This window comes from Phaseolus vulgaris, chromosome 6 (genome assembly GCF_051622355.1).
Source record: "Phaseolus vulgaris cultivar YP4 chromosome 6, ASM5162235v1, whole genome shotgun sequence".
NCBI lineage: Eukaryota > Viridiplantae > Streptophyta > Magnoliopsida > Fabales > Fabaceae > Phaseolus > Phaseolus vulgaris.
In genome coordinates, this window is record NC_143503.1 from 23,312,546 (window position 1) to 23,384,634 (window position 72,089).

The window sequence follows — 72,089 nt, forward strand, 5'->3', positions numbered from 1 at the left end:
TAATTTTTTTTATAAATATGAATATTTATTGTGAGTGTAGAATGGAGCAAGAGTGTCAAAATATCATAATTTTTTTTTAAGAGGAGAGAAGAGCTAATACTAGAACATTGACTCCATACAAAAAAGTACAACTTTTACACCCTATCAAGTGCTTTTCAAATGTAACCATACATCAAAACTCACCTTTTACTTTTTTTTTCTTTTCATCTAAAAAGCCTTCATCACATATTCCCTAGTCCAAATATTGCTTTCACAACCCTTTAACTAAATGATATCTTTTTCCTTTTATAGAACATCCTTACAAGAAGATAAAATGAATTAAAAGTATTTTCCAACAATCTTCTCCCTATATAAATTTGAATAAAATTAAATAAGTTTTTTTATAAATTTAATTTAATTTATTGATAACAACTTTTACATAAATTATTACCACACAACATATTTTTTAGTGTTATGTTATATCGAAATCAATAACATTTTAAATACACCTCTCTGCTAACCTAGTAAGATACTTTTTTAAGGACTTATAAATTCATGCTTTAAGATCTTTTGTTAATTGGTGTCATAAATTTAAATTTTTTTTATTATAAATAAAGCCATAATCTTTTATATAACTTGATTTATAGTTTATTAGTATAAAATTTTGCCAATATATAGTTAGAAAAATCCAACACTTAGTTTTTTTAATCTAAATTTTCTAGTTTTAGCCCGTGAATTCATATGGTGACTAAGTTACAAAGAGGGTGACAAACTAAAAGAATATTTAAAGAGATAATTGATCTTTGATTAATTTGGGGCAAGTGATCCATCTAGTATTGATTTATGAATTTAGCATTTGAATATTGAAGAGGGTGCAATGTTGTCCCTTCCATTCAAGGCCAGCATACTTTTCATTGTTTTGAATTCATTCTTTAAACTAAACACCATCAGACAATGTGACCAGATCTTTCAGATTTTTATTTCCCTTTTTTATTAAACATATTCCTCACCTCCATGTGCTCTTCACTTCTTCATCAGATTCCTCACCCATTTCCTCCATCTCTATATAAACAAATCCTAGTTAGTCCTTTCACAATGAACTACAAATAAAAAAAAATGTCTCTTCCACAAAAGTACTATAATTTGAGTAATTTATTTTTTGACAGTAGACATGAACACTAAGTTTTACATTCTGATATGAGTACTAAGTTAGTTGTTGTAAAACTTAGCAAAAGCATATCATGTATGTTACATCATGAGTTAATTAATTAAGGAAACAGCATCTGTGCATTGTTTGGTGAAACAAATAACAAGGTAACAACTATGGACAACATGAATGGCTCATCAACTTGAACCACATAAAATAGGTGGACCACAAAAAATGGGGCTAGATAAGCAAAGGGGAGGAGTTATATTCTTACTAAACAAATCAAGAACTATAAAACATTGAAAATAATGCAATATGTAATCATATTGTCTGTTGTGTTGGATGATCAGCCTATCACTATCATTGAGGTAATAACCTTAATGTCCCATTAGTTCAAAAGCCATTTTCCTATCTACATATTTTCATAGTCTAGTGCTAGCTAGATTTACCTTGTTTCCTGCCAACCATGGCAACTAAAAGATTATAAGAGGGTGAAAAATAATGACCAAATAATGCAGAAAACAAAGCAGGATAATAATGCTAGAGTCCACGTGGGGAGCAAAAGCTTAGGAAATCTTTTTACGTGATTTTCAGCTCCACTATTTTCACCTCTCTGACAGATTGCTATTTTTGAAACTCTACTCTAGCTAACAAAACAACTTGGAACCATTCAGATTGCAGAATTCATAAGATTTCAATTTCAACCTCTTACATGAGAGGTTAAATGGTGATGACTAGTGAAATTTATTATAATGAAAAACTAAGCAACATGGGAATGAGTATGAGCATGACCATCTTTTCATTATTAAACAACAACTTCCATTACAATAATAAAAGAATAAAGAAGCTAGCTCTTGGACCCAAATCTTCCACTCTTCTTCCTCTATAAACAAAACATGGGGTTTCCCCCTCTACAATCCCAAAACAGATCAACCGCTCTCTTCTCTCAGCAATGCCTGGAAGCTTAAGGAATCTGTCACTTTCTCCCAAAATCTTCTCCTTCACCTTGCTTCTCTCATTAAACTGTCTTCTCTTTTTTCCATGTTGTTACTCCCTTGATGAGCAAGGTCAGATTCTTATAGCATGGAAAAACAGTTTAAACATCACTTCAGATGTGTTACCATCATGGAACCCTTCAGCCTCAAGCCCATGCAACTGGTTTGGGGTGTATTGCAACTCACAAGGAGAAGTGGTAGAGATAAACCTGAAGTCAGTGAACTTGCAAGGCTCATTGCCTTCAAATTTTCAACCTCTAAGGTCCTTGAAGTTTCTGGTACTCTCATCAACCAACCTCACTGGAAGGATTCCAAAGGAGATTGGAGACTATCTCGAGCTCACCTTTGTTGATCTCAGTGGCAATTCTCTCTTTGGTGAAATTCCAGAAGAAATTTGCAGCCTAAGAAAACTGCTGAGTTTGTCTCTCCATACAAACTTCCTTGAAGGCAGCATTCCATCCAACATTGGCAATCTATCAAGCCTTGTGAACTTGACAATCTATGATAATCATCTCAGTGGTGAAATTCCAAAGAGCATTGGCTCCTTAAGCAAGCTCCAAGTTTTCAGAGCTGGTGGCAATAAGAACCTCAAGGGTGAGATCCCATGGGAGATTGGAAACTGCACCAACTTGGTCGTGCTAGGACTTGCAGAAACCAGCATTTCAGGAAGTCTTCCTTCTTCGATCAAAATGCTGAAAAAAGTCAAAACCATAGCCATATATACAACTCTGTTGTCAGGTTCTATTCCAGAAGAGATTGGCAATTGCAGTGAGTTGCAGAACCTGTACTTACATCAGAACTCTATCTCGGGCTCAATACCAAGCCAAATTGGAGAACTCAACCAGCTTAAGAGTCTACTTTTGTGGCAAAACAATATAGTTGGTACTATCCCAGAAGAGCTTGGAAGCTGCACAGAGATCAAAGTCATAGACTTGTCTGAAAACCTTCTCACGGGTAGCATACCAAGAAGTTTTGGCAACCTTTTAAATCTCCAAGAGCTTCAGCTAAGTGTCAATCAACTCTCAGGTATTATCCCTCCAGAAATTTCAAATTGTACTTCCCTGAATCAACTGGAACTTGACAACAATGCTCTCTCTGGTGAGATTCCTGATCTTATTGGAAACTTGAAAGGCTTGACTCTTTTCTTTGCATGGAAGAACAGGCTATCAGGAAAGATTCCAGATAGTGTTTCTGAGTGCCAAGAACTTGAGGCACTTGATCTGTCTTACAACGACTTGATTGGTCCGGTACCCAGACAACTATTTGGGTTGAGGAACCTCACCAAACTTCTACTTCTTTCCAATGAGTTATCAGGCTTCATACCACCTGATATAGGAAACTGCACAAGCCTCTACAGGCTGAGGTTGAATCACAATAGACTAGCAGGTAAAATTCCCCCAGAGATTGGCAACTTGAAGAGTTTGAATTTTCTGGACATGAGCAGCAATAATCTCGCGGGAGAGATTCCTCCAACACTATCTGGATGCCAGAATCTTGAGTTTCTAGACCTTCATTCCAACAGTCTCACTGGTTCTGTTCCAGATTCTCTTCCCAAAAGCCTTCAGTTGATTGACTTGTCAGACAACAGGCTAACTGGTGCATTGAGTCACACCATTGGTTCATTGGCTGAGTTAACCAAACTCAACCTTGAAAACAATCAGATAAGTGGAAAAATCCCAGCAGAGATCCTGTCTTGTACTAAGCTACAACTTCTGGACTTGGGAAGCAATAACTTTGATGGAGAAATTCCCAATGAAGTTGGTTTAATTCCTTCATTGGAAATCTCTCTCAATCTTAGCTTCAACCAGTTTTCTGGTAAAATTCCATCCCAGTTCTCTGGTCTTACCAAACTAGGAGTGCTTGATCTGTCTCACAACAAGCTCTCAGGGAATTTAGATTCCCTCTCTGACCTTGAGAATCTTGTCTCCTTAAATGTTTCCTCCAATGGCTTCTCTGGTGAGTTGCCTAACACTCCATTCTTCCACAAACTCCCTCTCAGCGATCTTGCTGAAAATCAAGGTCTCTACATTGCCGGAGGTGTTGTAACTCCTGCTGACAAAGGTCATGCTTCATCGACCATGAAGTTCACTATGTCCATTCTCTTAAGCACCAGTGCAGTTCTAGTGCTGCTCACAGTCTATGTCTTGGTCCGTACTCACATTGCCAGCAAGGTTCTCATGGAAAACGAAACTTGGGAGATGACTTTGTATCAGAAGCTTGATTTCTCCATTGATGACATTGTCTTGAGTTTGACATCAGCCAATGTGATTGGCACTGGAAGCTCTGGAGTTGTGTACAAGGTGACAACTCCAAACGGTGAAACACTGGCAGTTAAAAAGATGTGGTCCTCAGAAGAGTCAGGAGCCTTCAATTCTGAAATTCAAACATTGGGGTCAATTAGGCACAAGAACATCATCAGGCTTCTGGGTTGGGGATCAAACAAGAACCTCAAGCTGCTGTTTTATGATTACCTCCCTAATGGAAGCCTAAGTTCACTGCTTCATGGTTCAGGAAAGGGAAAGGCTGAATGGGAGACAAGATATGATGTTATATTAGGTGTGGCACATGCACTTTCATATTTGCACCATGATTGTTTGCCTGCCATTATTCATGGAGATGTCAAAGCCATGAATGTGTTATTAGGTCCTGGATATCAACCTTACCTTGCTGACTTTGGCCTGGCAAGAACTGCAACTGAAATTGGTCACAATACTAACTCCAAGCCACTTCAAAGACATTACCTTGCTGGTTCATATGGATACATGGCTCCTGGTATTCATTTTATTCCTTCTAGTAAACTTGAATTAATTGAGTGATTAGTAAAATATGTTTTAGTTCCTCAAATTTTGGTTACATATCCTTTGAAAACAGTAGTTTTAGTTTTTAAATGAGGTGGTCTTGGTTCTTGACTTTATATATACTTTTTAACCTATGGATGGATCAAATCCAACATATCTAAAAAAGTACAAAGAACAAAAATTACCATTTTTAAAATATAGGACTAAAACTGATTTGATCAAAACATGAGAGATTTGAAACACATTCTGCCATTTTTCTCTTCTAATTTATTGACCCTTTGAACAGTACTAATTTCTGTTGTCTTTGGTTTATTCACAGAGCATGCATCTCTTCAGGCTATCACTGAAAAGAGTGATGTTTACAGTTTTGGCATGGTTCTACTTGAGGTTCTCACTGGAAGGCACCCATTAGACCCAACTCTGCCAGGGGGTGCACACTTGGTTCAGTGGGTCAGGAACCACTTGGCTAGCAAAGGAGAGCCTTCTGACATTCTTGACACCAAGTTGAGAGGGAGGGCTGATCCCACCATGCATGAAATGCTACAAACTCTAGCAGTTTCTTTTCTATGTGTAAGCACTAGATCTGAAGAACGTCCAACAATGAAGGATGTTGTTGCTATGCTGAAGGAAATTAGACCCCTTGAGACCTCAAGAACAGACTCTGATGCATTGAAGGGAGGTTTAACATCACATAATTCTCCACCACCTCCTAAGAATGTGGTTTCACATGGATCTTCTACATGCTCTTATAATTTCTCAGATAACTCAATCAGTTGAGAGCATGTATATACTTCATTCCAATTGTACATAGTCTAAAGCAGTGCCAATTAGAGGTGCCCTCAATTATTAAATTATTAATTAAATTATATTATAGTACTAATATAGTGTGGTCATTTTCTCCTTTTTAGTGTAATGTCACACAGAGGATGCAGATTTCAAGTATCCATATATATGTTTAATATATAAATAAATATATCTTCTTAAGCATTTTCCTAACTAATTTAGTTGCAAGTGCTCTAACTATGAAAAACTTGCATGAGACTCTTACCTTTGGATGGTGTGAAAGAAAATTAGAGTGAAAAGTGAAATTTGTAACTGTAGATAAAAAACTATAACTCAAATGCCAATTGAAATTGAATGAATAATAAGAAGATCTAAGTATGTTATATGATGAGTAGAATGTGGTGTAATTAAACATTGTATTTGAATTGTGATGGAATGAATATGAGGAATTAAAGAGATTTTCCTTAGGTTCCTGAGTGCCAACTGGGAACAGTGAAGGCTTAACTGTGTATTAAGAGAAGGACCTGAAATCTTGTGGAAAGTTGAAGCAATGATTGGTTGTTTTGGATATATGTGTTTAGAATTTATTGATGGAGAACAATATTCCATGATTCATTCTCTCTCTCTCTCTTTCTCTTACATCCCCACAAACACACACATCCAAGCCAGCCTTTCATAACAGTACTCACATGGTCCCATGTTCAACACCACATGTCCATGTGCTGTCTGAGAGAGACTCTCCAGTTTCCAACCATTCCAATGGAAACTTCATTGCTCAAATCACAAAAACTAACACTATCCTCTTCATTTTACATTCATGTTTACATTATAGTTCAACATATATGTTTCATTTTCACCATTTAAAGAGGATTAAATGATATGTGCATATAACAACTAACTCGGTGCAAACATCATCTTATAAGTCAGTTCTGTAAAGTATAGTTAAGTTTAAAGTATATTTCTTAATATGTTATCATAGTCATCTAAAGTCTATCCTAATAAAGAATTATTGAACTTATAAAGTCATCTGCTATCAGATTGCTATCGAATCAGTCATAAATATATCATTTCACACGTATGTCAGCCGAATTTATGAGGTTGATTTAGATGAAATTGAAATTAGTAAAGTTATGTACTAACTTGAAGTTATCTGGTTTGTGACACTGAAAGGTTGCATGTATCGTAGTCAAATGCACATGCATATATGCAGGACCATTATAAATGGAACAGTGAAGGATGACATTGAATAACTGCTCCCAAACCAACTTCAGGATTTGTAAGTCAAAGCTTTTTCCCATAATAAGTGCATAATGTAACTGATTCAAGGATTTTGAAATATTCATATATAAGATTTTGTATATACAAACCAAATCGTATGCATCACATTCTATTTAACAATTTAAAATAATATATTCATATAAATCTTGGTTCAAAACTTTCTCATTTTTACTTATTATAAACACTTAGATTCTTATTTAAATGTAGCACTAGCTCTATTTTATGTTATTTTTTAAAACCAATAATGAAAATTGTAAGATAATTATGATTTATTTTTAATTTCACTTTTAGTTTTTCATATTCTCATTTGTATGTATATATAGAAAGGCTTTCAACTATTACAATGGTAAAACTTTAATTCCTTTATCAGCTTTTTCTATATAATTTGCAAGTAGGAACAAAATTGTTGTGCACATATTGCAAAACAAGGGAATTTTCCATCATTTGCAAGGTTTGACAAAGCTCTTTGTATTTACTGAAATTCTTAAAGGAAACTATTTCACAGTATCTTTGAAAAAACCATTTTTGGCTTTACCATGGAAAGATAAGAGAAGGGAAAACAAATAATGTCAGAAAAATTCAAGAAACTTGAGAGAAGAACGAATTCCAGATATGTTACAACAAAATTAAAGCATGAATTGGAGTGTTATTTATTAAAAATTAAACATATGTTTTTGGTCTTTGTAAAAATAAGGAATTTTAATTTTTGGTCTTTATAAAGTTTTTTAAAAATTTTATCCTTCAAAAAAATTTAAAATTATTTTTAATTTATATAAAATTAATAAATTTGAAATCCATTTAAAATATACACCACTACGAAATTATTAAATATAAACCAATTTTAAAGACTAAAAATAATTAGTTTGTATATTGACTAAATTAGATATTATTTTAGAGTAAAAAACTATTGATTTCTACATTAGTTTTTATTATTGATAAATAATTTTTAAATTGGATATCTAATTAGTCACCAAGGTTTTAATAACTAATTATTTAAATTTTAAATTTAATAGCAAAAATCCTGATAACTAATTAAATACTAATTTAGAAACTATTGATCAATAATAGAAATTAATTTGAAAATTAATAAATTTTTAGTCTGTAAAATAATATTTAATTTAATCAATATAATAATTAATTATTATTTTTTCTCTAAAATTGGTTTCTGTTTATGATTTTCTTGTAGTTATATGCTTTCTAAAATTGTAAATAACTATTTTTTATCTTAGTATTTATTTTAAATAGATAAATATAAATTATTTTAAGAATCTTGGAAAAAATGAACGTTTCATATTTTATCACATATAATAATACGTACATTTTAGAATAATTACTTTATTTTTCATCATTTTCCTATATACTTAAAGAGGTAGAAAAAAAAAAAGAATCAGCAGTATCATAGTTTTATTGATTTTATTTTTTTAGAATAAAATTTTATATAAGTTTTTTTATTGATAATGACAATTTATGTTTCTCATAAATAAAGAATAAATGTTATTTTTCATAGAAAGTTTTAGTGCAGAGACCGTGTACGAAAAGACTCCAAAGTCAAAGATATTTGAAGTCATGTGCATGTATCTTATCTTAAGGAGATAAATTCATTAAATGTTTCTTTTTGAAAAAAAAAATTCTCTTATATTTTCATTTCTATATTTAAATCTATTCAATAAGTTGTGTTATTATTTAATAATTAAGGAAACAGTAAACTGAGATGAATATCAAATATGTTAGCATTAGGAAACATTAATATATACTTTTAAGTAATTTTTTTAAGTAATTATCACAATAGTTTATCATTATCATTAATATTTTTCATACTATTATTATTTAATATAATTATTATTATTATATAAGTTATTAAAGTTGATATTAACAATTTACTGCCAGAAGAATCACCAAACCAAAACAATTTAGTAAATACAATTTATAATATTTTAAAGTGTAAAACATTATATATATTCTAATTAATTAAATTTATTATGAGTTTATTTTCCATAAGTTATTAATACAAAATTTACAGCTACCTTCCAAATACAGAACACATTAAAATTAAGTTCGAAAATAATTATTTCAAAAGTTAACAATTTTTAATGATATGATATTTTTTTTATTAGTTGAGAATATAAAATGGTTTCATGGTTTTTTATGCAACTGTGCCTCCAAAATAAATTCATTCATTTTGCAATTATAGTCAACTCTATATTAGCAACTAAGGTCTCACTTTTTACATTATCCATAATTTTTTATAATATCACTAAAAAAAATTATGAAATAGAAAATAATTTTAAAAACAAAAAATAATTAGTTGATATAATGACTAAATTAAAAACTATTTTAGAAACTATTTTTTTTTTAAATTAGTTTTTATTATTGTTAAATAGTTTTAAACTGGTATCTAATTAGTTGTTAAAGTTTTAATTACCAATAATATAATTTAGATTTCAAATTTTGTAGTAAAAACATTAGTTGTTAATTAGATACCAATTTAGAAACCATTTAACAATAATAAAAACTAATTTAGAAACCACAAATTTTTTTTAGTCTCTAAAATGTCTCTAATCTAGTTACTATAACAACTAGTTATTTTTGTTTTTAAATTTGATTTTTATTTCATGATTTTCTTGTAGTGTATATTAACATGCATAAATTCTAATTAAATAAACAATTTTTTTTAAATATAATATTAATTTTCATAAACTATATTTTGAAAGTTTTAGATAACACTTAAGTACAATTTTGGGTTATAAAAAAGACAAATTATTTTGTTTAGTTCGTCGTGCTAATTCCTTACTTAAACAAAGGATTATTTGAATAAGATTTTCTATAAGCTCTTAATAAATAAAAAATGATTTAACTTTTTCATACACAAAAAGTAATTAAGCGTAAGTAAAAAAATAAAATATTATAAAATACAACAAATATTTTATGAATTAACTCACACATGAATTAATTTTATAATTTAAAGAGAAACTATTTTTTCTTAGTGTTCTCTTTTAAAAAGAACTTTATATATATATATATATATATATATATATATGGGTATTTAAGATATTAAAACAAAATAATATACTTTTATCATTATTGTAATCTAGATTATGTTCCAACCTATTGGCATGTCAGTATACTATTATTAAAATTTAAAATATGTTAATTGAAACAAAATTAATATTTAAACTATCAATCTATGAAATTTTTTACATAAATTATTTTCAGATAGAAATTTATTAAATAAAAATTAATTTTAAGAATTAAAATAATTAATTCCTATTAACTAAATTAGAAATCATCTTATAAACTAAAAAAAATTATTAATATTTAAAATGATTTTTATTATTAATAAAAATTTATAAAATAGTTTTTAAATTGATATATAACCACTAAATTTTAGTTATTAATTATTTTATATTCTAAATTAATTTAAAATTTAAAATATTAATAATTAAAATTTTATTAGTTAATTTAAATATTAATTTTAAAATCATTTTATTAATAATAAAAGTTATTTTAGATATTAATAATTTTTTAATTATAAAATAATATCTAAAGTGATTAATTATATTTTATATTTAAATTTAGTTGTGATTTAAGAATTTTTTTTATAATATTTGTTAAGCAAATTCTGCAAATTCATTGAAAGAACATAAGTTGTTGAATGGATTACGCACAATTGTTTTAGACATTTGTAATTTTTTATGATTCAAATTTTAAATTTTAGAATTATAATGTTTCAAACTTTATTTATTATTTCATGTATTAATAATTTTATTATAATAAAGAACAGATACTAAATTGAATTTTCCTATTATATAAAATATTTTTTAATATAGTTGAGATCCATTATCTTTATGAGACCAATAATGAAGATTAATTTTCACAACCGTGACTATAGGCCTACCAGAAGAAGTAATATCACGTGATATGTCACATGTCAAACCATTATGTGCCCTTTTCATGTATGGACCAAGAACATTCATGAATCACACCATCTTCCTTCTAGATCATCATTACATTATAATATTGACACTTTCATTTTTGAAAATAAATCTCTTAAATTATGTTTATATTACACAAAAGAATCAGATAAGATTTTGGATTATAAAATTAAAAGCTTTTTATCTTAAAAATATATATATTTTTATCAACAATTAAATAAAATGTTTTAGGACAACCTTTCTGATATTTGCTTGTATTTTTTTCTATACAACACTTATAAAAATTCACTTTCATGAGAAAAATAATGTATAAAGAAAAATCACAATAATTTTTTACAGCTTTTTTTTATATTCTTGAGATCTCCATGTGGTAACAAAGTTTTATTCAGATATACCGCAGACACATTTATAATTATTGAATAACATAGATAATGTTATATTTTATTTGTTTATAAAGTTATTTTGAGGACAAACATTCTAAGACAATCAAATATATGAGTGTCAATGGAATAATAAGACTTTCATGCATTAGTTTAAAGACGACGTGTTAAAGATTCAACAACAGTCAAAACATTGATCTGGTTGACAAACGAATTGAAGTTTGATGTCCTTTGTTATAAAAATTACAAAATCAATAATTGTTCATTTTATACTAAGTCTTTAGATGAAAAAAAAGTACAATTCAAAATAGTGAAATTACTCTTGAAGTTGAATTCATGCAATTCTCCAATTTGAAAGATGAAAATCATGTACTTACATCAATATCGTACTATGGTCTAATAGAGAGATTTTGGAGATTGATTATACTAAGTTTTTTATTTCAGTGTAGATGAATTGATAATGATTAGTAAAATAATTTTTTGAAGTCCTAATATATTTTTTACACTATTTAAGTTTTAAGAGTTTGATTTTTTTTTATTTTTTTTTTGAATTAAAATAAATATATTAATGTTTACAACATTAAATTAGTGAATAAAAAACTCATAAGTTGATTAAAAGTGTGTGATAGAATGTAAGATGTTAAGGTTGAGTTTCACACAACTACCTATCCAAATAATTATGAATAAACTTATCTTAATTAATCTCAATTATATCATCAATGCACTTATCTATTAAAATTTAAATTTTGAAGAAATTGAACCTAAATGGATTGAAGATAATCTCCATCTCTTGACAATTATAACCAATCAATTAGTCATAAGTGCTTTAATAAAGTGAAATAGCAATAAACATATGAACTGATAACATCTTTCGAGAATTTTGTAAATACCTTAATTGAAAAGAATCTTGAACAAAAACATGTACACAAGAAAACTCAGTGACACAGAGATACGTATTGATATACCAAGTTGCAAATTACAAAAACATGCTCAAAATACAAGGAATGCGTGGCACATACATATTAACCTCAAAACCTCAAAGTTTGTATAGAATTGTGTGAGGAACTCAAACAATGATTGTAGTTCCTGTACAAAAAAAAAATACTACAAAAAAATGCTCACTGTGTAAGATGAAAACCTCAAGATAAACCAAAAAACTTTCCACGTGGGGTAGATCGGCTTCTTATAAATTCAGGCGTGGATGCATTTCTTCCTTCTTTAAGATTGCTTGCTGAACCATTCAAAACTTTGTTTTCAACTTTGCTAACCAATAAATGTTCTCCTGCTTGAACTATTCCTCTGCATGTGGACAAAAAGGTTCTATTATCATTACCAGTGATGCTACTATGTTTGCATATGCATTTATGAGCTTGTAGTAACATGATTGTTGTTTGGATAACAAAGACCAAAAAATTGATTTTGACACTATTGTTTGGATACTGTAATCAAATTGATTTTGAGTGTGTTATTACCAAAATAGCTTAGTCAAACAAAGGGTATATACAGAACAAATAACATCAGATTAGTGTTGATGCAAAAGCTACTTCTGATACTTTTTATAAGTAAAAAGTAAGAAAAAATAAAAAAACAGTTCTTTTATAAGTTAAAATTAACTCAGGAAGTTAAGAGTCCTTTTGTAGAAAAGTAACACAAATTTTCTTTAACATTAATTTCTTTCATAAGTGTTTTTGAAAAAGTTTATCCGAAGTTTAAAACTTGGAATCATGTTTCAACATAATGAAAACACAGCCTATGTTAGCCATACCTTGATTCAAGGTTCTGAAAATTCCTTGCAAAGTTCTGACGTATCTTTTTGAGACTTAAAGCATCATGGACAGCAGACTCCATAAATATAAGATCATTTTCGGCCTCGGAGTAATCATTCTTTGGAGGTGGCTCCACATTACTTTCACTAGTAAATTCCATCTCAGGAATGAATGGTGAGGTCAAATCAGGCTTTTGAATCTTAAAGGGTGATAGTTGATTATGCTTGGCCTTAGCCTTACTCTCAACCTTGCTTTTTCTGATCCCACCTTGTCTTACTGCACTAAGTGCTTGCTTGAATTGTTCCTCTTCATTTTCTTGATGAACTTTCTTATAGTTGAGCTTCTGGAGATTGAAGATTGTTTCCGAAATGTTTTCATGCTTTACTTGCTCTTGTGAATTCACATACATTCTTGTGTTATTGTCAGTGGATGCAACCACTGGCATTGTGACAAGGGATTTGTTAGCAGCTGGAAATGGATGCTTTAATATTGGTTGGTTGTCTATTGTTTCAGTTTTGACCTTGCTTTTAATGGATGTCCCTCTATCATTGGATTGTGATCTTCTCACTGGAGGGGATGGTGATCTTCCCTTCCCTGAGCTCACTAACTTTTCTTCAGTCAGGAAAGACATTTTTGGCATAGAGTCCTTGTCCATAAATGTTGAGGGAAATCGTGACCTTCTTTGCTTACCTGAAGAGCAACTTCTAGACTGAAAAAAGAATTTCAACTTAAGTTAGAGAATATATGAATTCTGCATCAACATGGCACGATATCCAAATACATATTTACACATATTTCTTATAATTAGGTATATATTTTATTTAGCTACCTCAAAGCTTCTATCATCCATAAGTCTTTGACCAGTTTCATGCTTCGTATTGCCATTGGTACCATATTTTGGTAATTGAAAAGGTGAAACAGCTCTTGGTTTTTGAGAATCAATGGCGTTTCTAGCATTCCCAGCCTTCCACTGATCCAGTTCTGCTTCCTTCCTCTCCAATGCCAATTTGAGATTTGATATCTAAAAAAATAAAGAACCGTTTACATATGTTGTGCATGTTACATTCAAAATTGCACTACTTGTGACTAAAACGCAAACCTCTTCCTTTAGTTCTCGGATTTCACCAGTTTCTTTGTTAGATTGCGCAGCCCCAAGTTCAATGGATGAAACCCTCTCAGCAAACTTGAGTGTGCTAATTGTCTCTCCAAAAGCATTAAGTTCAGGATTTATATGAACAAACATCAAAGTTTTTGCATGCCCTCCTATTGATAAAACAAAAGAAACACATATCTCAAGTTAATTTTACAGAAATTCAAACAAGCAAACAACTATGACAATAACCAAATTAATACCAGTATTTAAATTTCTAATCACGTATCAAAGCCTAATCTAACAGCCTGGTCCCAAAAGAAAGATTGTACATATAGTGGTCAAATAGTAGTAACACCTGTTCTAACAATATGGTTGGCATAAGAGAAATGGAAAAAAAATCCAAATCTTAATGCTGCTAAGTAACTTGCATCAAAGGAGAAAAAATTACATGGGAAAATGTTACCTAAAGAGTCTTGTAAAACTTGTGTGAGCTTGCTATTTCTATAAGGGATATGGGGATTCTTCTGTGCCAAGGCAGAGATAACATCCCCAAGTGCAGAAAGTGATCTATTTATATGTTGAGCTTCCTTTAGTCTCTCACCAACTGCCTCAGATTTGTCAACCCTCTCACTTCCAGCCAAATCCACAAGATGGAGACAACCTCTGAGAATGGAGTTGGAAACTAACTCCCTTCCTCTAACATGAACAGTCAAAACACTGCAAAAAGTAAGAACTTTTGTTAAATATATTTGATGGTTGTTGGTTATCCATCTATGTTCATGAAGATGTCATTTTACCTATGGGAACGACTGCTTCTCTCATTTAGAGCTGTAGCACCCACGGCACGGTTCTTCTGACCAATTCTCATCAAGTCTAGAACATCTTGAGTACAGGTAACTGGAACTAAAAAGGCATCAGGGACATTGATGCCATTCATTTGAGAATTGTTTCGTATGTCTAATGTATGTCTTGTTAAGGAACTGATATAACTACATAAATTTCATTCTTAATATCTGTATAAGAATTTGAACTGCCTTGCTGAAGAAAAAATTACGATAGAACACTGCTTAAAGGATATCTTCTGTTAGAGCCATCAGTGACTAGCAAATCTCTCACTTGTTCATTGTATATTTCAATCATCTGAACGAAAACTTCATATTTTATGGAATCAGACCTTTCCTTTGATATATGAAATAAATCACCCAATGCCCTATAGTTTACACCCCATGTGTCTTCTGTTGTAAGATCAGGGCCACTCTACACAAGCAAGTTGATCACATTAATATGCATAATAAAAAAATGATGAAACAAGAAAATGTATCATAATCGAAGGTCTACAAAAAGGACATTTTTATCAATTTATGTTGACAAAGAACAAGATACTTAATTTAAATTTGTAAGTGAGCTGTTAAGTTAGAGGTTTGGTAAAGTTTCAAATAAGGAAGTTTTCGAAAGAAATGGCTCCAAACCAAGGTTTTAACTAGTACTACAGGAGTCTTTAAACCCAACAAATCATGTGACAGTGTTTAAACATGTACCATATAACACAAAAGTAGAAGGAATATCATATGATTGGTGGTAAATAATACATGGATATCCCATGAAAAGAAAGCCAATGGTTGTAAGTTTAAAACCACATACATTGTGTTATCGTTTGTGTAAACAACAGTCAATAATAGTTTAATGAATCAACATTATGTAAGATAAACTAAAACTATTATGCATGTCTCATACCATTGTGTATGTTTTCCCTGAGCCAGTCTGCCCATATGCAAAGATGCATACATTATAACCATCCAGAACGGATCTGATCAAGGGCTGAGTGTCAGCATAAATTTGTTCTGCACATGACAAAAAAAAAACATCATGAAAAGCATCAAATGAGAACCAACATGATAAAAACTCTTAGAAACGTAATTCATTAGTAAGAAAACCATAAATTTATTATGAACAAGGGAAGATTTTACTGACTGAATATTAAACAGGAAAAAGAACTTTCCTCCAAGTATTTCAATTTCACAAAAGGACAATGCTCAATTTATAAACAATACAGAGCTAATGAATCTCTTCCTCTAACTAACTAACTAACTAATATTGCCTAACTAACTGTGTTAATCTTTCTCTTAACTTCTAACCTAAACACTCCTCCTGTCCAAGGAATCGAAATTTGAACATGATTCCAGCATTGATACCTTTCCAACACTTTACAACACATCTTTGACACTTCTCAACACTTGACCCAATACCTCCATATATGAATGGATACACCAAGAACACTAGTACTATTAAACATTTCAAATTTATTTTCAACATTTAGAAAAGTAAGTTGAAATCTAATATAAATTATTTAGGGTAAATGATCAAATTGAACCTTAAACATGTGTGACTGCCATTTTATTGTAGAACAAATCAATAAAGTATATCCTGCAAGATGTAGAAAATTAAACTACCTTGTGTTACAGTTGTTCCAAAAACCTTATTGAATGAAAATACTCGTCTAGAATCTTTTCCATGCTTAAGGGGATTTACGATCATCATATCTCCATTTTCTCCAATATAGTCGACCGTAGACTGCCCATTTGATTGTCCTGGTAAGAATGGCCTCACTCTACAATACACCCTAATGGCTCCTGTAAAAAAGAAATTTAATCAATCAAACTTTAATGAATAAGTTGATCCATTAAATTCATTGCTAGGAACCTGGATTATTATGCACCTTTGAGGTCTTGTACTTGATTGTATAGAAGCCGGTTCTCCTCCAAAACTTTGTGGTAGGAAGTGGAGGCCACTTCAAGGCTTTTGATATGATCCTCTAAGTAAGGCATACAACTCAATCAATCCAAATATTATCATATTAAAACACTTCTACAAACAAGATAAGGAAAACCAATTCTTAGATGGTTACCAAGCCTACTAAATTCTTCTTCCCACTCTGATTGAATTTGTTTGACCTCCAATTTTGTTTCCTCAAAAAAGTACTTCATACCCTGAAGCGGGAGGAAAAGCTTAGCACATATGTAGAAGTAACAACCAACAATAGCAAAACTCCTAGCATCCAATTTATACCTCAAGTTGTTTCTGTTGAGTATCGATTACTTCAGAATATTTTGCAGAACAATTGGCTTTTTGTCGATAACTATCACGTTTTCCACCACAATTGCAGAATTTGGAGAAGTCATTTGATGCCAGGCTACTTCTTTGGCTAAGATATAGTGAGATGGTTTCTATGAACTCTCTCTTTGAGAGACAACCCATGTCACCTTTCAATATTTTCTTCAAGAAAAGTCCAAGCTGCAAAGAATTGTTAAGAAGTGTAATTTGGAAAACCATTAGAAGGAAAAGGAAAATGTTAAATGAATGGCAATAGTGAAGTTTGGAAACAAACGTGAATTGCATACAAAAATTAAACTATGGAGTACCTGAGTGCCCTGAGAAACAAGCAAAGATGAGAAATCCTTGACTACCTTGCTGAGTAAGGTATCAATTACCTACAAATTGTCACCCATATCACAGATAAGACTGCATGAAGAAAAGAAAATCTTTATGCAGATTATTTTTGGAAAAAAATCTGACACAATAACCTTATTTGCCAGTCTTATACTGTCAGTAGCAGTTCAATTTCAACTGACATTATATTTGCCTATCTTGTTTTCCTAAAATTTGGTTCACACCTAACTCAACCTACAAAATAAACTTATAAATTGAAATTTGTAGCTTCTTTATATACTTTATTTGATCTTATCATGTGAGATTTCCAACACAACCTCATGTTAAAGATTAGATATAAAGTTTACAAAACTGAACATCTGCAAGTGATCCTATAGCTACCAAATAGCAAGTGGTCCCTAAGTCCATCAACCGTCATTAGGTTTAAACTTAATATAACACTACAAAACCGATTTGTCTAGTGAGGTTTATCCCATTTATATACTTTAATTCTAAGATATCTACTAAGAGCTTCTCATGCATAGCTTAGTGAGTAAAATACTCTTATTATATATTCATATATTAATCTTTCTAGAAACAGGTTTTGTAAAAGTTAGAATAGAAGCTACAGCAGTACAACAAACTGGAAAGGATCTTACCGACCATTGCATTCAGAGGCAGATCTTCAATCCCATTGGCCTCTCTAAGGTAAGCCTGAAGAAGTCTGAGTCCAAAGTGATCATAAAGGAAAGCCAGAGCATTGGCAGTTCTTGTTTCTTCAATCAAGAACTCTTCAGATAATTGAAGAAATTCTAGCAGTTGTTCATACTGTGATGATTCTGACTCATCCAGTGATTCATCAGCACTTTCACTGCCAACTATGGAGGAAGGAGACTTCTTTGGAAAGGAAGTGATCCTCACAGTTCCACCATACCTCCACACACCAACCCCACCAGATAACTTCCATTCATAAAACCCCTTCAAACATAGAATGCAGTCCACAACTTTATTGGATGAACCTCCCTGCATTTTCAAGTTTTAAAACACAAATCATTTACAGAAAACTCAAAAGTAGTGTCAAAATCAACAAACAGATAAAATCTATTACTGAGGGTGACACTTGGTATCATCTTCAATAGCAAAATGGCAAGATGTGTTCTGAACAATCTTTTTTTTTTTGGAATTGTTTCATTTGCCAAATTTTTTGTTTGGAAATATATAAAATTTAAATTGATTTTATATCAGGACATTTAAAAAATTATGTAAAGAAAAATCCAAATTTGGTCGAATTTGAATGGAACTGTGTTTTTTTTCAGTTTTAATTGATAATTTAAACTTTGCTTCTTTTAGCATTATAAGTAAAATAAGAGTGACTGACATATGATTACTATTTTCCGGATATTTTAAAATTAAAATGTAAAAACGTAAATAACTTGTATGAAAATATTTGAAAATATATAGAACGTACATAATCAATTCAAATATAATTTAAAAAGTATATATATATATGTGTAGGGGAGATTGTAACTAAAATCTAGAAACCATTTTCAAATATAGCTGGAAATCTAATAATCAATATAAAATAGTTTTAATCCTCCTGTAATTTTTTTAGTTATTTTTACCTACTACAAAAAATAATGAATATTTTTTTATTTTCAAAAATATTAAACATACTTTATTTTCATTAAATATTTTTTAAAAGTACTAAAAGATTGAACATATTAATTAAACCAGATAAAATTCATTTAATCTTAGAATTTAATTAAAATTTATCGACCAATATGTACTTTTTTATTCTATCAACAGATTATCAATAAATGTATTAATCAATTTATATAATCTATACCTAAAAGTATTTCTCATTTTAACGTTTTTTTTTACATATTTTATTCTTATTAATATAAGATATTTCATTGATTTTATTTTTATATAAAAAATAATGTGAAATAAATAATAAGTTTCCTCATATACTTTACAATTTTAACATTATAAAATATATTCCATTTTATTATTTTTTATATTTTTTACACAGTTTTTACTTATTTTATCCTAATATTTGGTAACCAATGTTTTAGTTTTTATAATATAAGAAAAACCGGTTTGAAAATATTTTTATCATAATTATAACACCTAGTAAAAAGTAATTATTTATTAGCTATTTTCTACATGGTTATTATAATTTTATTTGAATATTTATTTTTATTATGACTATAATTATTAGCGAAAACACATCCGTATTTTTAAAATATTTTTCGTATAATATTATTATATTATAAATTTATAATAATCTTTTAATTAATCTATAATAAATTTACAAGTAAGCTGTAACATATTTATTTATATATATATATATATATATATATATTATAAAGAAGAGGATAGTTCTCTTAATACATTACAGATATAGATACTACGGTAAATACACGAGTGTGTCCATTTTTTAAAATTTAATAAAAAAAAATTGGTAAATATTTATATGAGTTATTATAAATATTTAAATATAATCACAATATTATAAAATAATTAAGAGTAAAATAGAAGTATTAGATATGCATTTTTTTTCTATATACGTTATGAGAAACATGTGAGTATATAGTGTGTCTATCTTTCTACTATGATAAAAAAAAAAAAAGGTAAACAAATATCATGATTATTAAAATAATTTTTTTTATGAAATTTAATAAATAAAATATGTTAATAAAATTAATTATAAAATAAATAATTTTTTCTTATAAATAATTAATTAAATTTAAAGAAAACAATTACAAGATGTAAAAGATAAATAATAAAATAAATTATATTAATAAGGATATAATTAATAACGAGAGATGTGTACACGAAAAATAATTATGAGTTTATTCTCTTTTTTTGCTATTAAAATGGTATTTCCACCAGTAACTATGTTGAACATGTAAAAAAAAAATAGACTATAATTCCCTATAAAATAATTCATTAAAAGAAATCAACAATGCACAACATACTTCAAATTTTATTGCTTTTTAAAACTAACAAATTTTTTTATTAATTATTAATAATCTTATTTATTATTATGGAGGAGTAAACCAAAATAATTCATTAATTGAATGATTAAAAAGTGAATGAAAATAAATAAATAAATAAATAGATAAATAGAAAATCCAAGGACCAAACCTTCTCCAGATCAGATGCTTCAAATGTGAGAAGCTTCATATCATTAACAGCCTCTAAGAAATTCCTCATGTTCTCAAAATACTGAATTGCTGAGTGGGCCGCACCCTCTGCACATTGAACAGCAAGCCCAGGATTCTCCACCACCTATCCAGCCCATAACACAAAATAACCAAATAAAAAAACCAACTGTCATAATTAACTCTTTTACTTCCTGCACCTAATAATTTCCTAACCTGCACCTATCATTAATGTGAAATGACAAAAATGTTATCTTTTGTTTTTAAATAGAACTGAGTGGCATTAAATTTGCATATTAATATGTAAAGTGAACCTTGAGAACAGCACCAGGGTTGACTTTGTTGAGGACATTGCAGAGAATGAGGCCATTGCGAAGAGCAAGGCAAAATTCTTCTTCTGAGGGTGATGCACTCAGTGACAATGACCCAACATTGTCCATTTGGCGTAGCCATTCTGTTGCTTTGTATCTTCTCCAAGCTTCCACCATTCAACAAAAACCAAACCATTTTCATCACAACACAACTAAGATCATTGCATATAAATAACAATGGCCTCAAAAACACTGCATAAACATCTGCATTCTACTTTCAAATGTTGTTCTTTCACAAAGATTAAAGTAAGTGAAAGATGTAATAGGAAGTAATCAAAAAGATAGAGAACAGTTGTATTATGTCAAAGTCATTAAAGAAAAGTTAAGGAACTGTTGTTGGAAGTTAGGTACAATTTTCTTTTAAATTATGTAAACAAAAAATAAGGACACTAGAATTTATTACTAACAGCAAAGTGACATTTGCAATGTTACAGATTTATGGTGCTCCTTGCTGAGATGTAGGGTCTTGATAATCCATAATGCCAAACATTATGCTCTAAAATCATAATTAGGGAACCCTTTTGGTTATAAATAAGATACTTGATGGCAAAAAATTTGGTCCCAACCCTTAGGGACAAGGGCTGAGTCCTACACCTTAATTGAGTGGTGGGGTGCTAACCCATTTTAGTACAAACACTTTCCACCACTCACTACTCCTCATCATCAATCTCTTGCTACATCTCATTCTTTTTTTCTTTTCTAGCTACCCACACTTTGTTTAACATATAAACCTAACTTTTTGTATTTTAACATTGCTTTTTCTGCTTTTGCTAAGTAAAGGGGTCCAAGTAATGATTTGGTTGACCCAAAAAGAAAAGAATAAATAAATAAATTATGTCAAAAGAACCAAATGATATGTTCTTTTTTTTCTTTTCATTGGGTCATAAGAAACAAACATCACACCTAGAAACGTGCCTCAACTTAAGCATCTTTTGTCAATTATCTACCTTTTGACAAAGAACTATTGTCTTCTTTTTTATTTTCAGGAAGAGGAACTTCACACCACAGATGTGTGCAACGATTTCTGTTAAGAAAGTTATTCCTACTTTCATAAATTTGCAGGCTGTGTTCTATGTATCCTTTTGCTACTTCCAATAAGGTTTTCCAAGAGAAGAAAGTACTACTCCCAATTTAGGATATCAACTCTTTCAGCAAAGTGAACTGTTCCCTCCATTTCAAATTTATCCATGTTAAAGTTTTTATACAAGAACAAGAAAAAGTAATCACTGTAAGATAATAGTGTGAATGGATCAAATAGAATATTTTTTCAATATTTATTATAACAAAAAGCATAAAAAATGCTAAAGTGTAAATCAATTTGAAATATTAACATTTTGTATACACTGTGAGTGTGCAAGTTTTGTCTAGTATCAATCAATCTTCAATCCCCATGTTCTTAAAAAATATTAATTATTGTAAAATACAAACATAAAATTATTCCATTCAGGGATATTGAAAAATAATTCATACCAATAATAAAATATGAAGATTAAACTATAATAATACTTACATATATGATATTAAACTGCATTACACTTATACACCTGTATTTATATTATAAGTAGATTTAATGGCATGCATGGTGTGACATTAAAGAAGCATACCTGCTTCCTCTGCCTTCCTCTGTGCCCATTCATTATCATTGAAACCTTCCTCTGTGACAGTGCATGAAGCCTCTTTGTTCATGGTGGTGACCAAACCCTTCAATCCTCTCTTTGAAGGAGATGTGAAAAATGAGTTTTGGCAACTCTCTTGTGGCATCTCAATTTCTCTGATAATCAACCAAGAAAATTATCAGATGACAGCTTAGTATCATAAAAAAAGATTCATACACATCACAATTCATATGTACGACATCAGAATCAATAAATCGATTGTGGGTAGCTTGATACATATATTGCAAGAACTAAACTTTTCACATGATCAATTCTTATTTGGATGCAAACCAAAGAAAAAACAAAAACTTGATCAACAAGTGTGGATAGATTTTCCTTATCAATAATAACATGGTTATAAAAGAAAAGCAAGAAACATTGCAGAAAGAAGAGTAAAATTACCTGGGGAAGTGAATGGTTGAGAAGAAGAAGTGAAGGTTATGGAAATGGAAAGAGGGTTTTGTTGTGATGGTGTTTTGAATGAATAAGCATTGAAAAGAAAGAAGAAGGTTATTGTGTTGAATGCATAATTGGTTTCCGTGTTAATGTGTGAGTGTGGAAACTGAAGAAAAAAACAGAGAAACACATGAAGCCAATTTCAAACGTCGTTATTGGCATTCTCATACTAATATAGGACCAATGACGGCGTCAATTCACGGAGATTCTACCTATTCGTGCCGTCATATAATCTTCTCAATAAACTAAAATTGAGAAAATAAATTTTATAACAACTAGAAAAATAATTAAGTTTTAAATTAAGGTTATAAAATCAATAAAATTAGTATACTCAAATAGTTTCTGATCAGAGGATAACATAGTTTTTTTTCTTACTTCATTAATATATTTTGATTAAATGTATATATATTAATGAATTAATAAAAATTATTATGGAACCATTTTTTAAAACATGAAATAAGTGCTTCTGAGATAAACAGTTTTCAGAGTTCATTTATTAAAGAAATGGATAGAAAAAATATTTCTTGTTTATTAAATGAACATCTAAAAACATAAATTACTTATTTTATTAAAAAAACACTCGTTTTAAAAAATAAATGAAAAAAAAATTAGATATATATATATATATATATATCTTTTAAAATATTATTTACCATATACAATACCTATGTAATTGGATGACACTCAATTCTAAATAAATTGATACTCCTCTAATTGAGATGTAATAATTTTTTTTTAATTTTAACAAAATTCTATTGTAAACATGATGTTTTAATAAAAAAAACTTTAAAAATTGAATATGTATACAAAAATTACAATAATTAATGCACATGTTAACTAACTGAATTAGATTTCATTCACAATTTTATAATTTTTGGTTTTATAATCTTATATTACATTTTTCATAAAACAATAGAGAAAAAATAAACGGATCATTACCTATATTTACCAAAAAATTGTATTAAAAGATCAATCAAAATGTTACTTTTTTACAGTATCATTGTATATAATAATTATTATAATAATAATAATAGTGGTAGTAATATTTTAAAAATAATTATACAAGACAAGGAATTAAATTAAAAATGAAGTAAGTTTTAATAGTATTTATTATTAACTATACCGACAATATTATTTATTATTATTAAATAAGTAATTAAAGACAATAACGTTATGTATAAATGACACGAGAAGACACTTCCTACCAGTACTGTTGTCTACTCAATGTTCTCAATCCATACAGATTAAATTTCTGTTTTAGAGAGTTAATACTTTTTCTATTCATTTATTATTATAACTTCATCTTTAATAATTAAACTTACCGTTAACTAAAATGTCATAATAATGAAAATTCATTTTTTTTATATGTTTCTTTGTATTTTTCCTTTTGAGGCTAAATATAAAAATTCCAAAATTACTTATATTTAAAATAGTATATATAGAGAGAAAATAGTATATATAGAGAGAGAAATTTTATATTAGGTGAGAAACATTCATCAACTTTTAGATATTTTTTCTATATGATTCATCAAAATTTTATTAGTACCTAAAATTTCAGACTTAAAAGATCAAAATTTATCATTTTTTAAGTAAGTTTTTACATAAATATTTTCAAATTTACTAGTTAGAAGTGTACATTCTTGGTTAATCTTTCAACAATAATGTATAACATAGTTTATAAATATATTATTTTATTTTCACTTTGAAATATTTAACTGGTGTAAAATCTATCTTAACCTTCTAATGAGTTAATTAGTAATCTACGAATTAAGTCATGTTTCTTTTTATTCTATATCACCATAAGTATTTCTTCAGATTTTGATACATTTTAATCATTTAAGAATGTAAACTAAAAGTATACTTTTATTCTTCTAAAATAACAATACATTTAACTTATGATCTCCTAGTACACATATCATGTCTTTAAACCTCAAAATACCATCTTCACCCAAAAAGAAATCATGCAGTTAATCAACATCTAACAATTCCTTAACATGCATGAAGATAAGATGTATTAGTTGTTTTTCCTTGATCATATCAAGGAAATCATTAATAATAATCAACATGTCACAACTAATATGATCATCTAAAATATTTATTCTCGAATTCATATCTCTATATTGTTCAATCAATTTTAACTCTTTTAACATAATTACAAATATTTGAATGGTTTTCTTTACTCAAAGCACCAACTACCATATTAACATTTACTAAATTGTATATAATTTGAAAATAGTAATCTTTTAGAAATTGCATCAATCTCTTCAATCTCATGTGAAAATTATCATTACAAGTCTACTATGTAAAGATGATCATTATCTTTGAAAATTCATCTATATGAATCTCCGATAATATCTAGTCAAACCTACAAAAAATTATTATCGTAGTCATTGTCTTTTATATTGCAACATTGTTTTCACTTTAGTAGGATATAAAAGAATTATTAAACTTATATAACACGTCGCAAGAATTTCACTTCAAACAACCAAAATTCACATTTTGACAATTTAACATACTATTGTTTTGCTCTCAAAATACCAAACATTGTCCTCATGTGTAATTCATGTTCTTCGTGATTCCCATAATATATAAAGACAACAACAAAAATCATCTAAAAAAATATGAAAATTTTGTTCATAAAGTCAATGAATATAGTTAGAATATCATTCACTCTAAAATATATAAAATATATAGCAACATATTTATAAAGTTCAAATTTGAATTTGAAGTTAGTCTTTTATACATTTTCCACTTTCACAAGAATTTCAAATCTACAATAGAAAACATAACTTAATTAAATCATGAATCCATTAGGAGTATACTTATTCTTTATTCTTTATGAAAAACTTATTCAATTGTCTATAATTATACAAAAGCTACTAGAACCATTATTTTTAAAAAACAACACGGAAATCCCTACAAAAATATGTTGGAACAAATCAATTTTATTTGTACCAATTCTTGGATTTATTTATTTAGATCATACTAAAGTCATTATGTAAAAAGCAACAAATATAAAATTTTCATTGTAGAAAGTCTCTAGAAAATTTCACTTATAAGTACTCATTAAACTTCATCAAAACATATTGTTCTCGTACAAAAAGGACTAAGAGAATCTTCCATCGGATGAACAATTAACTATTTTGCTTCGGTCGATCGATGTTACCTTCCTTCACTCCTTCTCTGTTAACTCCTTTGTTTCGGTCAGACTTTGCTTTCTTCTTTCGCTCCTTGCTCACTACCCTCGGTTCTTGGTTTGGATGACACTTACAAAAGGTGCTCCGACGCTCAAGTGTTCGATATTTGGTGCAAGAAATGTGTAATAATAATGTACTTTTTCCTTGATTGTTGTGCCTATTTATATGGTTGTGATGGGTCCTGTTGCAATTAGACCAAGAATAGTATATAGATCGTGATTAAAGACATATTACCTAGTTCTCCATACGATTTAACTTTATTAATCATCATTCAATCTTAATGCATTTTAAACATGTCAGTCGATACCAAATACCGAAACATTTCAGAACAATCTGATTCTGACCGGTACGCATACATTTATAAATTCTTGTACTATTGGTATATGACATTTTTTTAATTAATATATCATTTCTCATAAAAATATAAAGATTGCCGGAATTTTTTTATAATTTATAATAGTTTTGTAAGAAGTGCAATTCATATATATGTTTCTTAAGCATTTTAACTTTATAGATTTTTTGTAAAATTATTTTACATTATTTTCCCATATAACATAAATATATTTTACTAAAAACATTACTCTTAAGTTGAATATAATGTAGATGAAAAAACTCTCATCCTTTAAATTATTTATTTAATTAACATAAATGATTGATATTCCGGCTATTAATTAGAGTAGAATAACACCTGGTATGAGTTAGTTGATTACATTTTTAGTATTACATTATATTTTAATTTTACATTGACATTTGACTGAATTAAGATTACCTATGATGCTAATTAATTTGTCAGGTAATAAGAAAGTAAATAAATAAATAAATACAAATATTACACTATAATTTTATTAGTGGAGAATAAAAATAATAATTTTACCAAGATATTAATTATAACAAAAAAAACAGGAAATGCATTATAATAACAACCATTATGTTAGTTAATCAGTGCACCAATTACATTATAATTTATAGACTTGAAAAGAAAGAATAAAAAAAACCAGAGAACTATAAATCAGTGTTATGTTTATGAGAAAGGACATAAAACTAATTAAAAATTGGTTAATTAAACAGTAAAAGGAACTACTAAAGGAAGAAAAATGACGACCTTTTTACTGTGGATTAATCAACATGCTTAGCACTGATTTCGATCAATCAATTGTTGGTTTCTTAAGAACAAAATATGATTTATTCTTTCTTTTTCTTTTTCTTTTTCTTTTTCTTTTCATGCGATGTGATTTGCTTTCATTGTTTTGTAGAGAAAGGAAAGATAAAAAAAAAAAAAAAACACAAGGTTGGGGAGAAATGCTCGAAATATATAGATTTTGGAATTTTAATTTTATAATCTGTTTAATAATTGATTGATTATATTATATATTATGTGTATTACCCACGTAAAATTATATTTATAGATTGAAAAAAACGGTATTAATTTTATTATTATTATTTTTTAGTATAAAACTTTCGACCCATATCTTGTATGAAAAAATACATATTTCAAACGTAAAATTTATAAGACAAACATTAATAGAAAAAAAAATGGAGAACAAAAGGTGAATACATATATGTTATCCTCATTTAAGACTGTTTAATTCAACCTAGAAAATAGTTTATGAAATTTGAATTACATACATTATTTTTATTAATTCATTGATATTTCCATAAACTTGAATTTGTTTTTAAAAATAGAATAAGAGAGAAAAGGTGAATGTTGGATCCCTAAAATAAAAATGATTTGCACCCCCATTTAGTGGACCACACAAAGGGGACCTTATCGTTTCTCTTTCTCTCATTATTTTGTTGATTCACTTTCATAGCCTTTCTTTTAGGTTGGTTGGTTAAAGGTGGAAGAAACTTCACCAACAAGCATGCATGTTAGTATTTCTAATATTAGACTTTCTTCTTTGTCAAAAGAGGTGAATTACAAATGGATCATTGCTAATCATCAAAAGATTTTCCTCAGTATGTATATGTTCTTTCATTTTCTCTTGTAATTACCATAGGTGAAAACTTTTTTCTTAACTCAAGTGTGTTTACATGTACTTTTGAAAAAAAAAATCTACACTAAAATAGTCTCTCAAATTTAAAAAAGAAATACACAATTTAATATCCTAAGTATTAATTTATGTATACTATTTCTTATAAAATTCTAAATAGTTATAAACAATGGTTGAGTGGTACTGTATTGAAAAGTGAACTTTAAGTTTAATTTAATCTGATAAAACTGATTTATAAAGTGAAATTTACATTATTTATATATTATAACGTGAAATTTCAAACATATTAAACTTTGTTAATTATTAGAATTTTACAAACATTAATAATATATGCAAATACACTATCAATGAAATAGTTACCCTTATGATTATGGAATGAGTTTTTTTGAAGTGAGGAAAAGGTTGGTGTTGATATATTGAGATTGAGCACCCTTTAGCTTGATGAGTGGAGAAAAGGTGGATTGAAAAATGCACCACACAATTCCATGTAATGCCAAAGAGTATTATAGTTGGAACCAAATAAACAACCATAAATCCTTTGTTGGTAGAAAAAGAAAAGGCATGACATTCTTAATATTTGTTTATGCATGTGTGAAATAGAAATTGATGTTGCTAATGATTGATTTGGGGTCCATTTGCCATTGGAAAATTGCACACAAGGATGCATATTCATATATTGTGATCATTCACTCACGCATGCTAATTAATCAATGTGCTATTCTATTGCTAAACATTTTATATTTGTGTGCCTCTTTTCATATTTCTCAAGTTAAAATAAAACTTGTAATAAATAAATAAAAAATCTACACTTTGTTATACCCACTTGTGAAGGATGAAAAGTGTTATCAAAATTTATTGCCTTGAATTATTGGGTGTAATCAACTTTGGGTTGGTATTTAATGGATATTTTTAAGGATTGAAAAAGTTTTCAGTATTTCCAAAATTTAAATCATATTAAATTTGGTATTTTAAAATTGTTAATTTGATTTTTTTTATCAGTAAACAAATAAAAATATATTGTACAAATACACAAGGAGTGTCAAAACATTTTTACAGCTATCACTACTATAAAAAAAACTAAAAAATTATTGATATCTAATATAATTTTTATATTAATAAAATTTTATAAATTAATAAAAAAAATTAAATTAATTTTTAAATATGATATTAAACTTTTTAGTTACAACCTATTATATATTTTAAATTAATTTTTATAATGATTATTTTAAAATTTAAAATAATTAGTAATTAATATTAAATATTAATTTAAAAATTAATTTGTAATTTTTTATTAATAATAAAACTATTTTAAATATTAATAGTTTTTTAGATTTTAAAATAATGTATATTAATAATATAATAACTAATTATTTGTATTTTTAGAATTAATTATTATTTAATAATTTATCATAGTATATAATATTCTAATTAATAAGCTATATATTCAAAATTAAAGTTATATGCGATATTGTCAAAATCAATTTGTCAACATTATGAGTAATAAAAAAAATTTAAACCGTTGTAAAATTTTCGAAAGTAACAATTTTAGGTCAATTTTAAAATTACTACAATTTTATTAAACTTATTTTTAATGCATTATAGTGTAAGAGATGCGGGGTTTGAGATTGTCAGAAGATGGAAAAATCAATTTATTTACTTTTAGAAAATAATTTTTATTTTTATTTGTACTTTTACTTTTACTTTTACTTTTTTTCATATTTTTTTCTCGATTTATGTTGCACTGAACTTAACTTTTTTTTCGGTTACTATGGAGACTTTTAAAATAAAAATGGTATTTTTGTTATTAAAAATAAAAATAAAAATGAAACATATATAAGTAAAAAATTTAAACTTAATAACTTATATAAATTATTTAAACTATCCACCACTTCAACTCTAATGGGTTTAAAGTTTATTTTGTATGCTTTTTTTCTTTAGAAAAATGAGAGGTGGTCCAATTAACAAAATAAAGTTACTGCACTGCAAAATATTTTGAATTCAAGTTCTGCTTCCATAAAGTGGTTGAATAATTACATCTCAAATTTTCCCATTAATCGAAACAATTCTAAAATTGTCTAAAAATAACTTCTAGTTCAAATCAAATTCTTTTTTTCATAAATTAAATTTAAAAATCATTCATATAATTTTTCTAAATTCCTGTTCTTAATTTGTAAATTATTTTAATTTTTCAAACAATTTTTCAGTTCCTCTTGCATAGCTAAAATCCAGTTACTGTCCTTGAGAGCTTCCTTCAAATTCTTGGGTTCAACTTGAGATACAAAAGCCATTGCTTCACAGAAATTGTTCAAGGATTTTCTAGTTGACACTCCTTTCTCAATGTTCCCAATGACATTATCAAGGGTTAGGTCTCTTGGGGTTTTCCACTCTTTTGGCAAACCTGCAGCTGCAGTAGATTCTTGTATAGCATGTGTATCAGCAGTATCAAAATGAATCGATTCATTTTGATTTAAAACAGATTTAAATTCATTACTGTCAGGTTCATCAGCAATTTTAGACAGGCTATGATCAGTTTCATCAAAAACAACATGCATTGATTCTTCTACTATAAGCAGCCTTTTATTGAAGACTCTATATGCATGACCATTCAAAGCATAACCAATGTGCACACCTTCATCAAATTTAGCATCAAACTTACCAAGATTTTCTTTGCCATTATTCAATACAAAACATTTACACCCAAATACTCTAAGGTGGCTTATACTAGGTTTTCTGCCCTTATACAATTCATATGGGGTTTTCTTAAGAATTGGTCTTATTAAGGTCCTATTTAAGACATAACCTGCAGTATAAACAGCATCAGCCCAAAAATACTTAGGAAACTTAGACTCATTTAACATAGTTCTAGCAAGTTCCTCTAGTGATCTATTTTTCCTTTCAACTACACCATTTTGTTGGGGTGTCCTAGGGGCTGAAAAGGTATGAGCTATCACATGCTTCTCACAGAACCTCTCAAACTTAGCATTTTGAAACTCTCCCCCATGATCACTTCGAATTGATTTAATGCAGCAACCATTTTCATTTTCCAGAATTTTTGCTAATCTCTTAAAGGCAGAATAAGCATCATGTTTATGTGCAAGAAATAGAGTCCATGTAAATCTAGAGTAATCATCCACAACAACTAAAGCATACAAATTTCCAGCCAAGCTAGCAACTCTAGATGGACCAAATAAGTCCATATGTAACACATCCAATGGATTTTTTGTAGAGACAATATCCTTTAACTTGAAAGAGGATTTGATTTGTTTACCTTTCACACAAGCATCACAAAGCCTGTTATCCTGAAATTTAATGTTAGGTAAACCAGAAACTAAATCTTTAGATTTCAATTTATTCAAGTGATTTGTGTGTATGTGAGCTAACCTCCTGTGCCACAACCAAGACTCATCACTTCTGGACAGCAAACACTCATTTGAAGAGTTAGTTTCCATGATATTCAACAAGTAAATGTTATTCACTCTCTTACCAGTAAACAGTGCCTTACTAGATGAATTACTTGAGATTGTGCAGCCACTTGACTCAAAATTCACTTTGTATCATTTGTCACAAAGCTGACTTATGCTGAGAAGACTATGCTTAAGTCCTTCTACATACAGCACATTCTCAATGGCTGTTGAATTTCCTGTTCCAACAGTTCCTCTGCCCAAAATTCTCCCTCGGTTATTGTCACCATAGGTCACATGTCCTTCAGCTTTGAGCTTTAAGCTGGTGAACTTTGTAAGATCTCCAGTCATATGCTTGGAACAGCCACTGTCCAAGTACCACTGGTTCTTCTTGCTTCCAATTGATTAAGAGCTTGACTCCTCATCCTTCATCATGAAGCACAAATTATTCTCCTCATCTTCTGTTGAAGAGCTGCTAGTTGCGGATACTTCATTTTCCTCCCATGAGATGTAGGCTCTTCTTCCTTTGTTCCTTTCAAATTTCTTGCTGGCAGATTTGTCCCTTGTTTGATTGTCTGGACAATCTGTTTTGATATGCCCTGTTTTGCCACATCCAAAGCAAGTATATTTAGAGAAATTTAAATCATTGGGTTTAGGATACCTTCTTTTCTGTTGGTTCCTATTTTTGCTTTTCTTCCTCATAAATTTGCTGAATCTTTTTGTAAGAAGGTTGATTGTATCATCATCTTCAACATCTTCCTTTTCTTCCTTGATCTCATCCAATTCAGTTGCTTTCAGTGCCAAACCTTTGGGTTTTCTCTCTGTTGTTTCCTGTTCTTTAAGTCCTTTAAGCTCTAGCTCATGCTCCATCAGCTTTCCAAACAGTGCAGCAGTTCCCAATTTTGACAGATCACGGCTTTCAGAGATAGTTGTCACCTTTGGTTGCCAGCTTCTGTCGAGGCACTTCAATATCTTTATGTTGAGCTCCTCTCTATCAAATTCTTTTCCCAAGCCAGGTGATTCACAATGTGGGTGAATCTTTTTTGCACATCAGCAATGTTCTCTCCGGGTTGCATTATGAACAGCTCATACTCTTGGATGAGTGCATGTTTCCTTGACCTTTTTACATCCTCAGTCCCTTCATGAGTCACTTCTAAGACTTCCCACATCTCCTTTGCTGACTTACATTGAGATATTCTGAAGAACTCGTCCATTGTCAATGCAGAAGTTATGATATTCTTGGCCACAAGATCATGTTGAGCCTTCCTCCTTTCAGTCTCATTCCACTCTGATCTTGGCTTTTCAACTTGTTCATCTTTGACAATCTGCATTGGCACATAAGGTCCATTGACCACAGCTTCCCAAATTAATGCATCAATGGATTCCATAAAAATTCTCATTCTAACTTTCCAAAATGCATAATTCAATCCATTAAACATAGGTGGTCTATTTACAGCAGAACCTTCAGCAAAAAGCACATTAAACTCAGACATTTTTACAAACAAACTTGATTAAACTACAAGTCCTAGCTCTGATACCAATTGTTGGGTTTAATAGTGCCAAAGTTCAAGAGGGGGGGGGGGGGGGTGAATTGACCTTTTAAAACTTTCTCGCAGAAACAGTGTTTAACACAGTTTTACAGAAAATAAATCGATTTATGTGAAAATGAACAGATTTATTTCAGCACTGTTTTTGTTTGAAACGCTTTTAATTCAGCAAGGTTAATCACAAGATTATGCAGTGAGAATTTCCAGCAGCACACACACAAATATCAGATTTGAAAAACAGTGGAACACAAAACAGCAAGCCTCAATTTCAAGCAAGTGATTAAGGTTCAATTGATAGCATGCTAATTAATTGAGTGACCTTTGCAAACAAGCTGTTCCAGTGGCTTTTAACAGACTATGAGTGTTCTTCTTGATGTCAAGCAATTTTCCAGAAATTAAGAACAATGAATCACAGAACAGCAAGCTTCAACTTTAAGTAATTTGTTTAAGGTTCAATTAATAGCATTTACAGTTTCTTGAGCAGCCTATCACAGTCAATCTGTTCCAGTGGCTTTTAGCAGATTTTATATGTTCTTATCAGATTAAAACAGCTTTTTCAGAAATCAAGAACAGTATGCACAGTGCCCAGAAAGAACAGATTTATTTTCAATTGAACAGATTTATTTCTTTGCTGTTTTATCAATTATGCAGAAACGAAATTGCAGAGAGAGAGAGAGAATGAACACAAGCAGTTATACTGGTTCACTCAACCTGAGCTACATCCAGTCTTCACCAACAACAGGTGGAAATCACTAAAACACAGTACAATCAAGTACACTTCCCACTGTTCTTGAAACCTACAAGAACTTAGGTACTCTTGCTGAAAAAACCTATTTCAGCACTCACACACACCCACTCTCCAAGAACACCTATCAAGAAGAGGGATCAACCAAACTATTACAAGTAATAAGAAGTGAAACGACTATACCTGATTGAGGTAACAAAGATCAGCCTTAAACCAGTAGGCAAGATTGCTAGAACAGTAGCTGCACCTCACACCAAGCTTTTGGAACCAAACCAAGAACAAGCACTTTGTGATTTTCGAAATCTTTGAAGAACAAATGCTAATCCTTGAAAACACTTAACTCTCTGCTGTCAAAACTTGTTTTTTGCAAATGTATAAACTGTTTGAATCGTTATTTAACTCAGAAAACAAGTTTGCATTTTATAGAAAGCCAGCTTATAACAGAATTTTGAAAAACAGATAAAGCTGTTATAAAATGAACAGATTTATTTTCAAAAAGCAGTTAGAGAATCTGTTAAGTGAGGAGACTTAGTCAACCATTCTGGTGCAGAGATAAAACTGAAAACGTTTAAGCTTGTCATGGCACCAGAGAGAAAAAGAATCTATTCATTTACAGATGAACAGATTTATTTTTCAAAACGAAAACAGAGAAAGTTTAACTATTTGAAACTCAGTCGTTTTGAAAAGAAGAAGACTTAGTCAAAATACCTGATGCACAAAATCAAATTTTTACAAGACTTTAGCCAAGGCATCAGTGAAGAAAATGAATCTGTTTATTTAGAAAAGAACAGATTTATTTTTATGCAGTAAAACGTGTTTTTGTGTAAAACATGTGAAAAACAGTTTTAGAAAACTTATGCTTGTTCTTAACACATGGCCAGTGGTTATGAGGTGAGTTACTCAGCAAAAAGCTACTCTTAGACAACCTCTAAGCACTAACTAAGACATACTTAAAGCAAAACAAAAAATACATGAAATGTACATAAAAGACTTCATCAAACACTACATATAGGTCTTCATCAAACACAACTTTGAAGGGGCAGCAACCATCTTCAACACATATGATTGATTTTTCTACTACTTTTGCGTTGTTAGAAACAAAATGAGAAAACAACTTCATTTGGGTCCTTCAAATATTTAGAAGCTTATTTTTTAGAGCAAATATGTTTCCTCAAGTAATTGTCAAAGACAAAGATTTTGCCTTATTAAATGCAATTAATATTTTATTTTCGAAAGCCACCAACCTTATGTGCCGACTCCACACTAATATGAGTGTTAAAATAAAGTGTAAAATGTTAGTGGACTCTGTGGAGGTTTGGGCATTTGTTATGGATTCATGGGCCTTTTGTGATAGATTGTGGAGATTGTGACGCATTTGTGGAATGTGTGAAAGAAACACTTTGAAGTTGTTTGTTCATCATGACCAATATTTCTTGACTATGTGAGTGACACATAAATCATTCCACATGAGGAAAATTTTATTAAGTGCTGGATAGACACAATCATTCATTTAGGTAACACAACATCGAATTGGTAAATTACTTCAAAATGTATCCTTAGCTATTATTAATAAAATAGGGTTAATAACTTGTTGATTTCACATTAATTTTATAGGGTTGAATCCGCTCATTGGAACCTTAAGTGGGTACTTCAAAATAGTATAAAAGGCTTATGTACCTATTGGAATTTAGTGAATAATGTCATTACCTTGCAACATAATGAAATTAAGGCATCCTTTGAGAAAATTTTGCACGTTGTGGGTCACACTTTCAATGTCAGTTTATATAGAAGATTCCATTGATTTGTTTCCAAATATGCTTTGATGCTCATTTTTTAGGAGTTTGATCGAGTTAGACATGTTAATATTGACAGTGATTGTGTGATGATGATGATTCTTTTACAACAAATGTATAGAGTCATAAGTAATAATTTGTTAATTTTTTTACGGCAAGTTATTGAGTTAGGAGTAATAATTTGTCCCTATGATGAATATCAAACCCACAAAAAACATTTATTTAAAATCCTAATAAAAGAATGTTGACATAATGTATTTGTTTTTTGAAATATACATTAAGAAGTATACAATAATTTGTTTTATTGAATCTAGAAATACATTTCAAATGGTATAATTTGAAATCTATTATCACATTTTGAATTGTACAATCCAAAATATATATTATGGATCGAGAAATAAATTTTGTAAAGTACAATCTTACAATATATTTTTTCAGAGACAATTTTGTTATTTCACTCCCTCGTAGGGTGTAAGTTTAAATCCATAGGATGCGAAAAGCAACACTGTTTGGACTTGAAAGTTTCAAGCCCAACAGACATAGTATAATTCTTATTTATTTTTTTCAATTTTACCAATATACTCCTAATTTATATTTAGATAAACTATTCATTTAATATTTCAATAAATTTTAGTTTTTAAGCTTAATTTTTAAAAAACTTATACATTCTATTTTTATGGTGTTTTATATTTATTAACTAGTTTATTAATAATTTATCAAATATTTTTAATACAAAAATAAAATGAAAAATGGTGCACCTCACAAATAAAATAAAACAATTGAAGTGGTGTTGGTTAAGTATAATTTCAGCTATAAATAAATCCATTAAAAGTCCTATTTGCTATACACAATTTCACTTAAAAAAATTGTTTTGTCGTGCATAAATTTAACACATTAGAAAATTAAAGTAATTTTTAACATGTACAATTTTTATGAAAACAAATTAAAATCATCTTTATTATATGCATAACTTCTGTATAATTTCAAAATTTAAAATTAAAATAGTATTTCGTAAACACTACTTCGATATGAATTTCTGTGAAATTAAATTAAAATGGCAAAAACTCACGAGAAATATGGCGGTAAAAGTTACTCTGTACAATGTTAACATTATGTAAGAAATGAATTACATGTAAATAACTAAGTTTAGATTTTGTATAATTAAATTCATTTATAAATTATTTTGTTGTAAATAAGGACTACTAGATAATATTGCAAATATAAGAATTAAAAAGTAAAATTCATTTAATTATAAAAAATAATGATTAATTTAATTTTAAATATTTTATAAGGAAATAATTGTACAAATAATTTTTTTCGTTTGGTGAAGTTTTGACGGTGAAATAAAAGAAATTCGATTCAGAAATGAATTTGGTTTATCGAAAGAAACAAAAAAAAAAGTCTTATCTCACTTGAATTAAAAATACTTTTTCTGTATAAATACAAAACAAAAAATCCTAACATATCTCTATGCACTTTATTATATTCTTGTATTTGACAAATACAAAAGTATACAAATTCCGTGACCAAATAAACCTTCTTTCGAATTTTGCTACACTAGAAAATTCAAAACATTTTATTTAGGAAGATTTTTTCAAAAGGATTTTTTTAATTAATAAATTAAATTTATTTTAAGCGTAAATTTAAGAAAAAAATTTAAATAAATCATGCAAATATTTTTTAATAATTATTCTGAGAAAGTCATAATTTAAAAAAAAATCATAATTTGTTATAATGTTTTTTTTTTCAAATACCATGACCAAGTCATTTCAAACCAAACCTAATAATATCTCAAATACAGAGATTAGCAACAAAAAAGTACTTAATTTTTTATCTTTTAACTTCAACTAACAAATTATTGAAAAAGTACTACATTAAATTTCACAAGGCTTGAAAATCGAAATTAATGATAATAATACATTTTTATCCTTAACTTACTGATAATAATTTTTTTTTCAGAATACAATATAATAGAATAATAAAACAACAAATTTTACAATAAAAAAAGGGAAAGAGAAAAAATAGAATATAAATAAACACTACTCTTTGAGTAAGGTATTTTTTAGAAGGCCTGAAAAGCCAACCATGAAAAAAATAACGTGTTTGTTATCACTTAAACCTAATAAAAAGCCAAACAAAGAGTAATTCTTAGTGTCCTTTTTTTCAATTTCAAAAAAGTTGCAGCTAATCGTGCCTTTTTTTTTGGACACATTACTATTTTTTTTTACCGTAATTAAGACATATTTTAACAATAATCTCACTAGACTATAGATAAATTATATTTGAATTAGTAATTTTTAAGGTTAAGTTAAAATTAAATATTTACTTTTTTTTAATATGATATTAAAGTTATTTAAATATCGATTATAATGAAAAATTGTTGATCTTATCATGTCACAATAATGTCAACTAGAGATAAAAACATTTTATAATATATAAATGGAGTAAATCATATCTCATAAACTAATTTTATAAAATTAACTTAAACTTAAAGTCACTTATTAATGGAGTGTGACCTAAAATATGTCACTATAATAAAATTATTAAATATAATTTAGTTTTATAAACAAAAAATAATTAATTGTTATACTGACTAAATTAGAGATCATGTTAGAGAATAAAAAAATTATTAATTTTTAGATTATTTTTTATTATTGATAAATAGTTTATAAATTGATATCTAATTAGGTACGAAGATAGGTTTTAAGTACCAATTATTTAGATTCTAAATTTGGTAGAAAAAACTTGGTAGTTTTAAATACCAATTTAAAAATTATTTATCAATTATATAAACTAATTTAGAAACTAACACTTTTTTAGTTGATAAAATTATCTCTAATTTAGTAAATATAGCAATTAATTATTTTTTGTCTCTAGAATTGGTTTCTTTTTAATAAATTTTTTTAATGTGTAATAGGAATATAATTCGAAACATTTCTGGAACATTGTAATATCACTCTTGTTAACTGATGGTAAAAAAACTTTATTTTCAATATTTTTCTGGTTTTCTTTAAGCAAAATTGGTTTTAGTCATGCCTATTCACATTATATGAACATTCTTGGTTTTAACACAAGTGTGTTTAATGCAATTGATTTTGGTAGTATGCATTTCTATGTTGCTATAACGACTTTCTTTGTAGTTTACTACCAATTATGAACACACTAAATTGTTTCACCTTCCTAGTAACTTTGTTTCATCAACTATATTTTTTTAATGTTTGTTCTTTCTCTATTTTTATCTTTAGTGTGCATTATTACTAGCTATTATAACTCTATGTATGTATAAAATATTAAATTATAAAAGTTTAATGAAATATTTTCATTTAGTCGATGTTACTCTATATCATATTTAGAAATGAACTTTAAGTCTAATTCAACTTTGTTCCTGCTAGGGAGATGGGACCTAGAGAACTATTGAAGTCTTCTTCTCCTTCCTTCGGTCGGTCAGGTGACTGGGTGATGAGTTGGGATTCTTCTCGTCCTCCTGCTACTTCTTCGGCACTCGGTCTCGGCTGAACACCGGATGGTGGGGGTACCTGCGAAGGCACTCCGACGCTCAAGTCAGTAAAGCGGGTGGTCAACTCTCAGGTAGGTGAACAGTAATAAATGACATACCTTACTCCTTGGGATGCGCACTATTTATATTATTCTAATGGGCCTACCTTGTTGGGCCCGTTTATCGAGGTGGATACCGCTTAAGGTTGCATTACCTAATTCTTGATGATGGATTAGCTTTACTGATCTTGGTTTGAGCGTTAATTGTAATAGGGTTCGACCATCGGCCAAGCTCCCATGGTGTGGGTCGGCCATTGGCCAAATCCTTGTGGTCTCGGTCGTCTTGGTTAAGTCTTCTAAGGTCTCAGCCTCTCGGTCGCCTCGGCCAAGTCTTCTGAAGTCTCGGCCTGTCAGCCACTCAGCCAAGTCTCCTAAGGTCTCAGCCAGGTTCCCCTAGTCTTGGTTATGTGGGTCTCGACCTCGCCCATACCTTACAAACTTCATAAAAAATCGGGTTCATAGATAAAATTTACACTCATTTATATAATAAAATATTATTATTTCTAGTCGACGTGGATCACTCCACCATTATTCTGAATTCAAATTCTAATTTACTTAATTTGATATTATTCATATATGAATTCAACTGTATAATGGTAAATTTGTTTACTTGTATTATACTTATTTAAAAAAAGACCCACTTTAAGATAATTTTTTATTTTTTTGACAATATAATCATCTTCTCTATACTTATAAATTATAATATAATGCACGAATGATAAATTCATATTAGATTATTAAATTTGATTGTATAATTACAATATTTTCTAATTAAATAATTTGATTATTTCTTTATCTTATACAGATTTACTTCTCTTAAAAGAAGTCCTTTTAAGTGTTTTAAGTTTTAGGTTATATATATGAATAACATTTTTTATGGTCAATAGTGTTTTTATGAAATAACATTTTTTAAAATATCCAAATTTTAATTTCTGAAGAATCCTTTCTCCCATACAGAATTAAATTTTCAGTATTTATGATATTTTAAAAATGAATGACAAAAATCTAAATTTAAGAACCTGTAGAGACTTTAAAATATTATTAACCCTAAATTAAAATATTTTTTAAAGTGAGATAGGAGGGGTCAACATGAAAATTATTGTTTACTTAAATATAATTTTTGGATCACTATTTTTAAAAGTATATGTAAAAAAGGAAATTATAATCTCCCACTAATTAATTTTTTAATGACAAATTGTGGTGATTATGATGATTATGTTAGTCGGCAGGGGTAAAGTGGACCCAATCCACTTTTTCAACGGATAGTGAGACGAAACTTTCTAAAATGACATGATGTGAAGTTTTAGAAAAGGATATATTATATTCATCTATAATATTATGACATTATATATATAATATATTTTTAATTTCAAGTTTTAGTAATGAAATTTCATATTTTTATATATTTTGTTAACTAATTTTTGACAAATTTCATGCTAATATTTTAAAACTAAACACGTTTTACATTTCTATCACGGTTTATATTTAACATTACATAAACGCGGATTAACAAATAATACATGTTAAAATTTAAAAAGTTTAACTCAATAATGAAATATAATGACCCATGTGAGATTTTGGATAAAACCACCTTTAAATTTGAATAACTTAGGTGGACTTAATTTTTTTTTTATTTCAACACTTTAAATAACTCAATATTTAGTAAGAACTCATCCCGATATTAACTTGTATTGATGGAAATGAAAGTTTTAATTTTTTTAATTGGAGTAACATGTGTAAACTCCAAAATATTTATACTAATTTAATATATATATATATATATATATATACTTATCCATCAAATTAAATTAAATATATACATTGTTGGAATAATATTATTTTCAATAAATAAATATAATATATACATATGTATATATAGGAAAAGAAAGTAGAAATAACTATAATATATCTAGGTTTGTCTATGATTTTTTTTTATATTTTTAATATCATCTAGTAATATTAATACACAATAAATTAAAGATAAGCTAAATTTTCAAGATATCATAACTTTCAATATGTATTTTATGTATTTTATCACATGAACATAAAATCATCACCACCCATTGAACGAACTTGTATTGCTTGAGTGATACAAGATCTAAATGAGAGATAATTTATTTTATCTCTCTCCCTCGAGTGTCCTCGAGTTTTTTTGTGAACAATTTCAAAGGGAGAGAAAAATCAATGGTGACTTTTTCTAGATGAAACCTTACTTTATCGCTTGAGCTAAATTACTTATTACATAAGCCACCAAGTTTCATAACATCATTCAAACTTAAATTCATCATCACTTGAATGACTACTTTATCGCTTAAGCAGTGAGAGCTCCATACAATAAATAATTGCTCCATCACACATATATAAGACAATATTAAATTGAACACAATGGTTGTTTATCCTTTGTACATTACTCAAGTGAAAAGTTGATGCTAAAACAAAATATACATAAAATCAACAAATTAACACATTGTAATTTAAAGGAAAAAATCATTTGAATATGTTTTTAATGTTTGAGTTTGAGATGAGATTTATGTAGTTTGAATGAATGAAATTTGTTGTGCGTTGTCATTTTGTGTGCAGATTACTGCATTTGAGACTTTTATTCGTTAAATCGGTTTTGGATAAATTTTAAAATAGGTTTATTTTGTTGCAAAGGTTGATTTTTTGGTATTTTCACTCAAACGAGTCAATTATCACTCAAGGGAAAATAGCCCTGCAACTCAATCTTGTTTTCGCTCAAGCAAAATAGTATTGAAAATCAACTCTCTTTTGAGTTTTATGGGGTTATACATGCTATGGAGGAAGCTCAAAAGATGGGGCTTACTAATGTCTGGTTGGAATGTGATTCTGCTTTGGTTTGTGCTGCGTTTACTACTAGGACAACTGTTCCTTGGATTCTTCGTAATCGATGGAATGCTTGTCTTAATTACTGTGGGAAAATTAGATTTACGGTTACTCATATTTTTCGTGAAGGAAATGCGTGTGCTGATAAGTTGGCTAATTTAGGATTTTTTCATAGAGAACCTTTTCTTTGGTATAATAGGCTTCCACCTTGTCTATTCTTAGAATTCTTTATGAATAGGTATAGTCTACCTATGTATCGTTTTTGTTAACATATGGGTTTTGGTATAGTCCTCCCGTATTTTTGTATTTTTTGTATTTTTTTTTTATTTTTCTTTTGTTCAATAATATTTTTTTCATGTGATGGTAAATGATTGTTGTAACTTGAGGTGTCAGCTTAGCTGAGATCTTAAGTTGCATAGTGATACCTAACATGGAAGCTTTTATTTAAAAAAAAAATCAACTCTCTTTGCTAGATTTTTGCTCAAGCGAGCCCATTATCACTTAAGCCAAAATATTTTTCTTCTTTCTTTCTTTTGTTTTCTTCTAGTCTCTTCAATGGATTGGATTGTGTATGAATGCTTATTTTAAATGTGAAATGAATATTAAGTTGTAAATTTAATTGATTTTTTTGTGTTTGTTTAAATAAGTTATATTGTCTGATGTTTATTGAGATTGATAGAATTTGTATGAATTTATGGTCACATATCTAAAATGATACGTGAACCATTGTTTGATTTGTGTATAGTATTGAAACATATGTTGTAACAAAAATTCCTTGTTTCACTAATGATCTAAGTCACATAAACTAAGATATTAGGTGGTGAGAATATGGGGAGCAATTTCTTGCACACCATGACATATGTGGATGCACGACTTAGGTTGTATTGAACTTACCATGTGAGTCTTGTACATCGTAACACATGTTGATACATGACTTAAGTTTTTACCCTGATTAATTCTCCTAAGTTCGCTTGTAAATCTAAGTCTTGTGAATTGAATCAAGTATTAATCTTTAGTAGGACATACTTAATATGAGTCTTCTGAAAGATGTCAATTGATATTTCGTTTTGATTGTATAGATCCATGTGTGATTTATATAGTTGTTCTAAGTTGGTATTTGAAAAAAATTGAATAGTTGTGATTTGTTATTAAAATATATTTTTTTGATATATTTATTTTTATGTTGAGAAAGTTTATTTCAATAAATTACTTTTGTATATCTTATTCGTATTGTTAATTGCAATAATTATACTATGTAGATTAATATATATATATATATATATATTTAAACATATATGATATAAAATTGAGTATTAGTCAATAATTTTTTTTAATTCGAAACTGTTTTTATAAAACACTGTTTTGTATCATAATATTATTGTATTTTGTTATTATCGGAGATAATGAATTACACTATGAAGGATTTTAAACGCACATAAAATGTGTGTTTTTTTGTTCTAACACATTTTATACCTTATAAAACACTGCGCTAACATTCCTCATAAAATACCGTCTAAACCAGTTTAAAGTTAGATGTGAAAATTAAAAGAAAAAAGAGAGTTAAAAGCTGATAAATTATTTTAGAGAAATAAAAAAAAACTAAAGTTTAAATTTTTTAAAGGTTAAAAAACTTAAATATAGTTTTAAAACAATATAACTTTTATTTTAAAAATTGGCGTAAAAGTGAGTGGGGCCCACATCCGAATCATTGCCAACGTAGATTGTGAAAAATCTGATAAGCTTTGAGTCACACTGTCAGCAGTAATTAGTACAGTGACATCTCAGCATACACAAATATTCTTCTAATTTCTACTTAATATGATTAAATTTATATTAAAATCTTAATAAAAAAGGATATATTTTAATTTGTTCTTCAATATAATTTTCTAAAATTAATTAAAACGAAGTTAGATTTTGTAAACAAAATTAATTAATTTCTAGACTTCAAATTTAAGAAGAATCTTAGCCTTCAAATTGCAAAAAATATTTTAGTTTTTAAGTTTAAAAATGTACAATTTCAGTATCTCAAATTTATTTTTAGCAACTAAAAGCAGATGAAAATGTTTTAATCCCTTTAATTTAATGTTTAGAAATTAAAAAACCTATCTTTTTAAGTTTGAAAAACCAACTCCAAATTTTAAGAATTAAAAACATTAAAAATAATATATTTAGTTGTGTTTTTATTATGATTTGCATATATTTTTCATAATGTTCAGTTTTTATTTTTTATCACCAACCAAAATGTTTTATATATAATGTATTAACACTATTAAGCTTTTTTTTAATTTCTTTTAAATAGTTATTACTTTATTTCCCAGATACAATATGAAAATAGGTGAAAAGTTATAACTAATGTTAACATTTTTTTTATTGGGATTTCATAAATGTTGTTTGAAACTTTGCTTTATGCATTTTTCTTTTGTAATATTTATGGGGAAGGTAATAACATATGTTGATTAATTATGACATTATTTACGCAATTGGATTTTATCAATGAGGATTTTTTTTAAAACGTTTTATTTTTGTCTGTTTTCTTGAGTTTTTGTCTATATAAATATATAAAAATTATTTTCATATTTTATAAATTAAAAATATAAGTTAATTATTTTAATAATTATAACATTTAAATTTTAAAATAATTAAATAAAGAAATTAAGCTATATATTTAACTAAAACATAATATAACTATTTTTTATTTTTAATTATTATTTTTATGCATTATTTGAATTAAAATATAATTAATATCATAATGCATTATTATGTTTAAATTAATTTTTTAGAAAGTGTGATGAATTACTCGTATATTTACCCAAATATAATAAACTTTATCTGAGATGCAAATTATTACAATTTTAAATTTATCTTTTCTAAATTCGAAACCATTTTGTCTTTTGTGGGGACGTAATACAATTTATAAACAGCTCTCCGATTGGTCACAAAGAGAAATAGTTATGTGGAAGAAATTAAAAATATATTTTAAAAATATTTTACATTTAATTTATTTAATGAATAAAACGTAAGAATCAATGTCTAATAATATAGTAAATTAATATTTAATTTTGAGAATATTTATATTTATTGTAGTACTAGTGTAATAATGATATGTGTGAGAAATAATTAATAGTTTGAAATTTATTTAAACTTTATGTTGAAAAATAATTAATATTGATTTTAAGTAACTATTCACACGTTTAATCATATTAAAAATTTACTCAACATGAAAAATTAATTTTGAATTAAAACAACTTCAATAACTTTTATATTAAATAAAGTTTCATATTGGGTTTTTACACAAATTCAATTTTATAAATCTTTTTTACGAACGCAAATTCAAACTTAATATAAATTGATATAAAATCAACCAAGACAAAACAGAGAAAAGAATTTAGCTCATTTCAAACAAAAAAAAACTTTACAGAAAGAAAAAAGCTTTTCATCTTTTAAAAAGGTGAAAAGTTCTACAATTACAAAATAATGTGGTAAAATGAAGAAAAAAAAGAAAGAAAAATGAGTATTTAATAATTTATCATTTCTGAAAGTTATGAATTTCATGGAGAATTGGAATCAGAAGGAGAATAAAAGAAAATTTCAATGGTAGGTGAAGGTGGTAATTTTGTAGAGAAAATGGGGCCATTTGCCAACAACGAGTGTATATAAACCAAGCCTAAACAAAGGGATTGCACAAAAACATTTATACTTAACTCATCTCTGTGTCTGTTTGCAATAAATAACTCACCCTTCTGCTGTTGCTGCTTTTTGTCAAATTCTTCCATTCAACAGGTATGTTAGGAATCAGCATTTGTCTATTTGGTATAACTAGTATTTTTTTTTTATATCCATTGGTTGGATTGTTTGGGGTTCAACTTTGATGAATTATGCAGCTACAATATTTGCCTTTTCTTTTTCTTTTTCTTGGATCTGGATTTGGGTGTGAAAACCCATTAGAGAATTTCGGCTGTGATTACTGGGGTGTGTCTGTTTTACTCAGTGTGAATTGGGTGAGCATAAAGTTAGTTTTTTTTTTTTAATCTTGTTTATTATTTTCCTTGGTTGTTACTTGCATTGGTAGGTAGGTGCTTTTCCCTATTTGACTTCTGTCTATTGAGGTTTTGTTATTTGGTGAGTGAAACATGAATCATTGTTGCTACTTTGTAGAAAGGATTTTCATGAGTGGGTGAGCATAATTTTGTGTTTGATGTATATGCTGGAAAAGTAATAGATGTGTTACTCTTATCTGGTCCATGATAGACCAGGGCAAGGTGAAAGTGGGATGTATAATTTGTGTTATACTTGAGGAATTGGGGGTGCTTAGTCTATTTATAGGGTTTTGGTAGATTTATGAAAATGGTGCTGGGAGGAGCTGAGAAACCTCCGGATTCCCTTGGTGTATACATACATGCTTTGAAAGCCTTAGATAATCTGCAATTACTAAAAATGGTACCAAAATTACCAAGGTCCAAAGATGGGTGTACCACAGAATCTCAATCTGTAATATAATGATAGTGGAACACAAGAGAATGGCATGCTACTCTAGTCCATTTTAGTCAATGCAAAGTCATGATATGCAAAATAAAGAAAAATGCAATTTTAGTCTTTTATTAAGAATGAGTAGTGACAGAGTACCAAAGGCTAAGATGGTTGACTTGATCCAATCATTCACATTTACAAGTTGTTGTAAAACTTAATGTGAATGTCTCTTTAGATAGTGACAAACTATATGAACTCCAATCTTTAATATATTATTGTGTATCTATACGTACACTATAAAGTTGGTTAAAAGGTGGTTAATCTGTTCGCTATATATACTCATACTAGATTCAGATTAGTCTTGGAGACATTTTTGTTTCTGTTTTCATTTCTCTATCTGTAATTTTTAACTATTATTTTTTCCAGGTCTTTGCCAATGGATGCTAAGTCGGCTGTAGAATTAATGGAGTCTTCCAACGAGGTTCATTTTTCTGGATTTCACATGGATGGTTTTGAGCAAAGAAAGGCTAGCATAGAACAACCAACAACCTCGGAAACTGACATGTATGAACAACCTTTTGTCATAGGTGTGTTTTCCTGTGGCAAACTGCCAAATAAGTTCACACGAGGCCTTGAAGTTGTGTTACAGAGTACATGAACAAAATCACTACTGTTAAAGCACAATTTTGTACTAGTTGAAGTAATAGAGTTTCATGACTTGAAACCTGTGTCTTTGTGTGAAAGTTGATGTACTCAGGTCAGAATCATGCCTGCTTTGAAAAGAAATCACAAATTCATCTTGCTGGAGTTATTTCATATTAACATGAAATTTAATTGCACAGCATCTGATATATGGCTGAGTTCTAGTATCATAGTATCATTTCAACTAATATCAATGTTACACAGTCCTTTTATGCTTTGCAAATTTTGTCAATTGAAATAGAGTAGAGTTTTTTTATACCTCAAGGTGTAAGTTTGGAATCCCTGCCTTCAATTCTTACCACTTCTCTTTTATCTTAATGATTCTAACTTGCTTTGCTTATGTTTTATGATGCAGGTGTTGCTGGGGGTGCAGCATCTGGCAAGACAGCAGTTTGCGATATGATTATTCAACAGCTTCATGATCAACGAGTTGTACTTGTTAATCAGGTATTGAATCTCTGTTCATACTTCTCGATGATCAAATTGAAAAAATATAATAAAGGGATCATTGGAAACAAACAATCGATTGGTTTGTACATCAGACCCTATATGCATCCTGTTCTATCCATGATCTGAATCCCTGGGGATTCTGTTTTCTTTTGATATTCAAAGAATTTTAAGGAACATTTTTATTACCATTATTGTAAATTTGACCCCATTTACAACAAAATACTTCATCTATGTTTATTTTATTTTTTATTTTTTTAGTATTCGTCTAAGCTTCTTTCTGCCCTTTTCGGTTATAAGAAAATGATTAAATAACAACTAAGTTAGAGACAAAATAATTAGTAGAAAAGATTTTATTTTATAAACTACTTTATAAAGTTTTGTTACTAGTGAAACTACTTTATAAAGTTTTAACACTAGTAGAAACTACTTTATAAAGTTTTGTTACTAGTAGAAACTACTTTAGAAACGATTTTTTTTTAGTTTATAAAACAATATCTAACTTAGTCAATATCATAACTAATTATTTTTTTGTCTCTAAATTAGTTGTTATTCAATTATTTTCTTGTAATGTTAGCTGATATAAAAAACATGTCTCTTTGGGTATTGTCAAAGTATATCCTTATGCTATTTCTTTGTCATTCATGTCATTGATTATCTTTATTTATTCATTCTATTAGTTATTCCTTCCTTTTAACTTCATTTTGGGTGGCATGTTTCCAAATCTGGTCCATACATTCTTACTGTACTTATATTGATACTTTGACCTTAATAAAGAAACTATTTATGACAGGATTCCTTTTACAATAACTTTTCTGAGGAGGAACTTACACGAGTACAAGATTACAACTTTGACCATCCTGGTAGTACACTTCTTTGTCATTACCGACATTCTCTTCATATTAAAGTATTATAAATGGAATATTCTATGGTGTTGTCTGTTTTTATTAACATGCATTTTTTACTTTTGAGTCTGAGGGTCCAAACTTTTGTTCATTCTCATGTTTTAGTCATTCTAGTAAACTAATTATGAACTCATTAACTACAGCTGCATGTTAGTGAATTAAAGTATTAGTTAATGTAATGCACTGACAGTGTAAAATAATTTTACTCTATTATCCAATTACAAATCATGTTGATATGATTTTTGAGGTGATTATTGTAAAAGCAACAAACTTACCATGGTGATTGGATGACATGTAAAAATGTTATATAGAGTGAACACCTTTTTCTCTCTTAAAATATTTCTGAAAATTGATAGGGTAGCTAGAGGAGTGAAAATGTTGACATTTTAATTTTTTAAAGAAACTGTGTTAATATTCCTGTACTTATGTTTTGATATTTAATTAGATGCTTTTGATACTGAGCAATTACTACGTGTTATGGACAAGTTGAAGCATGGTGAAGCAGTAGATATTCCGAAGTATGATTTTAAGACTTACAAAAGTGATGTGTTAAGAAGGGTATATCTCTGGAACTTCTCTTTTTGTTAGACTCAATACTTGTGAAGTTGCAAATATCATTCAAAAGACTTTTAGTGCAAATTACAAGTATAAAATATATTTATGTGATAATCGAAATGCATATTTTAGCTTATACAAAGTTGTTGTTGTCGTTCTCTTTTCATTGTGTTGCTTTAATGTGTTTTCAGGTGAACCCTTCAGATGTCATAATTTTAGAAGGCATCCTTGTTTTCCATGATCAGCGTGTTCGGGAGTTGATGAATATGAAGATATTTGTTGACACAGGTCCTTTATTATTGTTTTTCCATTTTTAAGTCAGAATTTATTTATTGTAAGTTGTGCTGCATTTGTTAATTTAAATGGGACATGTTGTTAGATTCATTTCTTTTCATCTCTTGGAATTGGTGTCTTCCCTTCCCCCTATAATCCACATTATGATATATAAAAATTCGTATTCTTCATATTGTTTTATATCATTTAAGAATTTTTTGAGGGTTTGGGGTACTATGAGCCTATTTGTTATACTTTGACCCATCTTCATATTATTACTCTTTTCATTTATTTGTTGGTTCTTTATTTTTTCATTAAATTGTTATTATGTGTATCTGCTAGGCATTTTCTAAGCCTGTATATAAACTTAATGTTTAAAATTGCTGAGTATTCAATTCCAACTTGTACTTGTTTTGCTTATAGGTCTTTTGTTGAAATACTGAGTTAAGTTGTTACTTTACATTTTAAAATGTTCAGTGCAGATGCTGATGTTCGATTGGCAAGAAGGATTAGGCGTGATACTAATGAGAAGGGTCGGGATATTGGAGCAGTTCTTGATCAGGTAGCAACTTTCTGCCACACCATTTACATAACATATTTTCACTATTTCTTATTTCTTTTTTCACCTTGTTATATATACTTCATTGCAAGACTTGGGAAATATAGTTTTTAGTTTCGTGCTGCTGGTTGGTTACTATGCAAATTCCTTTAATATAGAAACATATGATCATTTTGTACTGTATGGAATTAAGTCATTAAGTATTCTTTTTGTTTATAAATATTTGTCTAGCTATCATATTCTTCATCAGATTTTCACGGTTAATATTAACCATTTAATGGATATTTTGCAGCTGATTCTTTTGTAATATTTATTGCAGTATTCAAAATTTGTGAAGCCAGCTTTTGATGACTTTATTCTTCCAACAAAGAAGTATGCTGATATAATTATACCCCGTGGAGGAGATAATCATGTGGCCATTGATTTGATTGTACAACATATCCGCACAAAGCTAGGTCAGCATGACCTGTGTAAAATATATCCGAATTTATATGTTATTCAATCAACTTTTCAGGTACCCCTTTGATTAAAGACATTTTCAGTCATCCCACTTATAACACACCGATCTTTGATTTTTACTTTTAAGTTAAACCATCTTGGTCATTACTACTATGCAGATACGGGGTATGCATACGCTGATACGTGATGCTCAAACAACGAAGCATGATTTTGTATTTTACTCTGATCGTTTGATTCGATTGGTAAGTAAACAAGTTTGTTTTTTGTTTCTCATATAAATGGCAATATGACATCATAATAATTGAACTTGACCAGGTTGTTGAACATGGTTTGGGGCATCTGCCATTTACAGAAAAACAAGTACTCACTCCCACTGGTAATCTTAACTTTTTAAATACTTTCCTCCTTGATTGTTGTGATGCATTAGTTTTATGTGCTATATTTTTTTCTTTTTGATCTTTGTGGCAAAAATATTTAGATGAATGTTTTGACTGCCATATCAGGTTTTGTATTGCTGTTATACATGTTTCGTTGTCTGCTTTCATTGCAAATTGTTGTGGATAACATGTACATCAGATGTCTAGGTTATCATGTGTTAGTAGTGTATTGTCACAATTTCACAAATGAGGAGTACATAAACTACAACTAATTTGCTATATTCTACAAATAACTATGGCTATAATTTTAGTTCGCTTATTTTCTGGTGTTAAATTTCTGTTATCATATGCCTTAAATGCTAGTCTTATTAGAGGTTCTAACATTATCTGTTGAAGTTGATTATAAAATGTCAGCATTCCTGTATACCCTCTAATGATTTACTTTTTCATGCCTCCATTTGATTTGAATTCATGGTATGATGGCGTGTTGCTCTACTTCATGAACCCATGCTGAAAGGAGACTACAAATAATTCATTCATTTTGGCTTTTGCCATGTGAAGGATATAGTGTGAATCAACTGTCTGTTATGCTATACTTGGGATATGTGTCTGTTGTTTCCCATGATGTTAATTGGAACAATTGTCATATTTTGCGTATGTTTCAATGTGGTTGTCATATTTGTTCTTCTATTTACCTAAAAGAGTTAGTTTGCTCACATTAGAACCTTCTTATGGTAACTGTTGATTCTTGTCCTCATATGCAGGTTCTGTATACACTGGTGTTGATTTTTGTAAAAGATTGTGTGGTGTCTCTGTTATCAGAAGGTATTATTACTCTTGTCCAAAGCTGAAGTATCAAATCCATTAGATTGCAGTATATTTTATTGTTTGGAGATTCATTTTCTGTTATCATAATTAACATACTCTCATTCCAGTGGGGAGAGCATGGAGAATGCTTTAAGAGCATGCTGCAAAGGTATCAAGATTGGGAAAATTCTAATTCACAGAGAAGGTGACAATGGGCAGCAGGTTTGTCCATCTGCATGTATGCCTTAGAACAAATCTCAGTTTCATTTCTTGACACTGATATCTTATCTTTGATCAACAAACAGCTAATATATGAAAAGTTGCCCAATGATATCTCAGACAGGCATGTGTTACTCTTGGACCCTATACTTGGCACAGGTTTGTCATTCTCTTTTGTTTTGAAGTTGCAAGTCTGTGGTGTCTATTGCCACTACATTGTAGCAAGAGCAGATTTAAAAGAAATTGATATTTGGTGTTGCTTCTTTTCATTGAATTAGCCTCTTGAACATTTTCATCCTAGGTAATTCTGCTGTCCAAGCAATTTCTTTACTCATAAGGAAAGGTGTACCTGAATCCAACATCATATTTCTTAATCTCATATCTGTAAGTGACCAATATCTTAGTTCCTCTCTCTCTTTCCCTCTATGTTATTGTGTTATTTAAGATCATTTTCATTTTATCTCTGCATCTTTTCAGGCACCTAAAGGTGTGCATGTTGTATGCAAAAGTTTTCCAAGAATAAAGATAGTAACATCTGAGATTGAAATCGGCTTGAATGAAGATTTTCGTGTCATACCTGGCATGGGTGAGTTCGGAGATAGGTACTTTGGAACAGATGATGATGATGAGCAAATGGTGGTTTCTACACAGTAGTTATAGTTTGGCAAAATCCATGATAATTTTTGGTTACTAGTTGGTCTTCTAGTAAGGTGATTGAGATTTGCTTTATGAATATTGTGCTGGGGTCTGAATTTTAGTTCTAAATCAATTTTGACACTATTAGACCTTAGATCACCCTTATATTATTGTCCTTGTGCTTATTTAAGTTTATGGAAAATTTATGTTACCTTTTACTCTAGAAATTTTCTCTGAAGTTGTGTTGATTTTTTATTTTCTGGATACTTCCCAAACCTTACTCTGTATATATAGAAACTAATGTATATTTGAATCCCCAAATCTGGTTTGGCTAAGTTTCTACTGCACTTACAATAAGATTCTAGAAATGTATGAATATGTTATATGGTTAAAAATTATATATGTTTTGTTAGTAAAAATAGATAGTAAGTTCTAAGTTATATATATATATCCTAAGATAAGTTATCAAATACTTAAATTTAAGTAAATCTCAAGACAAAAAATCTACACTGATACACATATGAATATACACAAATTTATTGGAATGTAGAAGCACATGATTGGGTAGTGAAGGACTGGTAATCCCACATCACTTGCAGTAATTTTCAACAAATTTAAAGAAGGTCTGGTATTTTTATTTTACCAAAATTTCTATAAAAAGTTTGTAGGAAAATTACAAAATTCATGAAAGTAGTGTGTATAAGAAATAAAAAATAAAATAATATTAAAATTAAAGTCAGTATTATATAAATGGTTCAAAAAATAAAATAAAAAATTATAAAATCCGAATTAATGAAATATATTATTGTGTGGATTATTAGGTTGGTGTTATAAAACAAGCAAAAGTTTAAAATGTAATTTAAAATTAATTTATCTATACAAACAACAATAATAAAGAAATAATAAAGCAACATTATTTTGGTTAATAAAAGTTACAAATTCAAATTTTAAAAAAATAGTTACTTTAGTATGTTTTATATAACCCAGGATAAAATTAAACCTCAATAAAATGGGAAACATGAAGTGTGAACTGGTTCCAAAGAATATTTTTTACATTGTATTGGATGAAAAATTTTAAGATGATAATTATTTTGAATAATGAGAATTTTAGAGATTTCCAAATTTCATCTAATTTTTTTTTTAATCTTAAATTTATGTCTCTTTACTTCACATTTTGATGACTTTTTTTACTAAAGTTAATCATGTGTATTTTTTAGCCGACATCATAAAGAGTTATTTTACTAATCATATTAGTAAAAGTTATTTGTCAACATGTTAGCAAAAGTAAAACTAGGTTGATAGTGATAAAAACTAACAAATTTATTGTGTTCTTGAAAAATATCTATATAACATAATACATTCTCAAAGTGTAACTATGAGGGGAAAATAATATTCTAGATGATGTAATCACATTTTTATAACCTGTTTTATTTTTTACAAATAATTTTAATAATTTTTATTTTTTAATGAGATTGAAATCAAAAGAATGATTGAATTTTTTCTTGATTGGTCGGTCAGTTTTTTCTTCCTCTTAAATAAACTTGTTCTGCACCTCTCACTCCTCCACTCCTTGTCTTCGTGAACTTCGAGTTCAGATGATATATGTAAAAGGTACTTAGACGTTCAAGTTTTGACACTCGGTATGCAGTGTAAGTATAATAAATACATGTTTTCATTATTCATTTGTAGGTAGTAGATGATGTCACATGCATGAATTGTATATAACTTTTTTCTTATGTTTCTTATATAGCTTGTTACCATGATTGAATTATGAGTTTTGAAATCATGACACAAAGAAATTGAACATCAAGTATCACTTGATCAACGGAAGTTATATCATTAGGAAACTAAAGAACTTATGATAACGTTATACAACCAATGGTTGTTTGTGTAAATGCATGTATATGTAATAGAGTTAAGTAGTAAAGTTTTTCCTATTAACAAAGTAAAAACAAATTACACATTATATTAATTTGACCTCTTGTAGTGTATGAATAATATAGGGGAGATATACAAATTTGGGGTTTATAAAATACAATGATAAGAATGGAGATTTAATTCTCATATATGTATATAGATATTCACAATATTCCACATACATTTTAATGAAACATCCTCTTGATTATTTAACATATAAAGATATTATTCAAAACATTATCTATACATTAATTAATTATAAGAAAAGGAAATGTGGTAAACTGAGCTTGTTTATGATAAGGAAAAATGAATGATACTCAACTGAAAGTTTATCTTAATACTGAAAAGTTACTCACACGATGTTATGCAATGAATTTGTGATTGTAGTACCAATTTTTTGTGCCACTAGTAGGACAAGGATTTTCTAATACTATATGTGATTAAAATAATTTGAGTGTCTACTTTAATATTCTACATCATGACTTCGAGATATAAGGCTCACTATATAATAAATTATGCATTTGCCAAATCTTTTACACATTTTGACTTTTACTATTCTAGACTGTCAAAAAGTCTCCAAATCTAATTGCTGTTCAAGAAAAACTGTGCAATTAGGAATAAACTAAAACAGTAATAGGAAAGTGAGTTCAATTCTTACTTTACTGAGTCAGATAGGAATCCACCAAAACATGTTCTCTATCTGCAATCTCTGTGTAGAAATCTGTTTACACTATCATTCAATCATTCAGTTTCATGATAGTTACTTTAAAAATCATGAAGACCCTGGTTTCTAATCAATTGACAATTTTCTATATTAACAACATACAACAATTACACTGTTTCTTAATGGTGTATCAAGTAGTTTCAAGACTCCTTTTTTCTCTCACTGGTATGGTATTACTACAAGTTATGTATGAATCCAAACATAGAAAGCAATAAACAAGCACAAAAATTGTACCCTTTACTATCATCTCTTTGTGATGCAGTTCCTAGCTACCAAGACACCAGTTGGTGGACCAGTCATCTCTATCTGGCATCTGCTATGCAACCAGTAAGACAAGTGGAATAACCCCACAGTTACTCTCACTTTAAAGGTTCCTCTTACATTGTACTTGACCTTGTTGCCCTGCACCTGTCCTTTGAGGTTCACACCAAGATCCTTAGGCAAAAACACCAAGCTGGATATGAAGTGCAATGATTCCAACCTGCTCTCTCTTCTCCTCTGAGTAAAGGGCTGAATGGACTGTGTTGATATGATCCTGTCTGAGAAGAAAAGTTCAACATCCAAGGACTCAAACCGCACATCAATTTTCCTGTTGGGGTTGGTGATGTTTGCAAGGAGGGTGAAGTCTCCATTGAGGTATTCTGGTGAGTCAAAGTACACTGAATTAAGGTTTGCATTGGGGATGTCAAAAGTGGGGTTCCTTGGTTTGATGCCTAGGAAGATGATCAAAGTTGCAACTCCAAAGAGGATAAGCACAAGGCTGAATATGAGGCACAACCCTGCAGCAAACCATATTATTGGGTTGGTCCTTTGAAATGGAGGCCTCCTTAGTGGTGGTGGTAGTGGTGGTGGTGGTCTAATTGACTTCGTTGAAACATAATTTGGTGCTTCTGGTTCTTGAGAATGTTGTTTTGCTATGACAATTTGGTGAGGAGAGACTTGCTTGATTTGTTTTCTTGTGGCTAGGGGTGGAGGGGGAGGTGGCGGTGGAAGGGCAAGCATGGTTGAGAATGAGTAGATGCTGCTAGAGAATGTGACACTTCACTCAAAAACTAACAGAACAATGATATGCAGAGATGAAGATCATGATCATGAGTGGTTTGTTGTATATTTATTGTTCTAAGTGGAGTGATGGGTTAAGGAAAGTGAAGAAGGGATAAAGAAGCTTTTAATTTAGCAGTAGGGACAATGTGTTTTTCCTTTTTCTGGGTATTGACAAAAGTTAGGAACATTGGTAACTAAAGTGGAGCTACATTCAGATTTGGATTTTGAATGTTGGTGGTATTCGTACGTGGTAATGTTTGAGAAAGTTCTGAAAAATTAGTTCAACAGAGCCCACACATTCTCTGTTTACCCTTTAAGGATGTCATGTCAGAATTCTATATTTCGATTACCTCATTTCAGTAATATATTAATCACAATGCTAACATATGATTAAATCATTAGTCTGAAGAGAATATTCTTCAATATTCTTGAGATTATAATTGTTGGGAATAGAATTTTTTTTTTAATATTAAGATGAGGACTTTAAGTCTAACTCAACTCTATAAAATCGGTTTATAAAATGAGGTTTGCACTCATTTATATTATAAACTGCTTTAATATTTACTCGAGATTTCTAACACACTTTTTTCATTTTGAGAGTGACAACTCATGAATGTGATAACATGTTAGAATGGTATGACAACTTCCGATAATGGGTAATGTGATAATATCTGATTTGAAACTCATTTAAGATAGTGTTATTATTTTGGTTCCCCTATTATAAAATCAAAATATATTTCTAAAATGTTTATTTTGAAGTAAATTTGAAACCGAAAAGAATATAGTGTAGGTGTGTTTTTGAAACATTTATTTTGCAATCCAAATATCATACTTATACAACATGCAATCACGCGTAGTTTTTTTTTAATTAAAAAGGAGTATAAATTGAGTTTTGTAAAGTGAGATAAAATACCCTAATTTCATGGAGGACGGGTATGAGGTATTGGATATCCAACGTGGGCTTTTACTTTCTGCACCCCCACTTTTGAACCTGCACTCTTACAATTTTTAAAATAACATTTTACCCTTCTTTAAATGACCTCTAAGTTATCTCTTTCATTTCATAATACACTTTCTAATTTGAAATGAATATGGTCTAATATAGATATATTTAGGGCTAATTCTCCCTGCACCATACCAATTATGACTTACACCCAATACTTTAAAGAAAATGTCTGTTTTACTCTTATTTTTTTGAATATTTATATCTACAACACAAGTAAGACAGTTCTGGATATACAAATCTGGAACTGAGTTGTACCTTCCGGATATGACAATAATGTTTTCCAGATGCTAAAATCCAAAAGTTTTTTTTTTTCATTTCGGATACGAAAATCCAGAAAAGATGACAAAGACAATTTGGAGTTTAAAAATCAATGATGATGGGTGGATATCAAAATTAATCTGATACCAGGAGAATTAGTCTATATTTAGATATATTGTTGGCCAAAGAAAAAAAATAATAAATTAGGAGATTTTCTTTTAAAAGAATCTTAGACCCGCTTAAGTCAATAAATATATTAGGAAAAAAATGAATTCAAGTGATAATTGAATTATCATATATTCACAAGTCTCTAAGTTCAAGTGAGTCAAAATATTATCAAAGATGTGAGTATGAGTGAAAATTGAATTATAATATATTTGGAAGTCCTTCTAAACTATATATAGTATAGTAGATATAATTTCATGATGTTAAAAAGTTATATTTTCAATATTTACTATTTCTTGTAAGATAAATAAATAAAAAATAGTTTAAGAGTAAGAAATATATGATAGAATGTATTGTAAAATAATCACTCCTAAAAACCAAAACCATCTCAATTTGTTTTAGAAAAAAGTAAACAAAATTATGAACTCTACAAATCAAAACATTCTATTTTTAACATTTTTGAAATCATAAAAGAATACCTTTATTGTGCAATTATCATGAAAGAGTATAAACAAATATGAGTCTCACACTGCGTTTTGCATCACGACTCCTGCACTTCCGTTTTCTCAGTATTGTCCAACGGTTATGAAGTAGTAGTGGTGACAGTAGCTACTGGGGGTTCTCACACGCTCTTGCATTTTCAACATGGAGGAATCAAAGAACCAGTGCTACACTATTCAAGAAGAAGAAGAAGTAGAAGAAGAAGAAGATGAAGAAGAAGAAGAAGAAGTAGAAGAAGAAGATGATGAAGAAGAAGAAGAAGAAGATGAACAAGAAGAAGAAGAAGATGATGATGAAGAGGAAGAAGATAATGCAAAATGGGTAACCCATTATTCCAGTGATCACCAAATTCTGTTGGTGGGAGAGGGTGATTTCTCTTTCTCTCTTTCCCTCGCCAAATCTTTTGGCTCTGCTGTCAACATCGTCGCTTCCTCTCTCAACTCCCTCGGTCTCTCTCTCTCTCTCCCTCTCCCTCTCTTACCCTTTAGCTTTGTGTTTGTGCTTTTGGCTTGCGCAGCACGTTTCCATGATAAAGTTTCAATCTTGGCACGTGCGGGCTAGTGAGAAATGTATGAGGAGTAGTTTATGCTTTGCCCATTAAAATATAATGTGTATCTTGGGTTTCGATCATATGTGGTTCTTCATTATATGTCAGATTTAATATACATAAAGCAACCCTAATTTTTTATTCTTGCTTTTTGATATTATTATTGTTTTGAAGACGATGGAAGTTAGTTTCTTGTTGAAACGTTTTAAATTTGCTAGCAATGTTGTGTAGCATTTTTGTGGCCTTCCTTGATATTACATGATCCCAAAAACCTAGACTCCATGACCAAAGTTGAAGATTCAAACTATTTAAGCATACCAATCGAACAAGATTGTTGCAGCTGGACATGTTGATATTTTTTCAGTGGGAAGTCAGTGGCGTGGTTTTGTAGAGTTGACATTTTTCATTTTGTCCTTTTTTGGAAGTGAAGCCATTTTCAATTTTGTGTTGGGTTAGTTGAGGAAACGTGATTTAAGTACTTCCTTTTGGTGTTGTATGTTATTTTAAGCTTTAGCAACGATCTGTTTGCAACTTTGTCCCTTTTTTTTCCATTTCTACTATGTTCTCATTCTCCACAATTTGGGGAAGTGTTGTTTATACTGTTTAATGTTTTTTATTCTATCTATGTACACATCGATGTATCTATTTTGCTCTAGATTCGAATGTGTTTGCTAGGACAATGTGGAAAGCTGATGAATGAAAATAAGGGGTACCTTTTAGAGTCATATTCGCTCACGTGTTCAAAATCCAAATGAACTCTCACATGTAGATAATGTTACCAAGATGTACAAGCATGCTAAGTCAAATTTAGATCACTTGCACAAGTTGGGAGCACGCTTATTACATGGAGTTGATGCAACCAAAATGAAGCTTCATTCAGATTTAAAAATGCGAAGGTTTGATCGAGTCATATTCAACTTTCCTCATGCTGGCTTTCATGGGAGGGAAGATAGCACATCGATGATTAAGTGAGTTTTCTAGTACAAATCAATTTGTAGACTGATGAATATCTGAAGTACTTTATAAGGAACAAAAATATATATGGGATATTCGTGATTCTGCTTTGCTGATATAAGAAATAGATGTAGTGTAAAAGTTTAGCATGGTTTGTGGAAGGCTGGAAATGAGAACTTGAATTTCATGTTTTGCAGAATTGCTGGTTTGAATATTCAGTTATGTCAGATTTCTTTGTTTATCGAACATGTTTTTTTAATTTTGAAATGCTTTTCAACAATCTACGTGATTGCATGCTGCGTTCTTTGTCTACACGAATTTACAGGAAGCATAAAGCCCTTGTGCTTGGATTCTTCAACAATGCAAGTGGCATGCTTCGAGCCGATGGTGAAATACATGTCAGTCATAAAACTACAGCACCTTTTAGCCACTGGAACATCAAGGATCTTGCTGCACGATGCTTTTTGACGTTGATTGAGTCTGCTGACTTCAATGCAGAAGATTACCCTGGTTACAATAATAAGAGAGGTGATAGTTATAGATGCGATGAACCCTTTCCACTTGGTAAGTGCTGCACATACAAGTTTGTCTACATTCCTGAAGCTAAGCGAAAGCGTATGAAGAGAAAACACATGATGGTTTCTAGACAACAAATAGATCTCCCATTTCAAGAGATTGAATATGCTGTGGAGCAATTACCAACTTCAGTTTATCTCAATTATTCCCCTAGAACAAGTCACTATCTAAAAATGAAAGAAGAGACATCAATATTTGCCTTAACAAATAGGCATACTTCAATCACTGGGTGTCACTCAAGTAGCATGGCAGAAGTGCATGGAAGAGGTGCTCCTTCTGGTGGCTATTCTTTTGGTATGAGTCTAGTCCCTCCAAGAACATTGCGACCAATGGAGCCATTGCAATCTTTGCAACTGCGGCCAACATCTGCTTATTTCAGATACCCTCCGACAGATCCTATACCATTCTATACTAGAAGAACATTGCAACCAATGCAGCCATTGCAGCAAACATGGCAAACATCAAGCGATACTAGATACCCTCTGTATCATCCTAGAATAATGGAAACTGATCGTGTATCACTTGATGCTAGAAATGAATGGTATCATCGGCTTAATGGTGGCAGGTCTAATTATTTTCTAGAAGAACATGGTGGAACAATGCATACTGCTCCCTTTTCACATGGTGCTTCACATGGTGCTAGAAATGAAGGCTATTATCATCAGGTCTATGGTGGCTGCTCAAATGATTGGCAACAGGAACATTGCTGCAGAACAACAAATCAGAGTGCAAGTTCTCTTTATGGAGTAAGTTCTGAGTTTGACAGATTCATTGGTGAAGTGCCTGGGAGGAATGTTCAGAGTGAGCTTCACCGAATGAATATTTTGATGTCAGAGAGAAGGGTGTTTGTGCAGTCCTGATCATCCAGTCAACATTGGAAAGTGCAAGTATTCAATGCCAGTTGACACTGTTTTATATTTTTTGTTTCTTCTGGCTGTGTCCAAAGCCTCCTATATCCAACAACGTGCTGAAGCTGGTATAATTTTGTTATTGACATTTTCCATATGTTGATCTTTTGCAGTATGGTTTTGTGACTCTATGCACTCTATGGAAAGGCATACTCATGAATTTTTACTTTGCTATCCAATTATGCCATTGTTTTGAATGATAAATCTGTTGATTGATATAATGACTGATAAAATTTATCAGCAATCTTTTTTTGTTAAGTTGTCTGTAGAAAATACTACACTGATTTTATAGAAAAAAACCAGTCTCACTTTTCATACTCACAGTAAAATAATTTCAAAACCAAATTCAGTGTAAGTACGAGTAATTTATATAAAATTAACTACAACATTAGTTCTCAATTATAGTAGTATATTTTTTACACATTTTAAACTTCACCACTTTCTGATAAGACTCTAAAATAATATAAATTACGTATTTAAAAATCCCAATTAAAAACTGATTTGGAGATGTCCTGAATTCTTTAACAGACCAAATAAATAAATCATTTTTTAAATTGCAATTTTTGATCGGTAAATGCTTCGTAATTTTAGTACCAGGTTTAAGAAAATTCATAAATTGTCCAATTATCTTTTTTCTATTATATAGTTATTTTTGTCCTTTAATTTATTAAATTCTTTTTTCATTTTACCTTAAATGGGTATATCAGGTTTAAGATTTAATTATATGAAAATATAAAAATATATACAAAATTAAAGATTAATTAAATTAATTAATTTAAAAAATCTGAAAACTAATATAAAAAAAAATAGCTTTGTAATAATTAATGGAAATCATTTCAAATTTCAACATGGGAGTTAGTTCCTCTAACCCCCATTTTTTAACATGCACCCTACAATTAGGTAACATGATTAAATTGCCACATCCATTCCATCCATTTATTATTTCAAATAAAACATTGGAATATACCTAAGTAAGTTTATTTTGAAAAGCATTTTCGAAAAGTTTGTACACAAAAACTACAAAAATTCAAAGTCACTTTTAAAAAGAATAAAATAGTCTCTTCAAAATGGGGGTGTGGAACCAACGGGCTTTTGTGACTATGAAGCCCAAAATAGAAGGTTAATAATATGCCTGAATTTAGCTCGTTAAAATCGTATAAAAATAATAAGTAAAGTTTATGTTAAATAATATCATTTTATATAACAAATAAGTCAGGATGGCCGAGTGGTCTAAGGCGCCAGACTCAAGTTCTGGTCCTCTAACGAGGGCGTGGGTTCAAATCCCACTTCTGACAATTATTCCTTTTATTCAATTAAAGAACACTTATTTTAAATTTTTTATAAAACTTAAAAAGTAATAATAACTAAAACTCCTTTCTTTTACGGGATCAAAACTTAAAATAATCTCTTTAGAGATAAGAAGAAAACTAAGACTTTCTTTAAAATATTAAAAATAAATTTAAGTGACTATTTTAAATGGATTAAAACTCGAGTAAAAAATGTAAAAAAATTGAGTAAATGAATATATATATATATATATATATAATTAATTAATTATTAATTTATTTTTTCTATTTTGTAAAATTAAAAAAATAGTATTGCCAGAACAAGTAACAAAAACGTTTGTATATCTTTATTCAATAAAAGAATCAAATAAGATGATATTTTAATTTTACAATAAATGTTTTAAAAAATAACTATTAACATAAAATTTTAATTTTTATTAAAAAAATAATTTTTAATAGTGTTATTTATTTTAAATAGCAATAGCAAAGTGAGTTTGTTGTACCAACCTATCCAAAATGAATAGATCGAATGTCATGCTAATATGCTAAGCTTACCACTTTGGTAGGACTCCAAATGGGCTAGTATTTCTTTTAAAAAGCTTAGAAAAAAATAAATTAAATATTTAAATTTAAACTTTTATTATTTATTTTTTGAAATTTTAAATATTTTAAAAATATGAAATATATGTTTCTATTATTATTATTAGCACATATATATATATATATATATATATATATATATATATATATGAGTCTAGTGATTAAGTTTTAAAATCAACGTGAATTTAAATTTTTGTAAAAACTTTCTCATTTATCTATTTTAAATACAAATTTCTTAGACGAATATGTTAACGATGTAATTTTAACTTAGAAAAAGAATCTTAATTCATTTTACCTTTTTAAGTGATTGTTCAGAAATATATCCAAACAAGACATCAGTCTTGGGTCTTAAAATTTACGTTCCAAACTGAAGTATTTTTCCTAATTTCTTTTGTATCGTTATAAATATATATACAAAAATTGTCCTTTTCAATTATGTCATTTAAAAGTTAAAAGTATTTTTATTATATAATAAAAAATTTATAGATTATATAGATTGTATGATTGGAAGTCATATTATTCACTTAATTATACTTCAAAAATAAAAAATGACTTTCAAAAAGTCATGTGATTTTTTCGTAAAAAATAACAAGTGATATTTGAGGTAAATATTTTGTATTTCTTTTTAATAATATTTTTTTTTCAAGTGATGACAAATGATTGTTGTCATTTGAAGTGTCAGGCTAGTGAGATGTCAAGTCGTCTAGTGATGTCTAATATAAAACTTTTATATATATAAAAAAAAAAAATTTATTACAAGTTATGATATTGATGATTATTTTTCTTAAGATAATTAAGATGATGGAAGCTATCAACTTGTGTAATCTAAAAGTCAGATATAAATTTTAAATTGTACAATTAAAAAATTATTTTTAAGAAGAAAAATTGCTTTCATAAACTTATACCTTTCGATAAACTTTTTTTGATTGAAAAATAAAAAAACAATAAAATCCAAAAGAAAAGTAGGTTTTGTTTGAGAAGAGAATTAGGGTTACAGAGGGGATTTCCTCTCATTTAACCTTTGCACTTAAAATAGCTCCAATTTTCTGACCTATCAAATTAATTACAAGACTTAGCAATCAATTCAAATGTTGACGTTAAAGTGCTTTAAAATTAACGCAATCATGCATTTGTTATATAAATTTCATTATCTCTAATTTCTTTTAACACGTTCTATTTTCTTTGAATTTTAGATTTTTCTTACACTTGCATTTTAATTCTTCTTGATTAATAAATATTTTAAACAAAACATGGTGTTTTTTTTTTTTTTTTATATTTGTTGAGCAAGGTTAATTTGAAGTTCTCACTCCAACTTGTGGCCCAATTTAGGGGGAATGAATGACACACTCCTTACCTCATTGGCTTGTTTATTCTTTCTATTATTTTAAAAGAAAGGGTCGTTTTCAAAAACCATATACATATTGCATAATTATTATTACTATATTATTTACTATTTTTGGAAGACCTAGATATTTTGCTTGTTATCTTTTTGTCAACAATCATGGGACCCATTCTTATTTCAATTATGACTGTGAAACAAAAGCATCAACCTTTATTAAGATGGCGAAATAATAATAATAATAATAATAATAATAATAATAATAATAATAATAATAATAATAATAATAATAATAATAATAATAAGATGGTGCATGTAGAATACTTAATATTATGACTATCATAGCATCTTCATTTGTTAATGTTATTTATGGTACACCAATAATTACCTAGCATTAAATTTCTTAACAAAATAATGAACAATTTAAATTATTTATTTGCAATAATTTATATAGTAATTAAATTAGTTCAAACTTTATTGAAAATACATTATGTAGTATGTTTCCAAATCCTATTTAAAGGGGTTTTGCTCATTGCTGTAAATTGACTTACAATATTAGTTTTTCGTTTTTACTTAGTCCAGTGTTTTTCTTTCTTTTTTTTCTCTAATTACTTTCTTCAAAACGTCATTAAAATATTTTTTTTTCTCGAATATGCACACTGAAGGTCAGATATTTCACATTTACTCTTCTCATGCATATATGGTTTTCCAATTTTGTCCTTACCTTATTTTACTTCTTTGCCTTTAATTGTTTTTTTACCATTTTCTATGCAGAGGGACTCCCCTAAGTGTTTCACTAGGCGGAGCAACTCTAGGACGAATTTTTCAATGTGCTTGGAGAGCCGATTGATAATTTAGGTCCTGTAGATACTCGTACAACATCTCCCATTCATAGATCTGCGCCTACCTTTATACAATTAGATACAAAATTATCTATTTTTTAAACATTAATAAAAGTAGTAGATCTTTTAGCTCCTTATTGTCGTGGCGAAAAAATTGGACTTTTCGGTGGAGCTGGAGTAGGTAAAACAGTAGGGCATAGGTTAAGGCATGTTATGCTTCTGTTGTTCGTTTCTTTATTCTTTATTGAGGAACAATAGAATTTTATTCACCAGAAACCACTTCTATTGTTGCTACAAATGTTTGACTCTCATTGGTACTTACTATTAACATCCTGGAGAAAATTTTGGACTAGTTTTTGTCTCTCTCTCAATGAAACCCACTATCATACATGGAGTAGGAACATGAAATATGACCCTTTTATCCAAGAATAAACTTAAATTTGTTGATGACAACATTTCTAAACCCAACAAGAGTGATTCTAATTTTGAGGCATAGGAAAGATGTGATGTAATGGTTCTTTCTTGGATATCAAGAACCTTAACACCACATATTACAGAGAGTGTCGTGTATATTGACATTGCTCAAAACCTTTGAGAAGATTTGAGAGAGAGATTTTCAAAGGGAGATCATTTTTGGATCTCAGATTTGCTCCAAGAATTGCATTCCATAAAATGGGAGAAAGAAATGTTAATCATTTCTTTATTGATTTGAAAACTATCTGGGAAGAGCTCAAATCTCTTAGACTTATACCTAACTGTGTTTGCCATATTCATTATAATTGTGTTTTGTTTAAAATCCATGCTACAAAGATTCAAAATATGTCATATGCTTCCTAAAGGGTCTTGGAAGATTTATAATACAGTTAAAACCCAAATCCTTCTTATGGATCATCTCCCTAATATAAACATATTTTTTTTTTGCTAGTTCTCCAGCAAAAAAGACAGTTTACAAGTGCCACTACAAAAATAAAGGTTCTCTTGAATACTAATGAAAAATTTGTCAATTGGAAACAAAAAACAGGGTTCTTGGAAACCCCAAAACCATAATCAGAATCAAAATTTTTGGAAGACTCAAGGAAGGGGAAATGCATGGTGTGGCCAAGGAAGAGGCAGATGAAGATCAAATAATCAAATAAAACAGTGTTCTTACTATCATAGAACAAATCATATAGTGGATGAGTGCTACTCTAAACATGGATATCCTCCATGGTACAAACAAAAGAATGAGCAGTTCAACACTAATCAAGATAGAATGTGTAATCTAAATGTAAAGAATGACTCTTTACAAAACAATAGTCAAGAAGAAACTGGAAGAAATTCTTTTAGTGTTGATCAAATGGAAAGACTCTTACAACTATTAGAATCTTCAACAACAACAAATCATGGTATCAATTAGATTTAAAGGTATAACAATGAAACTGCTACAATTGAAACACAAATAAAAGGTAAGAATTCATGCATCATTGGCACTGGTGCTACTGATCATGTGACTTACCTCAAAGATCAATTCACTATTTTTTACAAAATTAAAACTATAGATATAAAACTACCCAATGGATCTCTCATTACCACTCATTATGCTGGAACTGTTCAAATTTTTTAAAAATTTATCACCTAAAATGTTTTATATATTCCTGAATTTTCATTAAATATTATTTCAGTTCAAAAGCTGATTAAAGATTTACACTACAAACTATTTTTTCTCTCTTGAGAAATATTAGATTCAGGACAACATTTCATCCAAGACGATTGGACAAGCTAATTTGTATCAAGGATTAGACTATCTTCATGAATTTCACATTAGATTCAAAAATAATGTTTTTTTGCTTAACATTGTTTTCAATTATAATGAAAACAATGTTGATCTTTGGCATTACAAATTAAGACATCTTGGCAACAAAACTATTGAATACATTTGTAAGACTTTCTCAGGATTGAAGGGGCTTAGAGAGTAATGGATAAGAAGGTTAGACTATCAATATAAATATATATATATATATATATATATATATATATATATGCATCATAAGACTTGGGGAGGAACAAAAAGGACATGTGATGAATTAAAAAGAAGAAGGAAGATTAGCTACAATACCAACGTTTAATAGACGACTTCAATTATGTCAAGAGGTAACAAGAGAGGCAGTGTAAGAGTAAGGTGTAGTTACTAGATAGAAACACTAATTCACTGAGAAGATGAAACTAATAAATATCCCTTTAGTTGGTGAAAAATTCAGTTGGTTTAAGTCAAATGAAAAATTGAGAAGTAGAATTGACAAAGTCTTAGTCATATAGAAATGGATGAAGGTGTGAAAAAGAAGTGTTTAATAATATTTTTTGTTATCATAGTCCTGTTCAAGTGAGACCAAAGTAAACTAAATTTAAACCATTTATGGTTTTTGTCAAGATGAAGTGGGCAAAGTTAGAGGTAAATGACTATGGAGAATACATTTTGAAGGAAAAATTTAAAATATTGAAGATAAAGCTTGAGTGTTGAAAGAAATATATGTTTGAAAATGTCCAACAGTAATACATGGTGGTGAAAAATTATTTGATTAAATTGGAAAAAAATGAATAAGAAAGACTAATGATTTAAAAAGTGCATCACAATAACTTTCAGTATTTTCACTCAAGAGTCTTAGACCATCATCTTATCATGAATTTTTCTATTTATTTCATTGAGAAAGTTGCTTAGTAATTGATAGATTCATCAAATATATTTAAGTTCATAATTTACATAATAGTGAAAAAACAGTTTAGTGACAAAATTTGTAAAAACACCACAATTGAGTGGTAAACATACAGAATTAAATATATTATTTTTTATTTAAAATTAAATTTTTAATTCAATAACTTATACTCTTTCTTAATGTAAGATTTTCTTATATAAATTACAAAAACAAGATAAAATCCAATAAAAAAATTTCCCATACTTAATCACATACTTTACCACAAAATTACTATCATTATGAAAATTTATTACTCAAATTTGTTTTCCGCCTTATATGAACTTTTTACATTTACAAAATTACGTGGAAACTTTGTAACATGATGGCAAGTCATGAATTTTTAAAAAAACTAAAATTAGGTCGAAATGGTAATATTTTGCAGGCAATAACCTTTTTTTTTAAACTAACGAAATAAATTTTGTAAAAATTTAAAACATTGATTGTAAAATGGGTGAAAAAACAACTTTAAGTGGTAAAATTTGTAAAAGGTGATACTTTCACTATAAGAAAAATCATGAAATAAAAACCAATTTTAGAGACAAAAATAATTAGTTGCTATAATGACTAAATTAGAGACCATTTTAGAGACTAAAATAGTTTTTGGTTTCTAAATTAGTTTCTATTATTGTTAAATGATTTCTAAATTGGTATCTAATTAGTAACCAAAGTTTTTGCTATCAAATTTAGAATATAAATAATTGGTAGTTAAAACCTTGGTAACTAATTAAATATCAATTTAGAAACTATTTAACAATAATAGAAACTAATTTAGAAATATTTTTTTTAATTTCTAAAATAGTTTCTAATTTAGTTACTATTACAAATAACTATTTTTGATATCTAAAATTGATTTATATTTCATGATTTTCTTGTAGTAGTGTTTGTAAGATGATAAAATAATTAAAAACTATAAAATTTTGTGGTAATCATTTATCACCATTACGAAGAAACAAGCAAGTGTATCTAAGAATGAATAATATAAAGAACAAAGAGATTCTGTAATTATTCATGCATGCACTTAATCTAGTGAAGATGAAGGTATTTCCTAATCACACTTGAAGAGAATAATCATGTCCAAATTCATTGATGAAGTAGCATAATTAAGTTGATTAAAAAACTATAAAGCCAAAAAGAACACAAAGGGTTGATGATGATTAAGATTAATGGTGTGTGTGACCACTTGACTAAATACATTAAAAAATGTTTAATTCAATTACTAAGATTGCATGAAAGGTTCCCTCTTTCATTGCCTTCTATCATACGTCTCTTCTAGGTTTTTGTTTTTTTTGGTTTAACAACTTATTACCAATGTTGTCTTCTTTCTTCCTAAGGAAAATGAAATTTGGAGTTTCCATGAAAGAGAAAACCATATTTATATCATTATTCCATCTTTCTCAATCAACGTCAACACCATACTTTGCTTTGTCTCATATTTAATGGAAATTTGTTTGCATGATTTAATTTCCTTCCATTTTTATATAAAGGGTAATCATAGTGCATAATAGGAGAGAAGAAAAAACTAAAAATTGCATAATAAAAGAGAAGAAAAAGCTAAAAATTGCTTGACTAAATCATCTATAACATTGCATAAAAAAGGGAATTTATTATGATAATATTTAAAAAATATATCTACACATAAATTTATGCTAAAATTAAAACTATACGGATATAGAAATATGGAAATCTCTAAAATTATAAATTACAATGCGTTTCCACTAGTCACCATTATGGAAATGTAAAATAAACAAATTATGAAATTTTGAAGTTTGATGATGTTAAGTGTGTTATCTAAGCAATGAATTATTATTATTATTATTATTATTATTGACCATTTGAAACCTCTCCTTAGGCTGAAAAAGCTGGTTATTTATATTTTTTTTTCTCTCTAAGAAATTATGAGATGTTCTAACATGAAGAGTGTGTTTTTGGTTTAATGAAAAAAATTAAATTATTTTAAAAATTAACTTTATGTATAATGGATTATAATTCAAATTAACTTTTATTTTGGATAAATTTGATGAAAAGTGGTTCTAAGAATTCATTTCATTTATAAAAAAACAGATTTTGTACAAGAAAAAATGGCATGGATGAAGCTAAAGAAGTCACAAACTACTTTTTTTTTAGATTCACAAAAAAAAAATATTTTCCCATATTTTCTTTCATATGCAAATACTTTTTTTATTCAAACATGCTCAACACATAATCAAATGTTAATAGTTTGATTGATTTTTCTACCTTTTTATGTGAATGTGATGTTCCCAATGAAAGGTAGAAGACAAGCATTTGCTGAAAATTTATTGGAATAGGCAATCTTGACCTACTCATTTAGTTACAACTTCTCTCCACCAACATATTTGAAAACTTGTTAAATTCTTAATTATGAAATGCCTAAAGTGTGTTTGAATGAAGAGGTGGCTAAGTTTAAGTGCACCTAATTCCTGCTATTTTTCTTCCTTCTTCTCCCCTGAAGTTAAGAGGTGCACCAAAAATTCAACTTAAAAGTTGAACTATAGTTACATTAGGGTGATGTTGCATGCACCAAGGTCAACTTGCAAGTGAGTCACAGGTCCACTTGCAACGGCAGAAAAAAGGGCATGGGAAGATATGTGAATAAAATGGATTTTTCAGTGGACTCATTACACAGAGTGTGGCCCATTTCAGAAGAAAATTTTGCAATTTGCAACTGAACCGTAACTCAGCATAACCAACCAACACTCTACACTGATGCAAGACACTGTTGCAATGATAAATGAAGCATGCCACAACATTGGCTATATCAGCATCAGAGTCACGTAGAATTAAATATCACAAGACCAAAGGTTGCACCTTGGGACACGTGTAGAGAGAGGCAATAAGTTCATCCAGTGGGACATTTTCATCGGACTATACTTTGAAAGATAACAACAAAAATTGAATACGTGAAATTGTTATTGGACTACTCATAAATATATAGTTTTACACATGAGTTGGATGATTTTGATGTGAGGGAGTGTGTTGAAAATTTCACATCAACTAGAAATAAGGACATTTCATGGTGTGTATGCAAATATTATTAAGAAGTGGACTTTAAGTCTAATTCAATCCCATAAAACCGACTCATGAGGTTGAAGTTTGCACCCACTTATATACAATGAAAGGCTCTAATCTCTAGTCGATGAAGGGTCTTCAACAAACATGACCTTATAAACCAATTTTATAAAGTTTAATTAGACCTAAAGTCTAATTCTTAATATACACTAATTTAAATGTATTTTATTGTTTGACTTATTAGACCACCAACTATGAAGCTGCTATCGAAATATCTATAAATATATAATCCTGCATATGAGTTTGAGGGTCTCAGTATAAGAAGATGTGTTGAAAATCTTATATCAACTAAAAATAAAAACATTTCATGATGTGTGCAAACCTCGCTTTATGAACTAATTTTATAGAATTTAGTTGGAACTAAAATCCAATTCTTAATATACCCTCATTTAAATACAATTTTATTGTTTTTTTATGGTTAAGTATATCATGAATGAATCTCATTCATAATGAATGGTTTTACTGATGGCATTAACTTGCAGTCAATGTGATAGTAATGAAAAATATGCAAGTTACACAAACATTTAAGGTTAACCATATTATTAGTACATTAATAATGCAAGAGATGAAGTTTTATTTGTGAGCAAAGTATGTTGCAACCACAATCCAAGAATGTGGTTTAGAGAAATTGGTGAGATTTGGAAGGAACAGATACTTTGCTTACTTTGCTTCAAAGCATAAAAAAATAAAAAATTCTTTTCCCCTTAAAGCAGACTCACACATGACCCAACCACAAGGTCATCCTGAATCAACACAAAATCCAACACGTACACCTTCTTCATCCCCAATGATATGACCAATATAATGTTAAGGCTTAGACATGTCTTGAACAAACCAACCATTACACATTTATCACCATAGGCCATCACCATCCCATACCAATAAAAGTACAAATCACTCA

At 29.0% G+C, this 72,089-nt stretch overlaps 6 protein-coding genes and 1 non-coding gene across 11 annotated transcripts in view; 5 read left to right on the forward strand and 2 right to left on the reverse strand.

Moving 5' to 3' along the window:
- Positions 1-1,756: 1,756 nt before the first annotated feature.
- On the forward strand, positions 1,757-5,906 carry LOC137831383 (Leucine-rich repeat receptor-like protein kinase family protein). Its single transcript, XM_068639042.2, has 2 exons — positions 1,757-4,893; positions 5,239-5,906. Exons 1-2 carry the CDS (start codon positions 2,079-2,081, stop codon positions 5,694-5,696), a joined length of 3,273 nt encoding a protein of 1,090 aa, XP_068495143.1. The 5' UTR covers positions 1,757-2,078; the 3' UTR covers positions 5,697-5,906.
- A 6,308-nt stretch (positions 5,907-12,214) lies between these two features.
- LOC137831386 (kinesin-like protein KIN-14F) lies at positions 12,215-23,374 on the reverse strand. Of its 2 annotated transcripts, none has more exons than XM_090303146.1 (18): positions 23,173-23,374; positions 22,720-22,886; positions 21,059-21,222; positions 20,728-20,871; positions 18,241-18,600; positions 17,571-17,639; positions 17,218-17,442; positions 17,057-17,138; positions 16,868-16,963; positions 16,602-16,781; positions 15,886-15,992; positions 15,228-15,408; positions 14,949-15,111; positions 14,615-14,868; positions 14,158-14,321; positions 13,888-14,079; positions 13,058-13,767; positions 12,215-12,591 (listed from the first exon to the last, which is right to left on the reverse strand). In XM_090303146.1, the coding sequence occupies exons 2-18, from the start codon at positions 22,874-22,876 to the stop codon at positions 12,432-12,434; spliced, it is 3,408 nt and encodes a 1,135-aa protein (XP_090159272.1). In that variant the 5' UTR covers positions 22,877-22,886; positions 23,173-23,374; the 3' UTR covers positions 12,215-12,431. The 2 variants fall into 2 exon arrangements, with proteins under 2 accessions (XP_090159272.1, XP_090159273.1); XM_090303147.1 differs by having other exon boundaries at positions 18,237-18,600; positions 23,173-23,370.
- A 22,468-nt stretch (positions 23,375-45,842) lies between these two features.
- LOC137831387 (uridine kinase-like protein 4) lies at positions 45,843-52,932 on the forward strand. Of its 4 annotated transcripts, none has more exons than XM_068639046.1 (15): positions 45,843-46,079; positions 47,193-47,353; positions 47,824-47,915; positions 48,709-48,778; positions 49,266-49,378; positions 49,567-49,663; positions 50,131-50,210; positions 50,527-50,721; positions 50,825-50,908; positions 50,982-51,042; positions 51,808-51,868; positions 51,979-52,072; positions 52,156-52,228; positions 52,371-52,453; positions 52,547-52,932. In XM_068639046.1, exons 2-15 carry the CDS (start codon positions 47,203-47,205, stop codon positions 52,721-52,723), a joined length of 1,431 nt encoding a protein of 476 aa, XP_068495147.1. In that variant the 5' UTR covers positions 45,843-46,079; positions 47,193-47,202; the 3' UTR covers positions 52,724-52,932. The 4 variants fall into 4 exon arrangements, with proteins under 4 accessions (XP_068495147.1, XP_068495150.1, XP_068495151.1 ...); XM_068639049.1 differs by having other exon boundaries at positions 45,979-46,079; positions 47,193-47,523; XM_068639050.1 differs by having other exon boundaries at positions 45,981-46,079; positions 47,193-47,330.
- Positions 52,933-55,409: 2,477 nt separating this feature from the next.
- LOC137831388 (uncharacterized protein At1g08160) lies at positions 55,410-56,694 on the reverse strand. Its single transcript, XM_068639051.1, has one exon. The coding sequence runs from the start codon at positions 56,346-56,348 to the stop codon at positions 55,590-55,592; it is 759 nt and encodes a 252-aa protein (XP_068495152.1). The 5' UTR covers positions 56,349-56,694; the 3' UTR covers positions 55,410-55,589.
- A 1,643-nt stretch (positions 56,695-58,337) lies between these two features.
- LOC137833075 (uncharacterized) lies at positions 58,338-61,364 on the forward strand. Its single transcript, XM_068641455.2, has 3 exons — positions 58,338-58,768; positions 59,637-59,835; positions 60,147-61,364. The coding sequence occupies exons 1-3, from the start codon at positions 58,465-58,467 to the stop codon at positions 61,255-61,257; spliced, it is 1,614 nt and encodes a 537-aa protein (XP_068497556.1). The 5' UTR covers positions 58,338-58,464; the 3' UTR covers positions 61,258-61,364.
- A 1,152-nt stretch (positions 61,365-62,516) lies between these two features.
- On the forward strand, positions 62,517-62,600 carry TRNAL-CAA (transfer RNA leucine (anticodon CAA)). Its single transcript has one exon. It is a non-coding gene; the product is annotated as a tRNA-Leu (tRNA).
- Positions 62,601-71,666: 9,066 nt separating this feature from the next.
- The window catches only part of LOC137831389 (BTB/POZ domain-containing protein), a 3,271-nt gene continuing 2,848 nt past the window's right edge, over positions 71,667-72,089 (forward strand). Inside the window, exon 1 of the mRNA XM_068639052.1 lies at positions 71,667-72,089. This exon is cut by the window's right edge and continues 452 nt beyond it. The gene's annotated coding sequence lies outside the window, so the exon portion shown is untranslated.

Bases quoted from the DNA above. Each gene is read 5' to 3' on its own strand.
- LOC137831388 (XM_068639051.1), bottom strand. From the start codon at position 56,348: ATGCTTGCCCTTCCACCGCCACCTCCCCCTCCACCCCTAGCCACAAGA.
- LOC137831387 (XM_068639046.1), top strand. From the start codon at position 47,203: ATGGATGCTAAGTCGGCTGTAGAATTAATGGAGTCTTCCAACGAGGTT. The intron at 48,779-49,265 runs GTAGTACACTTC...ATATTTAATTAG, and splicing joins TTACAACTTTGACCATCCTG to ATGCTTTTGATACTGAGCAA. The intron at 49,379-49,566 runs GTATATCTCTGG...ATGTGTTTTCAG, and splicing joins AAAGTGATGTGTTAAGAAGG to GTGAACCCTTCAGATGTCAT.
- LOC137831383 (XM_068639042.2), top strand. From the start codon at position 2,079: ATGCCTGGAAGCTTAAGGAATCTGTCACTTTCTCCCAAAATCTTCTCC. The intron at 4,894-5,238 runs GTATTCATTTTA...GTTTATTCACAG, and splicing joins ATATGGATACATGGCTCCTG to AGCATGCATCTCTTCAGGCT.
- LOC137833075 (XM_068641455.2), top strand. From the start codon at position 58,465: ATGGAGGAATCAAAGAACCAGTGCTACACTATTCAAGAAGAAGAAGAA. The intron at 58,769-59,636 runs GTCTCTCTCTCT...TCTCACATGTAG, and splicing joins TTCCTCTCTCAACTCCCTCG to ATAATGTTACCAAGATGTAC. The intron at 59,836-60,146 runs GTGAGTTTTCTA...ACGAATTTACAG, and splicing joins GATAGCACATCGATGATTAA to GAAGCATAAAGCCCTTGTGC.
- LOC137831386 (XM_090303146.1), bottom strand. From the start codon at position 22,876: ATGCCACAAGAGAGTTGCCAAAACTCATTTTTCACATCTCCTTCAAAG. The intron at 15,993-16,601 runs GTAGTTTAATTT...TGTCATGTGCAG, and splicing joins TGGAACAACTGTAACACAAG to AACAAATTTATGCTGACACT. The intron at 12,592-13,057 runs GTATGGCTAACA...GTCCACATGCAG, and splicing joins TTTCAGAACCTTGAATCAAG to AGGAATAGTTCAAGCAGGAG.